The sequence below is a fragment of the Camellia sinensis genome, chromosome 15, assembly GCF_055761805.1.
Source record: "Camellia sinensis isolate YWXY chromosome 15, ASM5576180v1, whole genome shotgun sequence".
Taxonomy (NCBI): Eukaryota; Viridiplantae; Streptophyta; class Magnoliopsida; order Ericales; family Theaceae; genus Camellia; species Camellia sinensis.
Genome location: NC_138975.1, coordinates 9,317,950 through 9,389,593, shown reverse-complemented (window position 1 = coordinate 9,389,593; position 71,644 = coordinate 9,317,950). Strand labels below are relative to the sequence as shown.

At 39.4% G+C, this 71,644-nt stretch overlaps 4 protein-coding genes across 6 annotated transcripts; 3 read left to right on the top strand and 1 right to left on the bottom strand.

Moving 5' to 3' along the window:
- The first annotated feature begins 10,275 nt into the window (after positions 1–10,275).
- LOC145812784 (uncharacterized) lies at positions 10,276–12,276 on the top strand. The gene is made up of 2 exons (XM_082908003.1): positions 10,276–11,136; positions 12,271–12,276. The coding sequence occupies exons 1-2, from the start codon at positions 10,276–10,278 to the stop codon at positions 12,274–12,276; spliced, it is 867 nt and encodes a 288-aa protein (XP_082764129.1).
- A 17,672-nt stretch (positions 12,277–29,948) lies between these two features.
- FAB1B (phosphatidylinositol-4-phosphate 5-kinase family protein) lies at positions 29,949–43,780 on the top strand. Of its 3 annotated transcripts, none has more exons than XR_014356462.1 (13): positions 29,949–30,244; positions 30,406–30,510; positions 30,910–31,617; positions 32,891–33,634; positions 35,716–35,869; positions 36,041–36,385; positions 36,919–37,839; positions 37,992–38,323; positions 38,537–38,660; positions 38,745–38,915; positions 39,452–41,681; positions 42,285–42,551; positions 43,093–43,780. XR_014356462.1 is itself a non-coding variant. In XM_028267762.2 (13 exons), exons 3-13 carry the CDS (start codon positions 31,001–31,003, stop codon positions 43,417–43,419), a joined length of 5,544 nt encoding a protein of 1,847 aa, XP_028123563.2. In that variant the 5' UTR covers positions 29,949–30,244; positions 30,406–30,510; positions 30,910–31,000; the 3' UTR covers positions 43,420–43,780. The 3 variants fall into 3 exon arrangements, 2 of the variants coding, with proteins under 2 accessions (XP_028123563.2, XP_082764957.1); XM_028267762.2 differs by having other exon boundaries at positions 39,452–40,993; XM_082908831.1 differs by having other exon boundaries at positions 29,953–30,244; positions 31,489–31,617; positions 39,452–40,993.
- Positions 43,781–44,234: 454 nt separating this feature from the next.
- On the bottom strand, positions 44,235–46,750 carry LOC114320704 (LL-diaminopimelate aminotransferase). Its single transcript, XM_028267763.2, has 3 exons — positions 46,295–46,750; positions 45,462–45,586; positions 44,235–44,665 (listed from the first exon to the last, which is right to left on the bottom strand). The coding sequence occupies exons 1-3, from the start codon at positions 46,460–46,462 to the stop codon at positions 44,524–44,526; spliced, it is 435 nt and encodes a 144-aa protein (XP_028123564.1). The 5' UTR covers positions 46,463–46,750; the 3' UTR covers positions 44,235–44,523.
- A 7,459-nt stretch (positions 46,751–54,209) lies between these two features.
- On the top strand, positions 54,210–57,529 carry LOC145812783 (uncharacterized). The gene is made up of 11 exons (XM_082908002.1): positions 54,210–54,460; positions 54,550–54,649; positions 54,726–55,361; positions 55,546–55,783; positions 55,881–55,910; positions 56,000–56,250; positions 56,331–56,537; positions 56,617–56,706; positions 56,802–56,888; positions 56,984–57,325; positions 57,423–57,529. The coding sequence occupies exons 1-11, from the start codon at positions 54,210–54,212 to the stop codon at positions 57,510–57,512; spliced, it is 2,322 nt and encodes a 773-aa protein (XP_082764128.1). The 3' UTR covers positions 57,513–57,529.
- The last annotated feature ends 14,115 nt before the right edge of the window (positions 57,530–71,644 follow it).

The following is a 71,644-nucleotide window of genomic DNA, read 5'->3' as shown; positions in this document are numbered from 1 at the left end:
AGCTTTCCTCTCCAGTAGTTGAGTTCGAAAGTGAGAGGCAGAGGAGTGTTGTTCCTTAAGCTTCGACACTTCAGTATGCACTTGAGAAACAAAACTTTGGTCTCTAACCAATTTCTCATCCGCAGCCTTGGTAGCATGACAGATGCTAATGTAGAAGTCGATAGTAGCTGCCGCCTGGGATAGGTGACTGGAGACATCCATACCAGACTGCTCAGCAAGTTTGCAGCACTGAAGAAACCCATTTTTAATTATAGGCCTTTGTAGAGCCTCGAAGGGAGTCCTCGAAAGGGAAATTAACAGATCCAGGCAGGTGTCTATGTCTATCAAAGGTACAGAAGGCTTGCTGCTAGAGGAAGGAAAGCTCTCAAAAATTTCCAGCAAAGAGTCAGCCAAAACTAATGGCTCAGCTTCCTCATCGAATGTTGGAGAAGTAGAGGTGATGTCAAAGAGACTAGCTAATCTTGCTTCGAAGACATCAACCACATCATTAGACATAAGGGGCGCAGAGAGAGTTGCCGTGGGAGACACAGAAGACTGCATAGGGATAGGAGAAATGAGTGGAGCATCTTTAACAGTCTCCATGGTCCTAGCCACCAATGAATCAAGTGAAGGAGGGCTGGAGCTAGGTAAAGGTGATAAATCACGAGTTGGAGAGCTGTCAGCACCCTCAATAAGGGAATCAACTGCCATCAGAGATGAGGTAGCAGTTGGAATCTCTTTCGAAGGAGGAAGAGGAGCAAGACTCGATAGAGAAGTAAATTGAGGAAAGTCAAGGGTCAAGTGAGAAAGACGTGGAGTCAAACCAAGAGAAAAAAGTGCAGGAATGCTTGGCCTCAGGAAAAGTGCAGGAAGTGTAGACCTTGGAAGTGGAAGTATGGTCTGAATAGCCCTTACATCCTGCATCTGATCAACCTTAAGTGAAACTGAGAGAGGTCTCATTGGAATGATGAACTCAAAAGTTGCTGCTGCAAGAGGAAGAAATATAAAGCAATGTTAAACTTCAATACCAAAAGCTGACAAAGGAAAAACAGCAGAAGTATAAAAAATTACCTGCTCCATAAGTGTCGGCGATGATGGGAGAACTACGAAGGGAGTAATGTCTGGCAGTTTGTTGCCTTCTTGCAATTTCCCTTTGTAGTATGTCAGTAGCGGCAGCTTCATCTCTCAGAAATTGTTGCTGCCGTCTCTTCTCAGTTCTCTCGAAGACAATCATGGCCTTAGAATGTTCTTGTTCTACTGCCTTGACGGCTGCTTCATGGATGGTATCTTCAACCAAGATAGGAGTAGAAGCAGACATTTTTTTTCTCTTTTCCATTGCTTTGGCAATTGTCTCGGAATCAGAGTCTTCGACCATATCAGAAGGAGAGACAGTCACATTTCTTTTCCTTTTTCTCTGTATTGGCAGGGTCTGCTCCTTCTTAATTTCCTTCTCAACTTCTTCAAGCTAAGATCTGGATTCCGAAGAAATGAGTTCATCTTCTATCTCTCTGACAGTTGTCTCATCCCTAACCAAGTCAGAGGAAGAGATGATCACTCTCTTCTTTCTTTTCAAGGGTAACTCTTCCTCTTGATCTGCTTCTTCTTTTTCTTCTCCTTGAATATCGAATGTTTCCTTCTCAAGCTCAAGGAGCCTCATTTTCTTTTGTTGTTAGCCACCTCTACAAAAGAAGAATTAAAGATAAGGCAAAATGCATTATAAAAAGACAAAAGGAGAAGGGACAAGGGTATATACCTTTCTTCAAGGCAGCCCGAGTAACTCTAGGAGGAATTGAAGCAGCAGGAGCAGATTGTGTTGTAGCATGTGCTGCAACTGAAACAGTGGAAGAAGTGACAATTCCAGCTTCTTTGGGCTTGGCCACATCTAACACCGTTAGTAGGTCTTGAGGTGAAATGGCCAAGTAGATTTCCATGTTAGTCACCCACCAGTTTTGGTATCTCTTCAATACGGTACCTTGAGGAATGAAAGGGGTATACTTGAAATTGACCAAGTCGTCTATAAATTTAAAAGTTGCCTCTTCTAGCCTGGACTTCCGGACTTTCAGATCCCTTCTAGTAAGGCTGAGATTTGTATTGCTACAGAGAGGTATTGGGACCCCCTGTGTGAGGCCAAATTGTCTAGCAAATTGAGCAAGACAGTAAGGTTCAGCAATGCATTTGTAGGCTTTCGGGTTCAAAGTCCCAATAAATAACTCTCTGGGAATCAGAATGGAAGCCCATATATCTTTGTGAATAGGTGAAGTACAGGACTGGTCACTTAGGAAATTCCTCAACCAAGATGGACCAATAGTGGGTTCGAAGGAACGGAAACGGTAAGTAGGAAGGGAAGTTGGAAGTTGGTGGAAGAAAGAGAAGTAAAAAGCAAAGGTAGAGGGGTAAAGTGAAGCATTGGCCAGCCTTATACCATGAGTAAGAGGGTTTGGCTCAGAAAATTTAAGGCATTTGGATTGTAACTCAATAAAATAGGCGAGAAGCCAAAACTGAAGAATCCAGAATGGCCCCCCTTTATTAGCATCTAAGTGTTTCTCACAAAAAAGGGAGCAAACTCTATATACGTGACCTAGAACATGTGGGGCTAAGGCCACCTTTTTCTGTAAAACAAAGGCTTTGGCAAGAGGGGCAAATTCAGGCATGATTCTCTAAGAGGATGTGCAGAAGAGGAATTTGCAAAGCCAATACAATAAGAAAGAAAAGAATTCCCTATCAGTCACAGGGCCCTCTCTTTTATTCTCAGCCCTAGCGAAATCATTATAAGATGAGTTAAGGGAGGGGAGAGAGAAAGGGACTGCGAAATCAGGGTAATCCGGTCCAAATAGGATACCAATGGGGGATAATCCTAGTAAATGGCAAATATCAAGAACAGTAGGGGCCATCATCCCGCATCTAAATTGAAAGAAGTTAAAGATAGGATTCCAAAAACACAAGGTAGCAGGAATAAGGAAAGGGTCCTCTGAGATAGTTACCCTGGATAATCTGAGAGCATCGAGAAGGCAGAGTTCTTGAAGGTCCAGGGTCCTAGCAGGAAGAACCCGATCATACCATTCTTGCCACTCTGGTCTCACCGTGGGCCAGCATCGGTGGGGGCGATTTATCCTCCAGTTCCTCCAGTCAAGACCACCTTTATAAAGGAGACATTGGTTTCCAGTCAAGGATATAGGGCTGGGAGCTCAGTAAGGATCTCTTTGAATATGGGCCCAAGCACGTAGTCTTGCTGTACATGGCGACGAGGGACGAAGATGTGTCCATCAATAGCGCTTTTCTCCCCAGCTTTGTACTTCTCACATTCTGCATCAATGATCCTCTTCAGGGCCACAGATGGGCTCGTACGCTCTACGACCGGTACTAAAGGAGAAGCCATTGACAGTATGCTTTTCTTGAAAGTGAAACCGAGAAAGGAAGTAGAGAGAAGCCGAAGATCGGTAGAAAGAGCGGTTTGTACGTTAAAAGAGCAAGTGGTTTCAGAGCACAAAACAAAAGGGTTTTTAAAGCCTTTGTGTCTGAAAATATGTTGCGTAAGTTGTTAAGTATTAGAAGTGCGAATACAAAGAGCTTCCTTCAATATTGATGCTTTTGGAGGAAAAAACAAAGCCTAGATGTTGAGACTAGCTTCGAAGTAAGATATTTGGCTTTGAAGCCAAGTTTTAGCGCCAAAAGCCAAAAAACAACGGCTTCGAAACAGAGAAGCCGGCTTCGAAGCAGGTTTCCATACCCAAAATATAAGAATACTCGAGTGTTTATTTTACTTCAAAGGGTTTAAAGACTTGTTTTTAGGTTTTTAACAAAGGTAATGTCCTTCGAGGCAAAACTTGAGATTCTTTAAGGATGGGATTTGGTGTTTGAAACATCAAAAGCAAATCGATCATAATGACAATGACTAGATGTTGATTATGGTCAAAACAGACTTTAAGTATAAGATTGCTAGATCTGAAGCACTGTTTCTAATTGAAAATCAGCCAAAGCTGTCAACTTTATTCCACAAATTGGAAAAGTTCATAATTGGCTCTTTTAGTATTTCATTTAAAACAATTAAGTCCAGATTCAAAGGATGAAATTGTTCAATTCGAAGCTCTGAATTGACTTTTAAAAGACAAGTAGAAGCAGGGTCAAACAATGCCAAATGAAGAAGAATTTTGTTTATATTAAAGCCAAAGCGATTACATCAGATGACCCTATCTCGGTATAAACTCGAGCTCATAAAAATAAGGAATGGAATAAATAACAAGATCATGAAATTTAGTCCAACAATGATCAATAAACTTTTGTTCTCTCCTTATGCTATCTTCTATGTCTTCTAGCATTGGCTGCATAAGTTGATGTATTCTCACTTCGTAGTAGAGCTCTTCAGCCTTTATTTCGAAAGCCACCTCTCTCAATCCTTGTTCCAATTCGTCAATGTCTAAGTCATCCCAATATGCAGAATCTTTATTCTTGAAATCACCGAATTCTTCAATGAAGTTCTCTGCTTCGTACTGAGCATGAATTCAAAAAGACGAAAGTTGGTCTAAAGATTGTGTGGTAGCCACAGAATTTCGATGCCAGAAACATATGAAGTTCTGCCTGGGCAAGGGGATTAAGGACATGGCCCCTAGTTAGAATATCACAAGCCCATCGAAGGTTCTTGAGAGGGACTTCGTCCTCAAGAACATTAAAAGGCAAGTGAGAGAAAGCTGCAAGCAGAAGTTGAGCTTGTTTCCGCTCAGCTGGAGTAGGAGAAGGTAGAGGTTTATAAGGTGGAAAGACGTTATTCATGGATAGGGCAAGCTTTAGTCTCTCTGTCCAGCAAAGAGTTGGTGGAGGAGAAGGTATGAATACTTCAATTTCGAGAGACGAAGAAGAAGGTGTGGATGCTTCTATTTTCGGAGATGACACGGGAGCAGAAGGAACAAAGGCATTAATATAATTAAGCCAGTCAGAAGAACAAATCTTCGCCTTCTGGGCTAAGAATGATGGGTTGTACCCTTGTGCTTCTTCTAAGCGGTGGGCAGTGTACACTATCTTTGTAGGCATGGAGGATGTATACCATGCTACAAGCAGATTCTCCTCCAGACTACGTCGATGGTCAATGGGCACATAGGGATAGACCACTGAACTTCGAGCATAGGAAGGAAACTCTAAAGGGTTAGTAAACTCAACAAAATGGTGGTTGATTCGCTCCTTCAAATCACAGGTCTCAGGTGTTGACCGGCTTGTCCAGTCAGAACCCTCAGAAGAGGAAGAAGTTGTAGCTTTATCCCATACAGAGACTTGTGAAGAAGAGTTTCTTAAGTCCATATTTGCAATTTTTCGAATCAAAGGTTTGAGAGCAGTTTGTTCGAATTGTAAGGGTGAGTTAGAGGAAGAACTTCTTATGTCTATACCTGCAACTTTCTGAATCGAAGGATTAAGAGCAATATGTTCGTAGTCCAAAGGTTGGTAATTTGCAAAGGCATCCATGACTTGAATATAGAAAGGTGGGTAAAGGTGGCTAATAAATGCATGGACGTTCTTTCGAGGAGGAAAAACATCGACATATGACTCTTTGTGTGCTCGATCGCTGGAGGAAAAAATTAATTCGGCCATGAAATGTATCAGTCTGTTCGAATGCGAAGATATCAGAAGTGCTTAAAGGATTAAACGAGAGTTTAATACAGATGGTGAGTGACAGTTGCATTTCTGGGTAGATGCAAAACCCATGCACGTTCTAAGACGTGGGGAAAAGACCCTGATCCACTAATATCACCAAGTCTTGGGTATATTAGTGCGGGGGGTAATGTTGGCTACATATTTTGTACAAGCCAGTGACAATTCGACGTGTGGCAAAGTAAGGGTAATATGGGGAAACCAGTCAAGTCTCCGATCCTGATCATACACGTGACAGTTAAAATTGGTTGTTATAAGATCCGAGTAACAGTGGATCAACAAAGAGATGCAAAGTGACGTGGCTTCAACGGTTACTCACATTCAAATTCAAATATAGGAGGGAAGCCTAACTGCAAGTGAAAGCGTAGTGGAAATATTCATAAGGCAGCATGATCAGTGATTACAGAGGAGCAGTTCGACAGTCTAAAGTGCAGTTCGATGGTTATCTTTGGGGAGTATAAATAGCAGGGAGGACCTCAGAGAAAGCGGGGGGGCTCAGATCTAAAAACCAGTCTTACTTTACATATATCTCATTCCAGTTTTTATATTTCCTGCTCTTTACATTTCTGTACTTTAAATTCCTGCACTACACTTCATTCGTAGGAGTAGTTTTCGAGTATATTGTCGCTGTAAATCTCTACGAGGCTGAGATCATTGTAAGTTTTTCATTCTAATGAAATGCTTCAATTGTTCTTTATTTAACTATTCTTATGCTTAAATTCTCCTAAATCAAGCCACCAGTAAAAGTCCTCTTCATTGAGGCTGAAAGAACTATAACACAATCGTCTGAATAATTGGTTGGCAATTACAATTCTGTAAGGGCTGATTGATCCTTGCTGGCACGCTCACAATTACAATAATAACCTTCAAAAGCCAAAAAAGCCAACAACTAGTTTTTAGAGAGATTTAAGAGAGTGCATAACATAGGTTCTGGTTCGCTGGGTAGATTGTTTGAAGTGTTTCTACAATCTGTGTTTCAATTATTGTATCTTAGGAGATAAACGCCATTAAATCTGTGAGCACCTATGTGGCGGCGAATTTGTCTTAAGGACAAAATGTCACACACTTGACTTGATCTTCAAAGTTTTTTGCTGCTTTCGTAAATAAATTATGTAAGTCAATTTATTGTATTTGTTTGATTTATTTCTGTTTTCATTTTTTACACAAAAAATTGTTCCAACAATATTTATACCAAATTATTCTCATTTAGGTTGAAGTTGTATAAAGGGGAACTTGTTCATTGTTGTAAATCAAACTAGTCGAAAATAATAATAATGATAAAGTAGCATATAAAAGTAATATTACAAGAAGTATTTTGAAAAGTGTTGAACAAATTACTTATAGTAGTGTAAATTTAAATTTAATGTGATACAAATTATACCTAACAAATAAGAGATGGCTTCTTTGGAGTCACTGTTGGGCTCATGGGGCCATTACACGTTTTGTTTCGATAATCTGAACCGTTCAATGTGTAAAACTTGTTGAGTACTTTATGTCTGCAAAAAAAATCACTTTGATTGGATATTAGTAGTCCCTTGATCGAAACACATTTTTGTTAATAATTTATTTTTAAAATCATATTTATCATTAATAAAAATGTGTTTCGATTAAGGGGATATCGATATTTGATTAACATGTTTTTTTGCAACCTTAACATTAGACGAATTCTACACATTGAACGATTCATGAAAATGGGACTCGTGGTAGGCCTCCCGAGTCCAACAGTACGCTCTAGTCCACTATGAAGACTAGAGAAGAGAAAAGACTCAAAAAATATGTACCTAAATTAAATATGGCCCACGTGTTTCTCTTTTTAATTATTTTTTGAATAACATTGCTATAAAAAGAGAGCTTAACACATCTTCAATGATATTTTTTGCCCTATGTTCAATGATGGCGTCCTCTAATCAATCACAATGCCAGTTCATAAGTGCTATTGAATCCCACCATTCCCTAACCCATATATATATCACCTGTTACTTGCAATCCTGCCAAAAGGAAAAAGTATGGATCCCTACCCAAAATTTATGGAGAAAAGGATTTGTCACTTTTAATTTAATTTAATTTATTTTTTAATTATAATTATAAATTCTTGAGATGCAAATACAAGCTTATCATGGTAGACATATTAACACGTACATTAATCTAATCTATAAACTATTCCTTCGCAATTTAAACCATAATGTTGTTGATATTATACTCACAAAAGTTGCATTCGATTCCATATTATATTTAATGTGGTGACTAGCTTTACAAAAATACCAGCCATTTGTAGTAAAAGACAAAGCAAAAAAAAAAAAAAAAAAAAAAGAAGGTCTAATGTACTTTCCAACAAAGACTAATTTGGTGGCCAATTTAGTGGAAAACAAATATGGTGACATTGATAGCACGGTAACAAAATCGCCCAATTTTAATGAACTCATGCACTTTGAAAGCAAACATGTCGTGTGTGTAACAAAGAATAATGGGCGAGGGCGATACTGGTAAGGGTGAGCTTGATGGACCGGCGGCGACGGGTCATTCCACAGCAACTAGCACGTCCACAACACAACCAGATGGGCACGACAAAGAACGATCTACAGAAGAGCAAGGTTTACTGGAGAGAAACCAACTCAAAACTTTCGAGAGTCAAGGTACATCATCTAAACCTCCCCTCTCCTTCAAGGAGGCACTCACTGCCCGTTCTTGTTGGAGGAGGTTTCTTCCGTGGACGCTTCTCCTCTGACGGATCTGGTAGATGATAATGGAGTACCTGCCATCTCTATTTCTCCTGAGGAGGTGTGACGGATTCAGTTCCCATGGGTCAACTCTCTGATTATCTGTCTCATGGGTAAAAATTTGGGTTATAAGTTGTTCATGGAAAAAATCAAAAATCTCTAGAAACCCACTGGGACGTTTCAAGGGCTAGATCTTGGTAACCATTTCTATCTCATCAAGTTCCAACTGGATGTGGACGTCGGCAAAATTCTCAACGCGGGCTGTGGTTCATTGGCCCCCATTATCTAGCCGTACGACGGTGGGAACCTGAGTTTCAAGCCACCACAGCTTCAAATACCACCTCTGTGGTCTAGGCACGCCTCGTTGGTCTCCCCATTGAATTTTTTGATAGCTCCATCCTTCATAAGATTGGTGCAAGACTGGGTAAGCTACTCAAAATCGATATTTTCACTGAGAATAGTGACAGAGGCCGTTTTGCTAGACTATGCATCCAAATAGACGTCTCCAAACCCCTGGTCTCTAAAGTTAAAGTGGGTAACATCATCCAACGAGTAGCCTATGAAGGGCTACCAGCCATCTGTTTCAACTGCGGAATAGTTGGTCATCGTCTGGATGACTGCAAGGTTTCCAGTAAAGCTTCATTCACTGCTGAGAAACCCACACTTCCCTTTCCTCCTTTTCATTCAGAGTTTGGGCCCTGGATGCTAGTACAACGAAAAAATACCTGCAAGTCCGTCAAATTCGGTGCCGATAAACCTGCCGTGGCTGGTACGTCACTGCCCCATAACCCTAAAATTTGGAAGAAGAAGGCACCTGATTCAAGTTCACTTTTGGCGCCTAAACCCATTTCGTAGGCCCACGTCACTTCTGCCCATGCTGTTGCTGCTGCTACTCCTGCTACAATACAGACTGTTTCAGACGGCTCTAAGTCAAACCTTTCTATTTCAAATTCTTTGCAACTTTTAGCTGACCCTACTTCATCCACTCTTTGCCCTTCCCCCCAACCCTTGACCACCTCCTTTTCAAATGGCCAGAAACCTTTTCAAAGCCCTGTCTCATCACCCATCCCCCCGTCAACCTCAACCTTTTCCTCGTCCAAATCTAAAACCTTTTGTCTCTTAAACCTATCCACTGTACCCCCACTAAACTACCTCTTTTACATAACTCCTCTGTACCTCCAGTCTGCCCCGAGGAAAACCTCTCTTCCACTACACCTTTTAACAGTCTCACGTCCCTTTCCCAGAACCCTTGTCACAGCCTTGTCCCTCCTTCTATCCCGCAGCCCAATCATCCCTCACCACTACCTTTAAACACTACCCCCTCTAACATTAACAACAAACCTGCTGAACCTCTCACCTCTGTCTTATCCCCCCTCCTCCCCCACTGACTATCATGACCTGTCGTCACCCGAATCGCAGATCTACTCTCCGCAGGAGCCCTACCCTCACCAGCACACCATCCATCCCACCCAACCCACCCTTCCCCGACCCTCTCATCCCATTCAAACTAGAGAACCAAGAGGAACAGCCCCTTCCAGGCTGGTACATGAGGGTGAACAACCACTACTCCCGGGTGGACGACCGTCTGATCAAGGAGATTCGCCGAGATCCCTCCTATATCCTGGGTTGGTTCAACTCGGACATTCTAAACATTTGGATAAGTCTCTCACAATCCCTTATCATCCCTCTCCATCTCTGCAACCAACAAACTGTCATTGTCACTTTTCTCTCAACTCCTTACATTCACCTCTCCGACCACCCCCCCCAGACCATCCAACTAAACCAGATCATCACCCCCTCACTGAACCTCCTCCCAAATCTCCAACCTGTTTACACCCACCTCATCTCGGAAACTCTACTTTCCATTCCACCCCTACCCCTCATGGACTCTCACTGCCTTGTAAATCACCCCCGATACTTCATTTTAAAGGGCTAACTTTACATGGTAGAAAAGCTGGTAGCGGAACCAAACTTGAGCAAACTACGCGTTATCGTGCGATCTTGCACAATGCAAGAGTACTGGGAATTGGATCACCACGTCAGAGTGATACCATTCTTGAAGGAGACACTACAAACTACGCTGGGTCCGAAATGGATAGACGAAAACAACGAGGCTCTAAATCTGACGGAAGTGGACCTTCCTCATCTTCCACTTTTTAACACTCCCATGAAAGTTCTGTTATGGAATTGTCAAGGGGCTGCAAACCCATATTTTCGGAGGCATTTCAATAACCTCATGGAAGATCATCGTCCTCAGCTAGTAGTGCTCACTGAAACCAGAGTTGGCGGCAGTCACGGAGCTATTCTATGCCATAACTTGGGCTTCTCCAAGTATCACATCGTGGAAACACACGGTTTTGCTGGAGGAATCTGGTTGCTTTGGAATGACCTAGAAATCCACTGTGACATCATTGCTCAGACCCAACAGGAGGTTCACGCTTGGATTCAGGTTCCTTCTAAACCCTCTCCTTGGCTTTTTTCAGCTATCTATGCAAGTCCTATATTCAATTCTAGAAGACTATTATGGGAAAACCTTAACACCTTGGCAAACTCCCATAATGCTCCATGGCTTATGTTGGGTGATTGCAATGAGATACTAACCAGTGCAGACAAATTTGGAGAAAGACCTATCAATCTCTCTAGAGCCCTCAAATTCAAGGAATGCATGAACCACTGTGGCATGTTAGACCTGGGATTCTCTGGCCCAAAGTTCACTTGGACAAACCTTAGAAATACAGGAGCCCTCATTCGGGAACGACTGGACAGAGCTTGGAGCAATCATGAATGGCAACTTCTCTTTCCCGTAACCAAAATCCTTCACTTGCCCCGTACTCACTCAGACCACTACCCTCTCCTCCTTAACATCCACCCCCTACCTAGCAACAATGTCAACCGTCCCTTCCGTTTCGAAACCATTTGGTTCTCGGATCCTTCCTTCTTTTCAGTCGTTCGTGACAGCTGGGCCCAACACCCCACATCCTTCCTCCGAAGTGTGACCACTTTCACCTCAAAAGTCTCAATCTGGAATAAAACTAGTTTCGGTAACATCTTCCTTAAAAAATGAAGATTGGAAAGACGCTTGCTCGGCGTCCAAAAAGCCCTCGACCACCAGTCTTATCCCTTCCTTCTTGAGCTTGAGAAAGCCCTCACCAGCGAACTTAATCTTACCCTCAAGCTTGAGGAAGAGTTTTGGGCTCTAAAATCTAGAGTCAATACAATCCTAGAAGGCGATAGAAACTCAAAATTTTTTCACATTACCACCATTAATCGCCATCGAAATAACTCCATTTCAGCTCTGAAAGATACCTCTGGCACTTGGATGTATGAGGCTCCTGAGATTAAAAGCATCCTAGTCCAATACTTCTCTAACCTTTTCACTATCTCCCGCTGTGCCACTACTCTCTCTTTGTCTAACCCTGAGTTTGCTTTCCCCACCCTAGACTCCTCCTCTCATCCCTCTCTCACTACCATCCCTTCAACTGACGAAATTAAAAAAGTGTTATGGTCTTTTGGCCCATGGAAAGCCCCCGGCCCGGATGGTCTGCATCCCATCTTTTTCCAAAAATGCTGGGATATTATAGGCGAATCTGTCTCTTCCTTGGTTGTAGAAGCTTTCTCTACAGCCCATATCCACCACACCTTTAATCACACCTTCATTTGCCTTATTCCCAAAACAGCCAACCCTGAGTCAGTATCACAGTTCCGTCCCATTAGCCTTTGCAACACCATTTTTAAGCTCATAACCAAGATCTTAGTGGCCCGCCTCAGACCGTTTCTAAATGATCTAATCAGCCCTTTCCAAACTAGTTTCATCCCTGGCCGAAAGGGCAGTGATAATGTTATCATAGTCCAAGAGGTCATGCACAGTTTCAAGTAAAAAAAAAGGTAAAGTTGGCCACATGCTTGTTAAAATTGATCTTGAAAAAGCTTATGACAGGCTTGAATGGGATTTCATCAAACAAGTCCTCTATTTTTTCAACTTCCCCCAACTTTGGATCGATCTCATCCTTTCTTGCACCACTTCTTCTTCATTTGCAATCCTGTTTAATGGTGGTACAACTGAAACCTTTCAACCCTCCCGAGGTATTCGCCAAGGTGATCCCCTTTCACCCTACCTTTTTATCCTATGCTTGGAATACCTCTTCCTCTCTATCACCCATGCTTGCAACCTCCACATTTGGAAACCCATACAAGTGTCTAGAGGTGGCCCATCCCTATCACACCTTTTCTTCGCCGATGACCTTATCCTCTTTAGCGTAGCAAACACCCTAACCTGTCAAACCATAGCCAACACCCTTCAAAACTTCTGTGAGATGTCGGGACTCCAAATTAACTCCACCAAATCCAAAGTTTTTTTCTCAAACAATGTGGATGACCAAACTCGCTCCATGCTTGCTACCCAACTCCAAATCCCCACTACCTTGCACCTTGGCAAATACTTGGGATGCCTTATCCATCATGACAGACCAAATGCCAATTCCTTCAATTTCATCATTGAGAAGATCTAGAACAAACTCACTGGTTGGAGAGCCAAACTCCTTTCTCCAGCAGGCAGAACTACCTTCATAAAATCTGTCAACACTGTCATCCCCTCCTATATCATGCAAACCAACTTCCTCCTGAAGAAAACCATCCAAACCATTGACAAGCTTAATAGAGACTTCCTGTGGGGATCGACGGCGGAAAAAAGGAAAATCCACGCTGTGAACTGGGAGAATGTTTCCAAACCCAAAAATCTTGGTGGTTTAGGAATCAGACAAACCCTCCTGGTCAATCAAGTGTGCATGGCCAACTTAAATTGGCGTCTAGCAAATGATAATCAGTCACTGTGGACTAGAGTTCTCAAAGCCAAATACCCAAGTAATCCAAATCCTAGAAGGCGCGCCTCTCCCATTTGGAGAAGTATCCTTAAAGGTAAAGACCTCTTTGACAAAGGAACCAAAATCCTCATTAAAAGTGGTTCTAATACAAGCTTTTGGTTTGACAATTGGACCCACCTTGGCCCTTTGCATCAATTAGTGGAAGGCCCCCCTTACCCGTGAGGAAACCCCTCTCACAGTTCGCGATTGTTGGAATTCAAATCATTGGAACTTTAATAAACTGTCCATATCACTTCCAGCAAACATCCTTTCTCAAATTCAAACAATCACTCCGTGTTGGTTTGGCCTTGCACCCGATACGACCTCTTGGACTAACTCCCCCGATGGCCTTTTTATCAGCAAATCTGCGTACTTACTTTCCAAAAACTTCTCCACCTCCCCTCCCTTATCCAGTTGGGATTGGGTTTGGAAACTCCCTACCAAACTGAGAGTGACCCATTTCATTTGGCAAGCACTCTAACAACGTCTTCTCACCAAAGACCTCTTACTTTCAAGAAACATCACCTCGGATAGCTCTTGCCAACTTTGCGGGTCTTATCCAGAAACAATCCTCCATGCATTGAGAGACTGTACTTCTGTGAAAAGATTTTGGAACTCAATAATTATCCCCACTAAGTTATCACCTTCTTTCAACCTTAGCTCAACGGAATGGATCAAAATCAACTGCCTCTCCACTGAGCCTCACCCATCTTCAATCCCTTGGGCCATTGTCTTTCCCCTTGCTTGTTGGATCATTTGGAAAAATCGAAACTCTGCCTCCTTTGAGCCCACTCCCCCAAACCCTCTCAAACCTACTTGGACCATTGCTTTGGCCACCGAATGGTATCACCTTTCTTACACCAGCAAACCCCGTGCCACTAAAACCATTGCTTGTAGTTGGAAACCACCCCACATTCATTGCTTCAAACTTAACACTAATGGCGCGGCAAATGAAAACCATGCAGCCGCAGGCGGTATCATTCGTGACATTCATGGCAATTGGATTTCGGGCTTCTGCAGATTTCTGGGCAAAACCAACAGTCTAACTGCTGAATTTTGGGCCCTTAGGGATGGTCTCAAATTGGCTCTTGAAATGGGTCTTACACCAATTGAAGTTGAATCTGACGTTCTCAATCTTGTGCACATGGTACTAAATAATTGCAATGAACAACACCACCTTAGCAATATTGTTCATGACTGCAGGTTCTTCCTGGACAGCCTCAGATCGCCAACTATTAAACACATTTTCAGGGAAGCCAATCAAAGTGCGGATGCGCTAGCTAATTATGGGCTACTCATGATGGTTGGGAATTTTCATGTTTTCTCCTACCCTCCATCTTCTTTTATTTCTCAGATGGTTATGTATGATGCTATGGGAATTCTCTATCCCAGAACTATCTTGTACTAGCTATTTTAATTTTTAACAAGCATACATTTACCAAAAAAAAAGCAAACATGTCGGTGAATTACAAAAATACCCACCATTAAAGTAAAAAGAATGGGTACAATGTACTTTCAACAAGAGGTGCAACTTGGGCGGGCTCATTCCGAGCAACCCGAGCCCAGTTCGAATTTTTTTAGGGCTTGGATAAAATATTTTCAAATTCGGTATGGGCTTGGGCAAAAATTCAGTGCTCGAATTAAATTTAGGCGGGCTTGGGCAAAGACGTCAAGCAACCCGAGAAACCCAAAGTCCGAATTATACATATATAGATATATAAAAATATTAAATATATATATAAATTATTAGCCATTACATGATATTAAAGTAATTTATATTATTAAATCATATTGAATATATATTATATATATAAATAACAAAAAATCTTACTTTTTTTCTTTTTATTTTCACTCATAAATTGTAATGACTATTATAGTGGTATCTCTCTTACATTATATAAATTATTTGTTTTGATGGTATTAATGATTTTCTATTTTTTTTAAAAAAAATTGTAAATAGAGTCAAATTTTAATAATTTAATAATGTAGCTGGGGAAAAAGAAACTGAAATTCATTTACAATTCGGGCAATTCGGGCAACTCGAGCAATTCAGGTTTAACTCGGGTCGGGCTTGGGCAGACAACCTCGGGTTATAATTCGGACTTGGGCGGGCTTGGGTAGGTCTCAGCACAACTTGAGCTGGGCTTGGACAACCTCCCAACCCGACCGAACCTGCCCGAGTTACACCCCTACTTTCAACAAAGATCAATTTGGTGGCCAATTTGTTGGAAAACAAATATGGTGGCATTGACCCAATGGGTCAAGAACTATACAATTATGTGGGATTGTTCAATGATTTTAAACGTAATACAATCCATCTACTTTTTGTATGAATGGTCATGTGTATTTTATTTGGTTGTTTGATTTTTTTAAATAAAATAAATTCATTATTTTTGGTAAGAATAAATAATTTTTTTATATCTTTTAATTCACTTTCGCATCCATTCTTCTGTACCATAAGAAATCATCACTTGCATGTTAAAAACAAATAGCCCTTATAAATTATCATCTATAAGTGGTTTTGTGAAGTGGTTTTGTGAGCTTTTTTTGACTATTTTAGCCATAAAAGATAATATAGGCTATTTTAGTCACATCAAACAAAATATCACATCTAACCCATAATTATTACACTCTTCTCTCACAGAAAAAGTCAAAAAAGCCAAAAAGCCCTTCCCAAACCAACCTTTTTAGCCCAGGTTAAAATAGCCAAAAAAGCCAAAAAGCCAACCCACTTTCCAAACCAACCCTATATTTTATTTTTAGGGGACTTACGTATAAATCTTAATAAGCGAATTTATTATTCAATAGGTCCTGTGAAAATTAATAGTGTTTTTCATCAAAAACTATTAAAAAAAGTCACTAATTATTAATTTTCAGCGATAATTTGAAAATTGTTACAAAAAAATCACTAATTATAAGTTTTAGTGACAATTTTGAAAAATCGTCACAAAAAATTCATTAATTTTCAACTTTGAGCAATAATTTAAAAAATTCGTCATATAAAAACGTTACTAATTGTAAGTTTTGGCAATAATTTATAAAAATTATGACAAAAAAGTCATTAATTATCAATTTTTAGTGATATATAAAAAAATTATTTTTAGTTACAATTTTATTAGAATTTATTGTTAATAAGACTTGATAAAAATTAAATCTGATGAGGCAGTTCGTTCCAAGTGGAACGGGTCGGACCGATCCACGCTCCTCAAGCCTATGTCCGAATGACCAAGCCCACCAGAAAACCTGCACAAGAGTTCAACGGGGAACGGGGAATCCCCCAGCGAACCCTCCGACGAGCAAGTTAGAGAGAGAAGTGGAATATGTGGATAGATTAGAGATAGAAAAGCTTAACATTCTTCTTGTCTTTGACGTCTGCTTATATCCTTTTGTAATCATTACGTTGTCCCTTCCGACCTGTCACCTTGGCCAAAAGTCTATACTCTAGCTTATCTTGCTCAGGGTGAAGACGTTATGTCCCAACGGAGAAGGGTTATCGCAATAAATGCTGTAAGGGGCCTCATTAATGGCGATGTGTCGTGGCAATAACTTTGCAGATCTTTGTCTGCCGAGGTGGCTTGCCCCTCTCTTGCCATGTGTCTTGATGTTATTGGTTCTTATTACTTTATGGGGCTTCAGTAGTGTTGGGCTTTAGCATTTGAGTTATGTATTGGGCCCTAAATGTTGCGCTATAATCTTTATAGGCTTACCCACGTCAGTAGTCCCCCATTCCCAAGTGCACTTTAGTATAATAAAAGGAATAATGAAGAAAATGAGGGTTGTGAGAGACCGGCAGGGTGAAGGCCGACCGAGAGGAGTGGCCGACCACGAAAGGTGGTCGAGTGGAGGGACCGACCACGAGGAGGACCGACCGCGAAGGGTGGCCGAGTGGAAGGACTGACCACGAGGAGGGCCGACCGCGAAGGGTGGCCGAGTGGAGGGACCGACAATGAAGAGGGCCGACCGCGAAGGGTGGGTGAGCGGTAAGGCGCGGAGCTCGAGAGGCGGCGGGGTACGTATTGAAGTGAAGTGGCATAGACAGGGAAGGGAAAAGGGGCAATGGATCGTGGTCGTACACGTAGCAGAATCTCGTAATAGGGGAGGTTAGGTGTTGCGCAATAAGTGAAACGATAGTTCATCATAAGGTGTTGAAAAGACTGTTTTGGCAAATTTTTGAAAATTTTCAAACTAGTGAAATTTAATTGTGACCCTTGGAATACGGGCAAGCCTTGGGCCTTTGGTATTATTCACTTTACCTACCTTTTTGCAAAAAATCAAAACATTCCAAGTGTAAACTCCTTCGTTGCTAGCGATACACCACTGCAACACTTTGTGAATCATCTCACACCAGCGTCTGAAGTTATTCGCAGACACACGAGAGAGATGGCCCAAGAGGAAGCAAGGGTTGATCCATTGGGTGACGATGATGCGGTAGATTTGGTAGAGCAATACAGGACGGAGAGGCGAGTGGGGAGTGGGGGGGAGCCGACGAGGCGTCCTTGTTCGTCCACAATGATAGCGGCCCCGAAGCCAATCAGCCAGGTTAAGCCAGATCACTGGCATACGAAAGGCCGACAAGTCGACCATTACTGCGAAGAAGTTGAAGGGTATGCGGGAGAAATACCAGATTCCTGCAGAAATAGAGCTAAAACTGCCGACACCGAAGGAGAGGGCATCTGATGCTCGATCAGGGGAATTCACCCTGTACGAGGAGGCGCTAAAGGGGGGTTTGAGGTTGCCACTCCCCCGGATAGTAGTGGACGTGCTGGACCGGTTGGAGGTGGCTCTAGGCCAACTGATGCCCAATGCGTGGAAGATCTTGTTGGCCTGTGCGAGCGCATGGCCGAAGGCAAACGGGGGGGGGGTGGAAATGACAGTGGACGAGTTTTTGCATGCTACAAGGCCTCGGGGCAGCAAGAAACTTGGGTCACTCTGCAGGCGGCGGCGGGAAAGGGTCTGGTGGTGGGGTTGCCGTCGTCAATCAAGAGGTGGAGGCCACAGTGGTTCTATGTGTCCACGAACGGAGGAGTGGGAGTGCGCACGGTGTGGAGAGTGCCCACCAAGTCTGTGGAGCCAAAACTAGGGGCAATGGTAGAGGAGAGGGTGAAGAAGGTGAAGGCATGGAAGGAGAAGGAGGGCGTCAGATAGAACGACCTTATTCAGCCTTCAGCCTTGTTTGCCGCAAGGCTAGGCCCTCAGCTGACCGGTGGAGATCTGGCACCGGCAGAACTAGAGGCAAGAAGGAAGGCGCAAGAGGCGGAGGATAGGACCATTTTCACCAAGGCCAACAAATACAAAGAAACACAGGCAGACCGTCCGCCGAAGGCGATCCCAAAGGAAAGAATCCGACCGTGCCCCAAACCGCTCGGTGAAAAAGACTTGGGTAGTTTTGAGCCACGACCGCCCCCAATAGATTCGGTAAAGGAAAGGGCGAACAGGGAAGATGAGGCTTTGAAGAAGAAGAAGAAGAAGAGGGTGAGGGAGACTGAGGAGGAGCCCGCCTTGAAGAGGAGGAAGGAGGTGACGACGGAAGAGACCCCCGAAGTGGGGTTGGGGGAATCAGCCAAGGGGGTGGAGGCTGGGGCGACTGGCCCTGAAGAACGAGTGGAGGTTGGTGTGTCTGACCCTATGGAGGGGGTGGAACAGCAACCCCAGGGTGCTCCTGCGCCCCAAGGAGAAGGAGACAGGGCCAGGTTGAAGACCGCTTTTTATCACACTCCGGCCATATCTGGGGGACTAGGGGGAGAAGGAATAGAGGCTAGGGCCGCTGCAGATCGCCTTTTACGAGTAGTGGAAGACGCAGCCGTGCGCTCGATAGAGAGTTTTACTGAGGCTGAGCTGTTGAGGGGGTTGTGTTCTGCCCAAATGGAGGCGACTTCCTTAGCAGGGGCTCTTCTGAGAAAGGCGGCGGCTGCAAAAGGTGAAGTGGGGCCGTTGGCGGCAAAGTTGGAGGGAGTGGAGGCCCAACTTGAGAACTTAAGGAGGGAGACTGCAGGGTAGCGAAAAGTCGCGCGGAGTGCGTGTGCTAGGGGGTTGGAAGAGGCTTAGAAGGCAAAGAAGATAGAGGTGCTGGCGATGGTGCATAGCAATGTTGCTGACCATGCCCATGCTGAGCTGGTCGCGGCCAGGTTGGAGCTGGAGGACGAACGCCGCAAGGTGGTGTCGCTCGAGTTCCAGCTGGCTGGCGAGCGGAAGAAGCTGGAAGACGCTCAAAATGCCTACACTGTCGCCAACGAGCGGTGGGAGGAGGCCATGTCCAACAACGAAGATCTTCGCGCTTAGTCGATCAAAGAGAAAGAATAGTTAGATCGGAAGATTGCTGAGCTGGAGAGAACGTTAGTGGACGAACGGGCCAAGTCAATGGAGGAAAAGGCAGGTTGGAGAAGGAGTTTGAGGAAGAGAAGACCAAGTCAGCAGGGTTACAGAAGGAGTTGGAGGAAGAGAAGACCAAGTCAGCAGGGTTGTAGATGGAGTTGGGGGAAGAGAAGACCAGGTCAGCCTCTGAGAGGGCAGCATACCCCGATTTGTGCGTCGCAGTAGTGGAGCAGTTCAAGGGGTCTGTTAACTTTCAGATGGCTATTGATGCTGCGATCGCCAGCAACTTGGCGAGAGTGGGGGTTGGGGAGGCTGGCCCGTCGGGAGCGACCGCTGGGGGCAGGAGTGAAGAAGAGGTGATCCAGAGCTTCCAGCGGTCGGACTTCTACAAACACGAAATTGCTGAGTTCTGGGACAGCGGGTGGAAGATGTTCAAGCGTAAAGCGGAAGAGCTGTTCCCAGACTTAGACTTTAGCAGTGTCAAGATTGACGACGACGACGTGGCCCAGACCTCCCTAGACGAGGGCGTTGAAAAAGAAGACCTCGTGTCAAGTGAGGAGGAATGATGGAAGTGGACAAAATTTGTACTCAGAGTTTTGGTTGTTTTTCTTTTTGTTGTTGTTTTTGTTGTTGTTTTTTTTTTTTGAATTTCTGTAATAAACTTGTGTATAAGTTTGTGAATGAATAAAATTATAAGGTTGTGTTTGTCACACTGCTGTCTTTATGTTTGTGAGTCTGAAATGAATGAGAATGGTTTGTTCAAATTAGGCCTGACTTGTAAGGAAAGAGGTTGACTTGTAAAAGTTGATAAGTAAGAAAACAATCTGACTTGTAAAGGAAGTATGTAAGAATGTCGAAAATGTGAAGTTTTAAATCACGCCCAAAAATGAAGTTGTAAATCATGTTGTAAGGGTGTTGATAAATGAAAATTTAAGTTGGAAAATGAAAGTCAAAAAATGTAAAGAGTGTTGAGAGGTGTAAAAGCATGGACCTGGAATTTGACTAAGTATGGCCACTATGCCACAACCATGAAGTTGGGACGAATAACCTTAACCGAGCTCTTCATTCGTGCTCAGTTTAGGTTAAGCTACGATTAACTGGCTCTTCAAGTAACTCAGTGGCTTTAAGTAACCCAGTCTGGCTGAGCTCTCTATGCTCAGTCTAGCTGAGGCTTTAAGTAACTTGGTCTGACCGAGGTCTTCATGTTCAGTCTGGCTGAGACTTTTCATGCTCAGTCTGGCTGAGGCTTTTTATGCTTAGTCTAGCTGAGGCTTTAAGTGACTCAGTCTGGTCGAGCTCTTTGTACTCAGTCTGGTCGAGCTCTTTGTACTCAGTCTGGCTGAGGCTTTAAGTAACTCGGTCTGGCCGAGGTCTTCGTGCTCAGTCTGGCTAAGGCTTTAAGTAACTCGGTCTAGCCGAGGTCTTCGTGCTCAGTCTGGCTGAGGCTTTTCATGCTCAGTTTGGTTGAGGCTTTTCATGCTCAGTCTGGCTGAGGCTTTAAGTAACTCGGTCTGGCCGAGGTCTCCGTGCTCCGTTTGGTTGAGGTTTTTCGTGCTCAGTTTGTCTGAGGCTTTTCATGCTCAGTCTGGCTGAGGCTTTTTATGCTTAGTCTGCCTGAGGCTTTAAGTGACTCAGTGTGGCTGAGGTCTTCGTGCTCAGTCTGGGTAAGGCTTTAAGTAACTCGGTCTGGCCGAGGTCTTCGTGCTCAGTCTGGCTGAGGCTTTAAGTAACTCGGTCTGGCTGAGGTTGCAATCAAAGCGTTATTGGAATACCACATAAATAACTGAGATATAAGCTTGCTGTCATTAAAGTGAAGCCCATTTGATCAGAAATTTACATCATGTGAGAGAAGAACAAGAATATTCAAGTGTGTAGATTGCCGAAAAGAAAATACAATAACTGATCAGTACAGGAATGGGAAATTATTGAAAATAACGCTTCAAGTGTTTGGCGTTCCACGGATGGGGGAGGTCTCGACCTTCCATGTCCTGAAGTCGGTATGTGCCCGGACGAGGTCTGGCTTTAACAGCGTAAGGTCTTTCCCACTTGGCTGCCAGTTTCCCTTCAGTCGGATTTTTGGTGGCAAGGGTTGTTTCTCGTAAAACAAGGTCCCCCACGGTGAACTCCCTCGATCAAACTTTGCGGTTGTAGTGAGTTTTCATTTTCTGTTGGTATGAGGCCCGTCTAACTGCAGTGGTTTCTCGGAGCTCTTCAATTAAGTCTAGGTCTGCCCGACGCAGCTCTTCAGTCAGTTCTTTTTTGATTCGGATGTAGAACCCTTGGGGTAGGAAGACCGACTTCCACTGGGATGACTGCTTCAGCGTCGTATGTTAAGTGAAAGGGGGTCTCCCCAGTGAGAGTTCGAGCAGTAGTGCGGTAGGCCCAGAGTACATTCGGTAGTTCCTCAGCCCAGAGTCCCTTAGCAGCTTCCAACTTGGTTTTGATGATCTTCAGAAGAGAACGGTTAGTGACCTCAACTTGGCCATTGGCTTGGGGATGACCTGGGGAAGAGAAACATTTGAAGCTCTGCACATAATTTCCTGAACTTAGCATTGTCGAATTGTTTGCCGTTGTCGGAGACGATGGATTGAGGGATGCCAAATCGGCATACGATCAACTGCCAAATGAATCTGGTTGTGTTCCGCTCGGTAATTGTGGCAAGGGGTTCTCCCTCCACCTATTTAGTGAAGTAATCAATGGCGACAATGGCAAATTTGGTTTGGCCTCGACTAGTGGGCAATGGGCCAACTACGTCGATCCCCCATTTGGCGAATGGGTAGGGACTGCAAAGCGTGATTACTTCTGTAGGAGGAGCATGAGGGATGTTGGCAAAACGCTGGCACTTATCACATTTGAGCACGAAGTTTACCGCATCCTGATTAAGAGTAGGTCAGAAATAACCAGTGCGAAGTATTTTGTGGGCTAGAGACCGGGCGCCCGAATGATTACCACAGATACCCTCATGGATTTTCCTCATCACGTAGGTTGCTTGAGCAAGATTGAGGCATCTGAGGTATGGAGGTGAAAAACTACGTTTGTATAAGAGGTCGCCGACAAGACTGTAGTTGGACGACCGGCCCTGACTTTGGCGGCCTGCTGTTTGTCGGCTGGCAGTTCCCCCGTTGTCAAGAAGAGAGAGATATTGGCCGCCTAGGGGATGGGTTCGTTTTGGAGAAAGTAGACTTGTTGTTGGTTTGGGGAAATGGCAAGGTGAGTCAGGTACTCGAGGCAGACACCGTGGTTGAGGTCTGACTGGTCTGCCGAGGCCAACTGAGCCATTTCATCTGCCTTGGAGTTTTCTGTCCGAGGGATGTGCTTGATGTGGAAATTACTGAAGAGGCAAACAAGAGGGAGTGTAATGTCCCTGTAAGCCAGCATTGTGTCGTCCTTGGCATCAAATTCTCCCGTGATTTGGCTGACAATGAGCTGGGAATCGCTGAACACTTGGATATGGTTGACACCAATGTCTCTGGCTAGGCGGAGACCTGCTATCAATGCCTCATACTCGGCCTCATTATTGCTTGCATCGAACAAGAAGCGGAGAGCACATTTGAAATAACCACCTTCAGGGGCGGTGAGGATAAGACCAGCCCCGCTGCCTTCTTTGCGAGATGATCCGTCGACGTTGAGGGTCCAAAAGTGGGGGTCTTCTGGCTCAGTTGGGGGTGGTGGAGGCGGAGGAGCAGTGGTTGGAGTGGGATTAGTAAATTCCAGGATGAAATCGGCAACAAACTGTCCCTTAATTGCTGTCCGAGGCCAGTAGGAGATGTTAAACTGGCTAAGTTCGACCGACCACTGCATAAGTCTACCAGAAAGCTCTGGTTGTTGCATTATCTTTTTCAATGGTTGGTCAGTGAGGACCACAATGGAATGGGCTTGAAAGTAGGGACGGAGCCGTCTTGAGGCGGTAACCAAGGCCAAGGACATTTTTTCTAATAATGGGTAATTCTGTTCCGCTCCTCTAAGAGCCCGACTGATGTAGTAGACTGGCTGTTGGACCGAGCTGTCTTCTCTGATAAGAGCTGCACTGACTGCGGTGTTCGACACGGATAAATAGAGGAAGAGGGGTTACCCGTGATTGCTTGAGAAAGGAGAGGGGGTTGGCCATGCACTGCTTCAACTGCTAAAAGGCCTCTTCGAATTCGGCCGTCCACTCAAAAGTTTGTCGAAGCACTTTGAAGAAGGAAAGGCACTTATCCGTTGCGCGTGAAATGAAGTTGTTGAGGGCGGCAACTCGGCCAGTAAGTCTTTGAACCTCCTTAACCGTTCTGGGAGACTGCATTTCAATCAAGGCCTTGATCTTTTCAGGGTTAGCTTCAATGCCCCGCTGACTGACCATGAAACCCAAGAACTTCCTAAATCCTACACCGAATGTGCATTTCTCTAGATTGAGCTTCATTTGGTACTTTCGTAGGGTGGCGAAGGACTCTCGCAGGTTGGCCAGATGATCTGTGGAGAGCTTACTCTTGACTAGCATATCGTCGACATATACTTCCATGTTCTAGCCTATCTAGTGATGAAAGACAACAATGACCAACCATTGGTAGGTGGCTTCAGCATTTTTCAAACCAAATGGCATCATACGGTAATGGTAGGTACCTCGGTCGGTGATGAAAGAGGTGTGTTCCCGATCAGATGGGTGCATCAGAATTTGGTTGTACCTAGAGAAGGCATTCATGAAGCTGAGCATTTGATAACCGGCCGTGGCGTTAACCAGCAAATCTATGCGAGGAAGAGGGTAGCTGTCTTTGGGGCAAGCTCGGTTGAGGTCGGAGTAGTCGACATAGAGCCGCCATTTACCATTGTTCTTACGGACCAGGACCACGTTTGACAACCATCTAGGGTAGTCCACGTTCTTGATGAATTGTGCCTCAAGGAGCTTATCGACCTCTACAACAATGAGAGTATTGCGCTCCGGATGAAAGATACGTTGCTTCTGGCGGAATGGTCGGAAGTGAGGCTCAATGTTGAGGCGATGAGTTATGAAGGAGGGGTCAATACCCGGCATGTCTAAGTGGGTCCATGCGAATATATCGTTGTGTTCGATCAGGAGGGCAGTAAGGTCGGCCTTTGCTTGGGAGGGTAGTTGGCTGCCGATCTTGGCAGTTTTTGCTGGGTTGGTGGGATCGATGGGGATCTCGATAAGTTCTTCCAGTGGTTCCCCCCTAACTAGCTCGTCTTCGTCTCTGACATCGAGTCCCTCAATGATCATAGCCTCCTTCAGCTTGACTTCTTTGAGTGAGGCGACATAACATTCTCTGGCCACGGTCTGCTCTCCCCTCACTGTCCCGACTCCCAGATCGGTGGGAAACTTGATGGCAAGGTGGTAAGTTGATGTGATAGCTTGGAAAGCATTTAGGGCGGTGCGGCCAAGGATGATGTTGTAGGCAGAAGGGCAGTCGACAACAAGGAAGGTGAGCAACTTAGTGGTCTGTTGCGGGTACTCGCCGATTGTGATGGGGAGATCGATAGAGCCGATGGAGGTCACCCGGTCACCAGTGAAACCGACCAAAGGGATTTGGAGAGGAGACAGACTTTCTTCCCCGATCTTGAGCTGGCGGAAGCAGTTCAGGAAGATGATGTCTGAAGAGCTGCCGTTGTCTACGAGAACCCGTCTGACCTTGTAGTTGGAGAGGAGAGCCGAAATAACGAGGGGATCGTCATGGGGGTAACGAATGCCTGTGCAGTCGGCGTCCATAAAGGTGATAGGCTCAGTCCACTGCTTGGGCTGTTTGGAGGGTCGGTCCAATGTGGTAACTTCTTTGTCTGAGCCCTGCCTTATTTTTCTGAGTTATGCCCGCTGACCCAAGCGGGATGGTCCTCTACAAGCAAGCCTGCCGGAAATAACTCTGCTTTCTCCACAGATGGGCGCGGGGTGACCTTGTGCCCTAGGTTGCTGTGGAGGGCGATCATGACCTTGGTTGGGTTGTGCTGGTTATCGGGGAGGGGTGCGCCGGCGGTGTTTTTGATGGGTTCAGTCCGTTGTCTCTGCTAAGGGCGAGTTTCCGTGAATCGACTGAGACGTCCTTGGCGAATCAAGCCCTCGACCTGATCTTTGAGGTTAACACACTCCTCGGTATTATGGCCGTGGTCTTGGTGAAAACGGTAATATTTGGACTGGTCTCTCCGATTGGAAGGAGTTCGTGACGGTTGGGGCCATTTGAGGGGGTAGTCCCACTGGATCTGATTGAGGACTTGTTTGATGGGGGAATTGAGGGGTGTGTACCGCTCGAACCGGTCGGGCGGTAGGGCTGGGGCCGACCGGTCGGCTCGGGGGTGTTGGTCGGTATAATGCGGTGTTTGGTTATTATACTGGGTGTTTCTGATTTCAGAATCTTTTTTTCTTCTCCCTGGGGGGAGGATTTTTGGCTGTAGGGTCTTGGCGAGCGGCTAAGGAATCTTCGGCGTTCATGTATTTTTGAGCTTTGGAGAGTAGGGTTGCCATTGAGGTCGGGGGGTTTTTAGAGAATGAGAAAAGGAAGTCAGATGACCGTAGACCGACCATGAAAGCTGTAAGGATGACCTTGTCATCATTTTTCGCTACCTGTAAGGCTTCAGTGTTAAAACGGGTAACGAAACTGCGCAACGACTCCCCCTCGGTCTGACGAATGTTGAGGAGTTGGGTTGCCGGACGTCGCTGGCGCTGGGCTCCGATGAAATGACTGAGGAAGGATTCGCTGAGGTGCTGGAAAGTGGATACGGAGTCTGCTGGCAGTTGACTAAACCAAAGTCGAGCAGACCCTTTAAGTGTCACGGGGAAAGCCCGACACATGATTTCGTTAGGGAAAGCATGGAGGATCATGAGGGTTTTGTAGGTCTCCAAGTTGTCGACTGAGTCCGTTGTACCGTCAAAAGAGTCAATGGTGGGCATTTTGAACTTAGGAGGGAGAGGTTTGTCCCTGATGAAGGCGACAAATGGGGAGTTAGCCATGGTAGATGGTTTATGCTGTATATTCTGCATGACCCCTTGGAGTTGGAGCTTTATGGCTCGGAGTTCTGCGTACTAGAGAGAGATATTGTCACCACCGGAGGGCAGCCGGGGCTGGACGCTGCTGGCCTCTCCTTTAGGGGTTGGTGCCGGAATCGATGGCTGTGGGCCTCGGGGTGGCAGGTTTATGCCTGGGGTAGGGGGTTGCAAGCTTTCCACGTTGTGTGGATTAGGCTGCAGGATAGTATGGCTCGGGGCTCGTTCTTGGTTGGGGGGAATATCTGGAGGTGGTGGAGGAGGCATAGGAAGGTTTCTTTGGAGTAGAGCGTTAATTAGGGCTTGGTTTTGCTTGGCCAACGGTGATGGGTTATTTGGATTGGGAGGGTCGGCTTGATGATCGGGAACATTGGGGTGAGAAGCCATGGATCTAGTTGTGACCATCCACCTTCACAGGTGGTAGGAGGGAGTTATCGGGAGAGGGTCTCCGGTGGCAATGAGCACAACTAGCGCACGGAACAAGAAACGATTCCCACAGACGACGCCAACTGATGAGGCAGTTCGTTCCAAGTGGAACGGGTCGGACCTATCCACGCTCCTCAAGCCTATGTCTGAATGACCAAGCCCACCAGAAAACCTGCACAAGAGTTCAACGGGGAACGGGAAGTCCCCCAGCGAACTCTCCGACGAGAAAGTTAGAGAGAGAAGTGGAATATGTGGATAGATTAGAGATAGAAAAGCTTAACCTTCTTCTTGTCTTTGACGTCTGCTTATATCCTTTGGTAATCATTACGTTGTCTCTTCCGACTTGTCACCTTGGCCAAAAGTCTATACTCTAGCTTACCTTGCTCAGGGTGAAGGCGTTTTGTCCCAACGGAGAGGGGTTATCACAATAAATGCTGTAAGGGGCCTCATTAATGGCGATGTGCCATGGCAATAACTTTGCAGATCTTTGTCTGCCGAGGTGGCTTGCTCCTCTCTTGCCATGTGTCTTAATGTCATTGGTTCTTATTGCTTTATGGGACTTTAGCAGTGCTGGGCTTTTAGCATTTGAGTTATCTATTGGGCCCTAAATGCTGGGTTATAATCTTTATGGGCTTACCCACGTCAAAATCTAACTATTAAAACTTATTAATAATTTGCCTTTATTTTTATTAATACTATCATTTGTAAAGTCATAAAAATTAATCCGTCCTAACCCCACTCTCGTATTGACGCCACTTCTTTCTCAAATGGCTCCAACCCGCTATCGCCTTGACCTTGCTACCTCATCGATTTTTATGAGTTTTTTTTCCAAGCCCATGTCTCGTTTCATTGCCATCTCTATTCTTTTAAGGGTAAATTATATTAAGGGGTTGTTTGGGATGACCTAAATAAGTGCATTTTTTATCTTTTTACAAAAAGATGTGCAGAAAAGTATAGAGGTGATGTGATGGAAAAAAGATAAAAAGATAAAAATATGAATTATTTTTGAGTTGCCAAACTTGGCCTTAATCTTTTTAAATTATCCACCATTTATACTTTACATCATAATGTTTTAAACGCAATAATTAGCCCTTTCAATTATTTGAATTTAAACATTAAGTCTTTTGTTAGTCATCTGCTAGATATTTAGATAAAAAAATTTCAAGTGCTGTGCATTGATGATTATATTAAATTTTATGATCAAATTATCTTATTTTATCTTTTGTAAAGATTTAATATAATCATCATGTGCACAACATTTGACAATTTTTTATTTAAATATCTAACAAATGTCTAATAAAAAGACTAAATGTTTAATTCCAAATAGTTTGAGAGGATAATTGTTAAGTTTAAAACATTAGGAGATAAAGTGTAAATTGTATATAATTTAAGGGAGTTTCATATAATTTTCCCTTCTTTTAACTACGCCATAAAATGGTAATGTAATTTATAATATATTTTAAAGTGAATTAATTAATAATAGACATTCTAATAAAATAATTATTCTATTTAATTTTATTAAGTACAAATTTTATTTTACTTTTATTATCTAGATCCAAACACTACTTTATTGTTAGATTACTTAGGCTCCATTTGTTTGAGTAAGGAGATTATCAGTACCATAAGATTAAGCGAGGTATTTATTAGTGTAATGATATTAAATTGAAGATTTAAGTTAAATTGAATTTGTTTGTGAATTATATAGTGATATTAATTGGTTAGAATTAAATCTATAAAATTACATAAAAACATTTGTTATATAAAATATGACTTTTTATTTTTGTAAAATAAGGGGTAAAATAGTCTTTTTCCTTCCAATCTCATGGATTAGATTTGTAGTTCCGTCGTTGGAAAAATTTCATAATCCGATAGGACTATTAGTTCAATGATAATTTTTCAAAACAAATATAATATTTGTGATTCTACCTCTCTATTAGTAGTTTTTTTTTTTTTTTTTTTTTTTTTTTTTTTTTTTTAACTAGCACCTCACTGTCAGTCTAATCTCAACTTCTATATGTGAAAACAAATGGCCTTAGTTCAGATTAAAAGTACCAAATAATTTCTCCCAAACACCGAAGTCAAAATAGCTAAACTTGGATGGCTGTCGGTTCCAAATTCCCTGCACACACAATACACCTCCACCAATCACAATCCAAAAAGCTCATATATCTCTCCCAAACGCTGCCGCTTCCACAATTAAACAAAATTAAAAATTAAAAAATACTCATTATCTATTTATTTATTTAATTTTTTGGGTAAATCATAAATATTCCCCTTAGGTTTGATTAAGGTCAAGTTTGACATACACAAAATAATCTATCTTTTCATATTTTTATCTTTTTTTTATCACATTACCTCTCTATTTTTCTACACATCTTTTCATAAAAAGATAAAAAGTATACTTATTTAGGTCATCCCAAACAACCTCTAAATTATGAATTGCCTCCTATGATTCTAAAAATTATATTCCACCTCCTGAAGTTTCGAATTTCATAATAAATCACTCATTTTATTAATAAATCATCAAGTCGATTAACAATTTTTAATGATGTTACAAATATGTTTTAATTAATAATTTAAGTAATTTTATTATTATATAGAAGAATAATTATGAATTTAAATTTTTTAATTAATTCTTTTAAATAAAAAATTTTAACAAGAAATATTTATAATTTTTTAAATTATAGAGAATTATTTATATTTTAAACAATTTTTAAGGGTGTATTTATAATTTACCCGGATGTTTTTATTTTCCACCGCCTTTGTCTGTAATGTTGACTGTTGTATTTAACTTCCAAGCCAGAAGATCATTTGTGTGTCACTCTCAAGAAATCCAAAACATTTAAAAAACAAAAACACAAAGTTATAAATATATAAAAGAAGGGTGTTTATTCAGTTGCTTTATAAGATTTTAATTGGTGAAAGGGTTCATAATTTATGTTGATAATAAAAAAATAACATGACATTAAATAATTAATGATTGACTTAAAATATGAACATATGTTCCGAAAATATTGAATAATTACCCATAAAAGAAAAAGAAAAAAAAAAACAGAAGAAAAAGTTGCTTATTATCGTTACAAATCTGAAATTGAGAGACTTACAAGTGTCCGTTGATGGATTCATACACATATACATGTATATTTGTATGTATATACCGATCTCGAATATTGAATTGTTAGAGAAAGAAGGAACCATGCATGAATCAATAATATTGAATCGCCGATTTCCACCTAACCCCAATTAGGCGTTGTTTGGATACATCACCTTCGTGTTCTGTGCTCGTATTATTTTTATTTTTTTTTTGTCTTCACTCGAGATCTGATTGCGATTATTGATTCAATCTCAAGGTTTGTTCAAATCTTTAACGGGTCTCTTTCCAGTTATTGATTTTTTTTCTTTTTAAAATTCTTTTTTGGCTGGTGATTGATGATGTAAATTGGAATTTTTTTTTGGGTTTGTTTTGAGGGATAATATTTTGTATTGGGTTATGATTTGATTTTTTTATTAGGGAAAAATGGTGTTTCTTGAATGGGAATTCATCGATTCCGCGTTGGGAGTGAGTTGACGACAGATGGATTTTCTCGAGAAAACGTGGTCCTCTCGTTTATATAAGGTTCGCTACAAGTTTTAAATTTGAATTTTGGGTTTTGATTTGCTGTTCAGTTTAGAATTGTTAAAAAAAATAGGGTTTCATACAGATTGTGGCAATTTTTTTGAATTTTTTTTTTTTCTAATTGGATTTTGGTTCCATATTGGTTTGGCAAATTTAGAAGGATTAAAATCATTTATTCGAATGGGGTAGAGAATTCAGAGCCACAACTACTAGGGTTTTTATGGGCAATTGAGTGGTGATTAATCTGATGTTGGTCTTATGGTTTTTGGATTGGGGTGGCATCAAGAATCTGAATTTAGGATCGATTTCTTTTCTCTTTTCTTTTTTTCTTTTTTTGTTTTTATATTTGGTGAATTTAAGGTAACTGATTTTGGCACTTATTTGTGTTATTTGGATCAGACCATCTTCCCCACTCCCCTTCTCTTTGGAATTGGTTACGATGGTCTCCAAATGAGAAGTTAACAATGACTTGGTCGAGGATTGCTAGTAGATGGATGCCCCAGACAAGTCATTCCCTGATCTATTAGGCATACTGAAATCGTGGATCCCTTGGCGGTCCGAGCCAGCTAATGTGTCGAGGGACTTTTGGATGCCCGATCAGAGTTGTAGGGTATGCTACGAGTGTGATTCCCAGTTTACATTGTTTAACCGTAGACACCATTGTCGACATTGTGGGCGAGTTTTCTGTGCCAAGTGTACTGCAAACTGGGTTCCCGCACCGCCTAGTGAGCCAAATACTGCCAGGGAAGAGTGGGATAGGATTAGGGTTTGTAATTTCTGTTTCAAACAATGGGAGCAGGGCTTAATTACCGTTGATAATGGGATCCAGGTTGCCAACCTGGATCTCAGTTCTTCGCCATCAACGACGAGTCTTGTCAGCTCCAAATCTAGTGGCACTGTTGACAGTAGCTGCGTTACATTTTCATCAATGCCACATTCAGTTGAGTCTTTCCAACAAAATCACCCTTCTGTTCTCAGCCCTCGTCAACCAGTAGCAATGCAGATGAATGTAGATAGTGAAGGTGTAGTCGCATCAGAAAGGAGCAGCGATCATGTTGCAGACATGCAGATTCCATCTCCAACCCAATTTAGGTTTTGCATGAACAGGTTATTTTCCATTTCTCTTGTGCTTCATTACTTCGTACTATGTTCAAATGAAGATGTTATACATGACTAACAACTTGTAATGATTAGTCTGGGATTTGTGTTCTTAAAATTAGAAATGCAGTACACGAACTATGACTATATATTGGGTAGCAAAAATGTTATGAGCATAGTTGTCAAATAATAGTGCTTAACGTGTATTTTTTTTTTCTTCAAATTTTCTTGGATCACGAGTTGTATCATATTGTGTGTCATAATTTTTTTTCCACATTTTCAATATAGATAGTAAATAATTTTATTTGGAGAAAATACAATATCCTATTAAGGTGAAGCATTAAACAAGCATAATTAATAACATGACGAAAAGTATGGCTCTTAAAGAAAGACAAACATACATCCTACATGTTTGTGGACATGTTTGACAAGGGTATGGAAATGGGACATGTGTTAGTAGTTATCTATAATTTCAGTAAGTCACATGTGGGTATATGCATCAAAGACTTTCTGAACAGAACTGTCTGACAAATATGCAAAGAAGCAGGTACCTTATTAAATTTGAAGTTCCATTGAATTCCTTACTTATTTTTTCTTTCATTACATGACTATATCAAAATGAGTTGAAGTATTCATGTCTTGGATGCCAGTTTTGATGGAAACTTCATTGCTGTTTGTTAGCAGCAGAGATGAATTGGGCATGGTGACAATTTGGTTGTCCCTGTCCTCGTGAACTGGACACCTAGACAAGATATAGTATCTGACATGAGTACTAGAGTTCATTTAACATAGAATAAAGTAGAGAAAACATATTAGTTTGTATTATATAAGTATGTGAAAGAATTACTTGTCCTGCTCTTGGAATAACTTGTATGTGACTCTCCATTGTAAGTAGAATAAAAAGGAAGAAGAAAAAACTCTCCGTTGTCTACTAATGTTGCTTAACTGGTACTAGGAAGAGTTCCTTCACAACTAAACATCTTTGCTTATTTAGGTGCTGTTGCTTTCAGCATCTTACTTTGATAAAGATCAGATGATGGTTTTTCATGATTTCCATGAGCAACGACATGAGCATCGACTGCATAGTTTGGAATTGGGAACGAGCAGTTAGTATTTATGCAGCAATATATATATATATATATGCAGCAAGTCTTATGTTTTGTTCAAAGTTGATGCATTGTATTTTTTAATCATGGATTCAGTGTCCCTAATATATTTACTGCATGCTTCTCAAATTTTTTATGTGTTATAATAGTAATTGTTATTTACTATTTGGCATCAGGAGTGATGATGACGATGATGAATATGGATCTTACCGGTTAGATTCCAAAACAGGGCATTTTCCTCAGACTAATGGCTACTATGCTCAGGTTGAATTTGACGAGATTGATAATGGTTATAGTTCACATAAAGTGCATCCTGATGGAGAAGCTATTGACACTAACAGTGTAAGCAGCTCTTTGTTACACAATAGCTTTCATTCAGTGGGTTCAGAAGGAATCCAACAGCTTGTCAAAAAAGAAGATGAACGCGATATTGGTGATGAATGTGAAGCGCCTTCCTCTTTATATGCCGCAGCAGATGTTGATGCTGAACCTGTGGATTTTGAAAACAATGGACTTCTCTGGCTCCCCCCTGAACCTGAAGATGAAGAAGATGAAAGGGAAGCTCTTCTGTTTGACGATGATGATGAGGGGGATGCTACTGGTGAATGGGGTTATCTCCGCACTTCAAGTAGTTTTGGAAGTGGGGAGCATCGAAATAGGGACAAGTCAAATGAGGAGCACAAGAAGGCCATGAAGAATGTGGTTGATGGGCACTTTACGGCTTTGGTAGCTCAGCTATTGCAGGTTGAAAACATTCCTTTGGGTGAGGAAGATGACAACGAAAGTTGGTTAGAGATAATTACATCTTTGTCATGGGAGGCTGCTACATTATTAAAGCCAGATATGAGCAAAGGTGGGGGAATGGATCCTGGAGGATACGTGAAGGTAAAATGCATAGCTTCCGGGCATCGCTCTGACAGGTAAAATGCCACTATTATTTCAGCATTCATCTGATCATCATGCTACTCTTTACCATTTCTTTGAACTAAACCAATTAAAATTCAACTGGGATGGGCTATAAAATAGATCTCACGATGGTGGATGATCTTATGCAATGTCTGGACCAGTTTCAGCACACCTTTCAAGTAATCTGGGAAATTGTTTTCTGCATATGGTGCTCATATACATTTCCACTGTCTTTCGAATTTCTGAATCCAAATATTTCTCAATTTCTCTTACTCAGGAGCTCAAGGTTGGAATGGGCTATAAATATTATTGATTTCTTTGTATTTGGAACCTTGCCCTTTTTATAACCCGAGGGGAGTATAGAAAAAAATAATGAATCAGGATAAGAAAATTATGAATCAAAACTGAATAGCATATAAATTTTAAGGAAAAAGGTGCAATGGCCATAACACTTCAAAATACCCGCTTAAATAATTAATAAACCGTTCTACCATGTTCTGGGGTTTGCAACATACCACATATCCTCTCTGTCACCATTAAGTTGAGCTTTTCAAATTCTGAGTGACTTCACAGGTTTACTTGTAATTGTTTAATTTGTAGATTGTGGTGTTGTAAAACCAGTTATGAACTTCTATAACTAATTCAATGGCCATTTAGGTTCTGAGTCACGTTGTTGTTCCATATTACCAAATTATAGACTGGTAAAAGATTTCATTGGGTGTGCTTATAAAAAAAAATGATTCATTAGGTGTGAGAGAGAATGAAACAACCTACAGATTTGGCAAAGTTTCACCGTGTTTGATGGAGAAACAATTCAGAAAATTATCACTCAATCAAAATACTTGCAATTTGTGAAGTTCACCTACTTTAGGCAAATGGAGAAACATCCCTTATTCATGGAAAAACTTTTGCCATAACGAGTGTGTTTCTGATGATAATGTGGTCATGTATTCTAGTATGGCTTGTAGAGAAGGAGTTATTGGAGAAGAACAGCTGGTGATGAATATTGGTTGAGGACAAAAAGGAGTTATAAAAGTTTTGTTTCAATTCAATGTGTTTTTCCCTGTTTGAGAAATTATGTGAAAATTAGAGCAAAAGAGGGAAATAAAAACAAGCTTGTTTGGTTCTGGTTTTCAGAAAATTCTACATTTTTATTTTCTGTATTTTAATGTTTTCAATGAATTTTTTTTAATATTTTAAGTAATTATTTATTTATTTATTTTAGACACACTTAACATAAATACACTTAAAAAGTATAATATTTGTGAAAAAATTCTTTAAAAAATACACTAAATACTAACAAATATAAATATAAAAAAAATAAAAATTCAGTACATTTTTCATATTTTTGTGTATTTATTAATTTTTAAAAATATTTTTTCACAAATATTTTATTATTTAGATACATCTAAGTAATGTGCATCTAAAAAAGTAAAAAAATTACTTAAAATTTTAAAAATATTTACTAAAATTAAAAAAACACGAAAAACAAAAAAACTCAGTTTTCAAAAAACTAAATTTAGAAAACTGAAACCAAACATACTGAGTAGTTCTTATCAAACATCAAAAGCTATAGTTTTTCCTTAGAAAAGGCTTGCAAGTTGTCTCGTTTCTCTTAAGATATTGACCAATAGCTCTTACTGAAAAAAAATTGCCAACAACCCTTAATGAGCTAATTTTATATGACTGTGATGAAGATTGAAGGTTATTTATTTCCCTACGCTGGTCCCTGATAATCAAGAGTTCTGGGTGTACTGGATATAGACCCCTGTCCTTTGGCATAATGTGCACAATGGCTGCTCTCAAAATCAATCCTGTATTTTCACTCTTGGCCCCCCAAACAGTTCACCATTGTATTAAACAATGGCCCCATATGACTGCAATGAAGACTATAACTAATATTTGACTATTAATTGTATTTTCATAAGTTCCAATGATATCATGCCCTCATACCAGCTTATATTCTTTGGTGGTTTTTTGTTGATATTCTTTGTTGACTGTACTTCTGAACTAGAAATTTGCCTCTTGTTATTGCTTTACTTTGTTAAGTTTCTTATGGTTTATGAATTGTTTTTTCCCGTTCCTCGTTTCCTAGTATGGTGGTCAAAGGAGTTGTTTGCAAGAAAAATGTTGCCCACCGGCGGATGACATCAAGAATAGAGAAACCTCGCATGTTGATCCTTGGAGGGGCTCTTGAGTACCAGCGAGTGTCTAACCACTTATCAAGTTTTGATACTCTATTGCAGCAGGTTGTGGTCATTTATGTTTTCTTATATTCTATCTTGTTCCATTTACGTTGGACTTATTATGGGATTTGACATGCACCACTCTGCATTGTTACATACTAGTTGCTAGCTTGTAGGAAGCTATGTTTAGTTTCTTCAGTTTTTTGTTCTTATAGATTTTACGTCTTCATCTAGGAAATGGATCATCTAAAGATGGCTGTTGCAAAGATAGATGCGTACCAACCTGATCTCCTTTTGGTGGAGAAATCAGTTTCTCGATTTGCTCAGGAATACCTTCTTGCAAAAGACATATCACTTGTTCTCAATATCAAGAGACCTCTCTTGGAGCGCATAGCCCGCTGCATAGGCAGTCAGATTGTCCCTTCAATTGATCATCTCTCATCACAGAAGTTGGGACACTGTGACATGTTCCACGTTGAGAGAGTTGTAGAAGAGCATGGCACTGCTGGGCAGGGCGGAAAAAAATTGGCAAAGACATTGATGTATTTTGAAGGGTGTCCTAAGCCACTGGGATGTACTGTAAGTATTAGAAAACCGATAAGAGGAACAAGGAGTTTCATATTGAATTTGATAAATTCAATGTTCAAGGGTCTTGTTAATGTGTTTCCTTAGGGCACATATTAAGTAGGCTTAAAAAAATCATATATTTTTTTTGTTGCACTCACTTTCATGCAAAATGTGCAATCCTCTTAAGCTTCTTAACCTGTGCCCTAAGGGCACACGTTAACAAAATCCTTAATTTAATAGGTTTTATGAGCCAGCACACGTGTTATGCAAAATCACCTGGATGGATCAGTAGTTGCTTTGACTCCTTGCTACCAAAATAGTTTTTCCAAATGCTTTTTTGTGTGATTTTGGAGTTTAAAGATTATCTTAGTGGGAATGGGATCCATGAAATAGCAGCAGCATCTTTCTGTTAGTGGGAAGTGTCTATTATGCTGTTGGTATTTGGTAGACCGTCCCATTGAACTTGTTCAGCACTGTGTAGGGTTGATCAAGTAGACCCATGACAAAGAAACTCGTTTGGATATTTTCTTTTCTGTTTGTTTCAGATTTTACTCAGAGGTGCCAATGGGGATGAGTTGAAGAAAGTGAAGCATGTGGTTCAGTATGGAGTTTTTGCCGCTTATCACTTGGCTCTGGAAACATCTTTTCTTGCTGATGAAGGAGCTTCCCTGCCAGAACTACCATTGAACTCTCCGCTAACTGTGACACTTCCAGATAAAGCATCAAGTATTGACAGGTCTATTTCAACAATACCTGGTTTCACTGCCCCTGCCAATGAAAAAACTCAAGGACCTCAACCTTGTGCAGAGTCACAACGGTCCAACACTGTCCCCACTGCGGATCTGGTCTCCTTTTTCCCCAGTGCTTCAAGTTGCAAGGTTGATACAAAACTGTTGCCTAATATACTGAAGGCTCCAAGCTCTCAGAACACAAAACCCACTTCAAGCTTTGTCAACACCACTGGTTCCTTCTCCTTTGTTGCTTCTTCAGAGCAAGGTGTTGCAGATTCTTGCCGAAGTGAGCCCTCTCCTTATCATGTATTTCGGGAGAAAAGTTCAATGGTTTCCAGAGAGTGTTTAGAAGCAAAGACTTCTTCAGCCAACAGTGGCCGATATGCCTTTGGTGATCAACTCGTTGCCAATGGTTTTGGCTCCCCTGAGGCAGTGGGACAAGGTGTTCCTGCTGACAATGCTCAAAATGACTCCGGTGCAGTGATTGTAAATCACCTGGGTTGTTCAGAGATGTCATCCGTGCAACAAGATGTAAATGTTCAAGAGGAACCGGGTTCTTCTAAAGAAGAGTTTCCTCCATCACCTTCTGACCATCAAAGCATTTTGGTTTCCTTATCTTCCCGGTGTGTGTGGAAGGGGACCGTATGTGAAAGATCACATCTCTTTCGAATCAAATACTATGGCAACTTTGATAAACCTTTGGGGCGCTTCTTACGAGACCATCTGTTTGATCAAGTAACTCTCTCTCTCTCTCTTTCTCTCTCTCTCTCTCTCACACACACACACCACATGCGTGCGCACACTCATTCAGGTCCATTCACCTATTTCATTTAGTAGAAAATGCAGAAATGCATTTTAACATAACAAGGTCTTAACTTTTTTGTCAGAGTTACCGATGCCGATCATGTGATATGCCTTCAGAAGCTCACGTTCATTGTTATACTCATCGACAAGGTACCCTTACAATTTCTGTGAAGAAGTTGCCAGAATTTCTCTTACCAGGTGAAAGGGAAGGAAAGATCTGGATGTGGCACAGGTGCCTGAGGTGTCCAAGGATTAATGGTTTCCCACCAGCAACCCGAAGAATTGTGATGTCTGATGCTGCTTGGGGCTTGTCCTTTGGGAAGTTTTTGGAGCTCAGTTTTTCAAATCATGCAGCGGCTAGCAGAGTGGCAAGCTGTGGCCATTCACTGCACAGAGATTGTCTTCGGTTCTATGGGTATTTTCGCTTGTTCAATTTCTTGTATGCTGTAAATGTTTAGTCTTGCATTATGAACAGTTGTTCAGCAAAAATCGGCAATGATGCACGGGCTTGATCAATGGTTTAATGCCCATGTAGGAGATATTTTTGGTTGAATTATAGCCAATGGGGTAGATTTTTGTTCTCGTTGCTTATATTATGTTGTAACTTTCACTTCCGCTACATGTGCAGATTTGGGGAAATGGTTGCTTGCTTCCGTTATGCATCAATTGATGTTCACTCAGTCTACCTTCCACCCTCCAAACTTGATTTCAATTATGAGAATCAGGATTGGATACGAAAGGAAATGAATGAGGTGTGACGATCAGGATTTCATTTCCTAAGCATGTCACTTCAAATCACTCTGCATATCTGTAATCTAATAATCTAAATTAAACAGGTTGTTGACCGAGCAGAGCTGTTATTTGCTGAAATACTCAATGCTCTCAGTCAGATGGCAGAGAAACAATCTGGCCCAGGACCACATAACAATGGCACGAAATCATCAGAATCAAGACACCAAATATCAGAACTGGAAACCATGCTACAAAAGGAGAAGGAAGAATTTGAGGTGATGCCTTCTTTGGCATATTTTGAGATTTTCTTTTCTGTGTGAGTTACTCAAATGATGTGTCCTGGAAGCTATATTTGTAAGTCCTGTTGTGTGATGTAGTATGTAGATCTTATACTTCACTGAACTTGTATGCAGACGAGAGTTGGTAATTTATTCCTGGAAAAAGGATAAATAAATCAAATTTGTTAAGCTGGTCTCTGTTATTGTTTGATTGGATAAACAATGTGCTTTCTGACTATCATGTATTTGGTTCACCGGCACCGGATTGACCCACAAGTGTCTTCTATTACAAGAAGTTGTCAAAATTATCTATTTCAAAAATATCTATTGTTTGTTGGAAAATGCCATCTTGATTATTATGTCAATATAATCCTGGTCAAAATTGTAGACATTTTATGAATTCCCTTGAGATTTTTATGTTAGAATCCAATTTTTCCAAGAAAAGCGAAACTAAGTATTATAATTCCTTTGAAACTTAATTCTTTGTTGCTTTCATTATATGGGTTCTGATGGATTTCTTGACCTTGTTCCAGGAGTTGGTCCAGAAAATTTTGAACAGGGAAGTGAGAAAGGGTCAGCCTGTCATTGATATTCTTGAGATTAATCGATTACGAAGACAGTTACTCTTCCAATCGTATATGTGGGACCACCGTCTGATCTATGCTGCCAGTTTAGAAAGCAGCAGCCATAAGAATAATCTAGGTAGCTCCAATCCAGCAAATGTGGAGAAACCCCTTTCTGCTTGTGGCAACCTCATTGACACGAATATGCCTGTTAAACCAGTCGAAGGCTTAAAAAGTTCTGACTCGTTACCGGTGGATGTAAAGCTTAATGAAAGTCATGATCAGGGAGGAGTAATTGGTAGCCATGTTGATATTCATGGAGGAAATGATATGCAAATAGATTCAAAACATGGACAAGAAAACCAAGCTAATCTTTCTGCTGGTATGAGTGTCTATGTTGAACCTGACCTTTCAGAATCCAACGTAGTTGTTCGTAGGACCCAATCTGCTGGGCAATTCCCTGTTATAGCAAGTCTGTCAGACACTCTTGATGCAGCATGGACTGGTGAAAATCATCCAGGAATTGGAGTAGCAAAGGCTGATTCTTGTGCCCTTTCTGAATCAGCTGTTGCAGATTCTTTCAAAGTAGCCGTGGCTGAAAAGTTTGAATTGGAAGACCATGGAGATAACCAGAGTGGGTCCAAGGTATCCAATTCACCTTCTGTGTTGTCCACCAAAGGCTCTGAGAACATGGAAGATTCTGTAAGCTGGTTGGGAATGCCCTTTATAAATTTCTATCGGTCATTGAACAAGAACTTTTTAGGGACTGCTCAAAAGCTTGATACACTTGGTGAGTATAATCCCGTTTACGTTTCATCATTTCGGGAGTTGGAACTTCAAGGAGGGGCTAGGTTGCTTTTGCCCGTGGGTGAAAATGACATTGTTGTTTCAGTTTATGATGATGAGCCAACAAGCATTATATCTTATGCGCTGGCATCACCTGATTATCTTGTCACACTGTCGGATGACGGTGAAAAGGCCAAAGATAGTGGGGAATCTACAGTTCCATTGCAGTTTATTGATTCAGCAAATTTTCAGTCACTTCATTCTTTTGATGAAATGTCCTTGGAAACTTCTAGAAGTCTTGGGTCTACAGACGACAACATCTTATCCATGTCTGGGTCTCGTAGCTCCTTGACTTTGGATCCTGTCTCATACACGAAGGCTTTGCATGCAAGAGTTTCTTTTACTGATGATGGGCCTCTTGGTAAGGTGAAATATACTGTGACTTGTTACTATGCAAAGAGGTTTGAAGCCTTGAGAAGGATATGTTGTCCATCTGAGATGGATTTCATAAGGTCTCTCAGTCGTTGCAAGAAGTGGGGAGCTCAAGGTGGCAAGAGCAATGTCTTCTTTGCAAAAACCTTGGATGATCGTTTTATTATCAAACAGGTTACAAAGACAGAGCTGGAATCGTTCATAAAGTTTGCTCCAGGATATTTCAAGTATCTGTCTGAATCGATTGGCACAGGGAGCCCAACATGTCTTGCAAAGATTCTTGGGATTTATCAGGTATTTTCTGAGTGCCTGAACTGCTGATTACACTATGTTATGTGTTCATTATCCAAGTTGAAAATCTGATGTACTTTACTGTAAATATCTTTTAAGTTGGTGTGGAGTTACATTTGCAGTACAGCATGTATTCCAAGTTTCTAAGGGCTAAAAATGCATTGTAAGAGAACTTCTGTATATCCGTGCCTCTCATACTACTCTAGATGGATAGCATGAGTTCACATACTACTAGATGTATGTCAAATGATGATTAAAGCTAATCATAAAGAAAATATCATTGTAACAGTAAACAGTGTTCATGGAAGATAAAACAATATTACTTTAGTAGAAATTAGTATGGAGCATAACATGACTAAATGTGGGTAAAAATTACTAAATAGACAGTAAGTTGAAAAACCTTGTTGCTTGTTGATATGATATGATTGTGAAGAAATCTAGTGATTATTCTTTGTTTTGTTGTGTTATTTTTATCATTACAATAATGATAGTAATTATTGATTCTTTGTAATATGTACTGTCTTCGGTTGTTGTAAACATGGGATTTGGATTTTTAGTTGACATACGGAAGAGAATTAGACAGGTGGGGAAAGAGAGTGGATATGAATTGAGGTTGCCAAGAGGTTTATGTGTGTGGAGAGTGACAGAGAGATGGGCTGATTAGACAGAGAAGCAAGATGTGTTCCAATTGGTAAGACTGTCATAGTAACATATGGATATGATCATTAATTTAAAGTTACTTATTTGCCACTATGATCGGGGAATTTATTACATAAGAATGGGGACATCTACACAGACACATACATATTTAGTTCATGCCATAAGGTATGTAAGGTACACAGACAGTCGCTTGAATTTTTTTTTTCTCATGTAATGATGATATATATTGGACAATGCGTCCAATATTTTAATCATTTGTGTTCAGTATATTTCAGGTGCAATAATGCTATGGTTACCAAATTTGGGTACCAAATTAACCAATGCATTGGTGACGTATCAGATGGTATCCAAAATTTGGTACCCAAATTTGGTCTATTTCAGGTGATATTTCGACATAACATTTTTGTTTATTGACACTGTCACCAATATTTTGCGATATCTTGACGAAATCTAATATCATAAAGCAACCTATAGCTATTTATAGACCAAAACTTATAAGCACCCTCTTCAAGTATGCTAGCAGCTTGATAATGAGATAAAACTTATTGTGGACTTTTTATTCCTTTCACTTGTCAAAGTATGTTGCCATCTAGCTTACTACCTTCTGAAACTTCAACATTTTGTTGGCATTAAGGTTACATCAAAGCATCTGAAAGGAGGAAAAGAATCTAAAATGGATGTTCTGGTTATGGAGAATCTTCTGTTTGGGAGAAATTTGACAAGACTTTATGATCTCAAAGGATCTTCCCGATCACGATATAACCCAGATTCCAGTGGAAGCAATAAAGTTCTACTGGATCAGAATTTGATTGAAGCAATGCCAACGTCTCCAATATTTGTCGGAAACAAGGCAAAGCGGTTGTTGGAAAGAGCTGTTTGGAACGATACTGCTTTTCTTGCAGTAAGTTTTCAAATTTTCTCTGATATTTTCATGAATTTAGTTACTGCATGCGATCTTTTTAATTGTTTTGGGGCTGGATCATGGAAGTGATTGCTGTAGCAGGTTTGTGCGCAGACCCTTAGTAGTAGGCTTTTGGTAAACAGAGGCACCTACTAGAGAGGTTTGAATAAACTATCCTTGGTTGGGTGATGGTTTCTAATCCTGAATGGATTCATATAGATTTATACATGATATGCATCATAGTCAATTATCAAAACTGTTATAGTGATTTAGTATGTAGGCAATTTTCGTGGACAAAATGTGTGCTAGGGTGTGACAAAAGAAGGAAAAAAAAAAAAAAACGGCATTACACCCAATAAGATCAATTTAGCAAGGGCTTTCCATTATGCTTAATCTGTCAGTTTGTTTCTCTCTCTGGCCTGAAATGAGAACATCCCTACATTCCCCAGTATCCAGTTGTCAACCTGTAGGCTGTTCCAAAATTCAAAAAGATTATGTACTTGTTACTTATTTTAATACATGAATCTTCACATTGATGCAGTCAATCGATGTAATGGATTATTCATTACTACTTGGCATAGACGAAGGGAAGCAGGAGCTAGTAATCGGGATTATTGATTTTATGAGACAGTATACTTGGGACAAGCACCTCGAAACTTGGGTAAAGGCTTCAGGCATCCTTGGTGGGCTGAAAAATGAAGCTCCTACAGTAATTTCCCCCAAGCAATACAAGAAAAGGTTCAGAAAAGCCATGACAACTTATTTTCTGATGGTCCCGGATCAGTGGTCTCCTCCGACAATCATTCCAAGTAAGTCCCAAACCGATCTCTGTGAAGAGAACAATCAAGGTGGGACATCATTTGAATGATATACTGTAAATCAGCGTGCGTGTATATTTGCAAAATGTAAGTCTTGGGGATTATTCCTCCCTCATCAGTTTTCCCTCATTCATTTATGTTTTTTTTTTTCTTCTTTTTTTTTTTTATTTATTGAAATTCTTTTGGATAGCAGTTCCATTTTGTAATTTTTCTTGTTAAAATGAGAACTCATGATTAAATTGTTCAGAAGATGCAGAAAAAGGCTATTGAAGCCATTAGAATTTCTCTGGGGTATACTATTAGATGATCTCCCCAAGAAGTTTTTTTTTGTACATTATATCTTTCTTGTATATGAATTACAACGCAAGTGCATTTTTCTTTAAAATTTTAAGGGGGTGTATTATATTTGAATATTGCTTAGTGGCATTTTTTTATCTGAGTTCCTGTATATTTTTCCTAATCTTGATGTTTATATTAACAAATTGTACCATATAGTTTAAATGGGTTGTTTATGACCTTTTATTTTGAAATTTTGTACCAAATAGTTTCAGCTTATTTCGTAAAAATAATTTAAATAAGTCGATAATCCAAAAGGAAAAGTTAAAAGTTTCTCTCATCCAGCTTTTAAATAATAATTATTTTTTTTTCGGTTTATTGAAGTTATGCCATAAATGGCCTTCATGGAGTTTCCATCATTTTCCTCTCAGACAAACATGGGGGACCAGCTTGAGTAGAAGATTTTTAGTCGTAGTACATAGGAGTACTGCTCAACAGAATTGAGCTATTAACAACCTGAAAAAGACCAAAAAAAATTTAAAAAAAAAAAAAAAAAGGGGGAGGAAAAAAGAAGAGAAAAAGAAGAAAGTAAAAAAGAAAAGGAGAGGTTCTTTATAACAAGACAAATGAAATGCTCTGCGTGCATTTTTTGATGTACAGGGCAACCATTAAAGAAAATGCCTTGCTTTTGCTTACTATAACTATATTACACATAGGCTTATGATACTACTTCCTTCTAAAATTGTTTATCTAACCCAAAAAAAATTTAAAAATAATAAATTTAATATATTATTTTTAAATTATTTTTTCGTGCTGGACAAACAATTCAAAATGGATGAAGTATGATATAGTGGAGTTTGAAGACGGAGATATCATCATCAGAGTAATGAGTTGAACCCATTCCAATTGAAGCCTTTTTGCACATCATCACCACCTTTGTCTGCATAGTTATGGTGGTGGTCACCTCCTTCGATTATTTGAAGCCATTTTTTCTGGAGAAGATCAATGATCTCTGCATCTCTGTCCTCCATACAAAATTTTTTGCAACTAGTTAGACATCTATACTATACATTTATCATATCATCTATATGAATACATAAACGCATGACATATTTTGCAACTTTGTAATGCTAAGCCGTACGCGTTCAAATTTAACTCATCTTTTTCATTTCAAATTATTCAAAAACTTGAATTGAATATAACCCACCACAACTAGTGCTCTATATAAGGCATACAATTCATCTTGGTCTCGAAGCTTTGTGACACAATTTCAATATATAAAAATTTCCATAGAATTGCTAATTGAATGAGAAGTGCTAATCAATTTTCAAAGCTAATCGATATTATTAGACAGTTTTTAAAACTAATTCATATTTCTCATTAACTCGCATAGAATGTGTACCTGTTGCTAGGAAAACAATCATATCCAGTAAAATAAAGTGATCAAGCGAGCCAATATTTGTTTTTTTCAATTTTAAATTTATTTAAGAATAATCAGTTTTCGATTATTTGAAAAACCAACAAAATTTACTTTAAACTGTTCAAAAAACCGTTTATTTGTTTTTAACTGTAATGATAACGATAAAATTATAAAAACAACATTCAAAATATCAATTTATGTAATTGTTGTAATTATATTATGCACGGTATCTGACACTACTTCTAATATCTATCTATTATATAAAGCACAAAAATCAAAATATGTTTTGAAACTACACCACGTATTTTCTCATACCTAAATTACCCTTATGCAACTTTCGAGATTTTTTTATTTTAATTTTGATTTCCTAAATATATATATATATATATATTGTACCTTGGATGATAAGTAATGGCAGAAAGTTGTTGTTGAAGACGAGGGCCTTCATCATACCCTTCACATGTAATCTCTCCACTCCCATCTCTGTAACAAACAATACCTTTGGACTGATCCTCGAAAATCTATTACAATTAAACCAACCAACTACACTATCAAAAACCCACAAGTATTTTACATTTTACATACATTTATTTACATTTACATGATTTTAAGTTTAGAAAGTTTGTGCAACTATGTTATGATTAGAGCAAGTTACACTTTACCCTCTCTCAATTATAGAATGTTATCACTTTACCTCTTTTGACTAAAAATTGTTAAATTTCCCCTCTTGAATTCTTTCATTTGTTCCAATCTCAACCTTCTATTGGAAAAGTGGCATGTGCCAATTTTATGATCAAAATACTAATTCAAAAGCTGTTTTGTACACATATATGTGATAGATATGCATATATTTTTCTCTCTGATTGTAGAAATGAAGAAGATATATATACATATCTCTAACATATATGTAAATGAATCAGTTTTTGAATGAGCATTTTGGTCATAAAATTGACATATACAACTTACATGCCACTATTCTGTAATAAAACGTTAACATGAGATTCAGATTAAAACAAATCAGAAAATTAGGGTCAAAGTGTAATAATTTTTAGTTGAGGGAGTAAAGTGATAATGAATCATAATTAAGGGAGGTAAAATGAAATTCACCATTATGTTTATGATCCAAAATCTTAAGAAAAAAGACACACAACAGAAAGATAGGACTCCAATGGTTGTTTGAATAATAGAAAGAAAAGAAAAGAAAAGAAAATTGTTTTACAAGAACGAACCTTCTTCTTGGATGAAGATCTGATCTGAAGAAGTGAAGGATGTGTCTTCTTCACTGAACTTTGACTGTGTTTAACCATCAAAACCTTGTTAACAGACCTTTTGATTGGCACAGTTTTTTTGATCATGAGAGGAGGTGAAGAAGAAGAAGAGCATCTTAGTACTTCCATTGATGGAGTGTTGGAAAGAACCAAGCAAGAACAAGATGGGTTTTTGTTTAAAGATTGGGAATAAAGAATAGTGATTTTTGGTTATAATATACATAAGTTTTTGTCCTTTTTTTTTTTTTTTTTTTTTTTGTTGAGGAGTGAGTGTTTGTAGATATGTAATGCATTGGTATAAGAGGTAGCACCTTGTCAGGGTGCATTATTTAGGTAAAAAAATATATGGTTGGGTGGGCCCATTTAGCTTATCTTCAACCTATTCATGTTGGTGAACCATCACTCATCTGGTTGGTTGATGTGATGACCTTTTGTTTTGATTTTTATGTTTGGTGGATCCATTATGATGTATTTTTGCCTATGTTTTGGGTAATAATTATTTCATGCTTTTGGATGACCAATTATTTTTGTTTTGATTATCAACTCAAGGTTACAAAATTTGATGTTTGATAAAATTGTAATTTGAAAATTGAATGTTTGAAGTTTTTAATCTGATAAGTTGTTTTTGATAGTCCTTGGAATTTAGGGGTTGAATAAAATCAAACTATTTGATATGTTAAAAAAATTAATTAAATTTTCACTAACATTAAATTCTTTATATTTGTGGGGGGTGGTTTGGTAGCCAAATGATGGTGGTTACACAATGGAGTGTGAGTAGTGATGGCAACGACGATACTTATATAGTAGTAAAAAAGTAGTGGTGGCATGACAGTTGTGTATAGTCAATGAATGTAGTAATGTTGAAGTAATGGTTGTGGTTGTGGTCATAGTAGTGGCAACATGATGGTAGTGATAACAATGCTGGCGTGACATGGTAATGGAAGTGACAGTAGTGATGAAGGTGGAGGGAGTGGTGGTGATTAAATTATAAATGAGTATAAATCGTTTGAATTTGACTTATTTAAAACTTAATTGATCAACCTATTTAATAAATTAATGAGCTCAAGTCCAAATTTTAGACACATTTAGTAATTGAGTTGAGTTTGAATAAAACCAAACTCGATTAGACAAAACTCATAAACATAAAGAATGTAAACTAATATTTCTTTATAATAATTTATCAATATATTTTCATTAGTTCTTTTTATTTTCTGTCAATGTTTGGTATTTACATAAATTTACATATGTAATTGACAAAATTTATTATTAATATAAGTACTCTTTTATATTTTGTATATATATATATATATATATATATATTTTTAAATAGGTATCTTAGGGTTCATTTGAGAAATAAGTTGACTTTTTAAATTTTCAGCTTTTTAACTATTTTAGCCCGGAGTTAAAAGATTTCGTTTGGGAAAGACTTTTTGACTTTTTTGACTTTTTGTGAGAGAAAAAATATAATAATTATGAATTAAATATGATATTTTATCTTATTAAATTAAAAAACATATTTTATCTTTTCATTACTAAAACAATCCCAAACTCAATTCAACTCTTCTCTTTAAACGAAACCTTAGTTTAGGTTTGATTCCAAGGTCAAGCTCAACAAATTTCCATCAAATCGAGTTCAAATGCCAAAACTCCACTTGACGTGATTACAATTCTAATGGTGATGGTGAAACGATAGTGGTGATAATGATGTGGTGGCTGACTTTTTCTTTTTCTTTTTTTCTTCTTCTATCTATTTCCCTTTCTCTCATACGTTATGCAAAAGTAATAATTAATTGTATAAATATTACTATAAATATATATATACATATATTTTTTCAGAATTTATTTTGTATGGATTATCAAGCTCTGACTTTGTATCACTAAGATAAGTAAAAGAAACGATTCGAAGACCTTTTCAGCTATTGTTAATAATTAAACAAACACTAAAGATATGTTTGATTTATAGAATTAAAATTTATGAAATTAGTGTAAAATTAATTATTCAATTGAATTAATAAAATACATAAATTCTTTTGTCTACGTTTGCTTTGTAGTAAATATAAAAATATATAATCCTAGCTATACGTTTGTTTTTCATTTTTAATTGTGGAATTAAGAAATCCCTCAATTTTGTTAAATAAAGTAGCCATTGAGACCTAATCTGAATAATTAAATTTGACCACCATAGATAAAGAATCTCAATCCTATTAATGATAGAAAACTTTCATTATTGTGCAACATGTAAGCATTTGTTTTGGTCTAATTCAGTGTTACTCGAAAATACTAATATCCTAACTGTTTACCTTTGAGAATACATGTTTTCAAAAACATGATACATTTTCTGTTCCACAATAGAAATTTAGCAATTCGATGTGATCCCAAAATTCTTTGTATATATTTTCTCAAACTTTTTCATATAAAGAAAACAAAAATTAAATTAATGAATCAAAATTCAGAGAGAATGGAGTTGTTACATGACAATGTAAAACAAATGGATCATAATAGTTCTAGAATTGGATTTTTTAGCAAGACTTGTTTTGAATAGGCTAAAATAAGTAAAAGGCAAAGGCAAAAACTCTATTTATTTGTTTAAATTTTTTTTCCATAACAAAGTTTTAGCAATATATTTTTTTAATTAAACTAAAATAAAGAAACAATCAGAGTAGTTGACCTCCTCTATTTTAACCATGTCTACCATTAAGTCCTCTATTTACAATTTGGTACAATTTGACTAGAAGTTTTGGTGATATGCGGTTTAACCATATCTACCATTAAGTCCTCTATTTACAATTTGGTACAATTTGACTAGAAGTTTTGGTGATATGCGGGAAGTATACGAGGGCATTGTGATCGGAATGGGCAAAGCCATAATCAAACTGTTTAATATGTGAATAGTATATTTGAAACATTTTCATGAGAGGAATGAATTTTGCTTGGATTTATTTAATAATATGACTATACATGATGATTTTGTGGGCACTACAAGAAAAGGGGGTAAAAAATACGGAACCATTAGTAATGGCAATTTTCCCGTCGCAAAAAATGGTTTTTTGCGACGGCAGCTTAAACCGTCGCAAATGAGGGCTTTAGCGACGGCGTTGTCCCCGTCGGTAATAAAAAATGCGCGGATAGGAAGTAAATGTATCAGTATTAGCGACGGATGTTTTTACCGTCGCCAAAAGCAACGTTTTGAGACGTCGTACGGTTGCTGTCGCGAATATTTTACATATTGCGACGGCAATTGTCCGTCGCAAATAAGTCTAAGTTAAACGGCGTCGTTTTATGAATAAAGTACTTGACATTTGCGACGGTGTAAAACCTACCGTCGCAAAAAGTGAAATTTTTTTTGCCCCCGCTCTTCATCTTGCCGCTCGATCAAAAAGTGTAAAACCTATATCCAAATCCCTAAATCTGTGAAACCAATTTCTTTTCCCCAAATCCCTGCGAAACTGAACGGCGAACGGTGGTGCGGCGGTGCTGTGGCGAGGACGAACGGTGGTGCGGTATGCTCTCTCTCTCTCTCTCTCTCTCTCTGTGTATAGATATATACAGATCTGTATCATCTATATATATATATATGTATATAAATCTGTATCATGTATATATATATATATTGATAATATATACATTATTAAATCTGTATATATATATATATAAATCTGTATCAATATGTATATATAAATCTGTCTCATCTTTATATATATATATACATTATTAAATCTATATATATACATTATTAAATCTGTATCATCTTTATATATATAAAAATATGTAAATTAATATGTATACATTATTAAATCTGTATATATATATATATAAATCTGTAACATCTTTATATATATATATATATACATATTGATATATATATATATATATATACATTATAATTCTAATTACATTGATATTATAAAATCTGTATATTTAAATAAATAATAATAACATTTATGGAAATCTGTTTTCATTATTATATATAAATATATATATATACATTATAAAACTAAAATCTGTTTTCATTGTTTTCCAATCATTTTATTTTTTTGAAAATAAATAATAACACTTAATTTGTATATTTAAATAAATAATAATAACATTTATGGAAACACTCATTATTTCCAATCATTTTATTTTTTTGACAAATAATAAACTTTTAAAAATTCACAACCTATTTTTATATATGTAAAAAAAAATTAGGAAAAAAAATTGAACACGAAATGCAACCAAATTAGTCCAAGAATAGTTTGGTCAGAAGGAAGTGACTCTACTTGATTTCATTTATGAAAATTAGGCAGGTAACATGGAAAGTAGTTCTGTAGTTGTAATATTTTCTCCCTATATGTTTATTTTCATATATTTGACTTTCTATATGAAGAAGGGTGTGCATTTTCATGCTGAAAGGCCAAAGTGTAATCGGAATTGTAAATTGCAAAAATGGGCTATGAAGAGTCTATTCTTTTTATTTGTTGTATTCTATAATAACACTGCTTGCATTTTCGAATGTAAATGGTACTCCTATTTCGTTTTGTGATCCGTCTATATTGGTTTTGAACTACTTGGTTGTTTCCTTTGAATATTGCAATTTCAACTTTTTGATAATTGACAAAATCTTTCTATGGAATAGAAATCCTAAGGTGCAACTTTTGTTATCCCCTTGCTGATCAAAAGGAAACCTTCCTGAGCTGAAACTTTAAGTTCCAGTCACCACTCTATCGACAGGTAATGGTTCTGTGCTTAATTTGGTTATACTGTACATCTATCTAGTCTGTGAACTTCATAACCATAGCTAATGCAATTCTGCTATCATTTCATTATATGTAGTTTTTGCATTTTCTTTCAAGGAGAGCATATCTTACAATGTTCCCAACATGTAGCGTGCGAGGCATTTAAGTATTTACATTACTTGGTTGATCTTTGCTGGTGTGTTTGTGGAAGTAATTTGTAGTATGGAAAGTAATTGGGCCTCCATATATATAGATAGAAAAGAAACTTGGACTGGGCTTTCTTATTCTACTTTGTTACATAAGATTATGTATGTGATGTTCAAAATTATAATATACAGAATAATGATCCATTTTTATTAAATAATTTTTGAGACAATATACTTGATTAGTGTGTTTTTGTATAACTCATCTATCAAGTTCATAAATAATGCCGCATAGTATTATGGAATACTAATAATTTGGAGAATTCTACCATACACATCCATTTATCATATGCATCATTAGTTATGTCATTTTTTTTTTCTTTAGTTATGATGAATTATCTTCGTTGACTATGATATTGTTTTAGTTAAGACTTATAAGATCTTTGGTTGTGCCTCATGTGGTGTTTGGTTATGATTTATTTATTTTTTAAGTTATGACTCAGAAAGTATGAAATTATATCATTTTTTATGTTCTCCTATTAAATCGGTAAATAACTAACTAGGATAAGACTACCTACCTATTTCAGAGAAATTGGATGGATAGGTATCATGGTACATGAATACGTAGGTATTATATTTAGAGTTACTTTGATGAGATATTTTTGTGGATGTGTACAGATGATGGATAAGAGTTGGATCGATTTTCCAAATAGGATGTCGAGCGAATACATTAATGGGATTGATGAATTCCTTGTGTTTGCCTACACCAATAGGGTTGAAGGTTCGATGATCAGTTGTCCGTGTAGGAAGTGTGAGAATCGATACTATTTTGTACGAGAGGGTGTACGGGAGCATCTGATTTTGAATGGTTTTTTTAAAAAATACAAACATTGGATTAATCATGGGGAATCTTACGTATCTCTGCATGGTAATCGAGAGAATGAAACATTAGCTAATTCAGACATTGGGGATGATATGATTGGAATGATACAAGGGGCTATGGGAAATCCATATGCCGATACAAGTGTTGAGGGTGATGAACCACAGGGGCCTGATCCCCATGCATTTGAACCCCAGCTCGGTCCAAATGCAGAGACTGCAAAGTATTTCAAACTTCTTCAAGATGCACAAAGTGAATTGTATCCGGGTTGTCAGAAGTTCACATCTTTGTCATTCATTGTTCGACTTTTACATTTGAAGGTGCTTAATCAGTGGACAGACAAGTCTGTTGACATGCTGCTTGAGTTATTGAATGAGGCGTTCCCGTTGGGTGTGAAACTCCCGGACTCATATTATAAAGCTCAAAAGGTCACAACAGATTTGGGCTTCACGTATGAGACGTGGGATGCATGTCCCAACAGTTGCATGTTGTTTCGAAACGAGGACGCCAATCTTGATAAATGTGTCATATGCAATAGTTGTAGATGGAAATCAAATGGTGATGGTGGTTCAAATGGTCCTAACAAAGGTGGCAAACGAATAGCTGCAAAACAGATGAGGTATTTTCCTTTAAAGCCAAGGTTGCAGAGGTTGTTTATGTCATCCAAGACGGCCAAGTTAATGAGATGGCATGCAGAGGAACGAACTGATGATGGTGTCTTCAGGCATCCTGCTGACTCCCTTGCATGGAAAGATTTTAACCGTCGGAATATTGAGTTTAGTAATGATTGCCGAAGTGTAAGGCTTGGCTTAGCATCTGATGGTTTTAACCCATTCAGAACGATGAACATAGTTCATAGCACTTGGTCTGTTGTGCTCTTTCCATACAACTTGCCGCCATGGATGTGCATGAAGCAACCATTTCTAATTTTAGCCGTGCTTATTGACGGCCCAAAAGGACCTGGTGACAAGATTGATGTGTACATACAACCGTTGATTGAGGAGTTGAAAGAACTATGGAATGAGGGTGTGTCAACATTTGATGCATCAACAAATCAAATGTTTCAAATGCATGCAGCTTTACTGTGGACAATTAGTGATTTTCCTGCATACGCAAACTTGTCAGGATGGAGCACTAAAGGCGAATATGCATGTCCTTGTTGCAATAAGGAAACTACATCGTGTTGGTTGAAGCATAGTAGGAAACAATCATACTTTTGTCATCGCAGATTTTTACCTACTAGCCATAAATTCCGGAAGGATAAAGTATCATTTGATGGTACTCGGGAAGTCCGACTCAAACCCAAATTGTTGTCTGGAACTGAGATGTTGCTACAATTAGAATCTGAGGGTATTTTAACCCAATACAAGAGGGATGACCTTAAGGAGAGGCATAGGAGACAGGTAGAGAAGGAGAAAGCTGGACATCGCACCCACAGTTGGAAGAAAAAGAGTATCTTTTATGAATTGCCATATTGGGAGCACAATCTAATAAGACACAACCTCGATGTGATGCATATAGAGAAGAATGTTTGTGACAATGTGTTGTGGACAATATTAGGGGTTGCAGGAAAATCGAAGGATGGCGTTAATGCTCGGCGTGATTTACAAGATATGAATATTAGAAAACCCCTACATTTGCAGTTAAGAGGGTCGAATAAAGCCTATTTACCAGCAGCACAATTCACGATGACCAAGGATGAGAAAGATTTGTTCTTGAAAGTGTTGAAGGAAGTAAGAGTTCCCGACGGCTATTCATCCAATATATCACGTCGTGTGCGCTCACATGATAGAAGTATTGGGGGTCTTAAGAGCCACGATAGTCATATTCTGATGCAACAACTTATTCCATTGGCTATTCGAAGATCGTTACCGAAGAATGTAATTGAACCCTTGATTGAATTGAGCAATTTCTTTAGACAATTGTGTTCAAAAGTGAATCGTACGACGGATTTGCAATATATTCAAGATCGTATCGCTATAACACTTTGTCATCTAGAGAAAATATTTCCTCCGAGTTTTTTTGATATAATGGAGCACTTGCCTATACATCTAGTTGATGAAGCCTTATTGGGTGGAGCGATTCAGTTTCGATGGATGTATCGAATTGAGAGGTATCTTCTTACTTTGAAGCAATACATGCGTAATAGAGCTCATCCTGAAGGATCAATTGCTAAAGGATATCTTATGGAAGAATGCCTGAATTTTTGTGCACAATATCTCAATGATGTGGAAACCAAATCTAGTCGACCCGTGAGGAACTATAGTGGTGCTGATAATTTGGGTCATGCTATTGGTGAAAACACAAGCTTTTATCTTGATAATACTTCTTGGGTACAAGCTCATCGGTACATCTTATTCAATACAAGCGCGGTTCAACCATTCATAAAGTAGGTTAAGTCACTCACTCAATATTTTATTATGTTTTATTGAATTTTCTACAAAATTTTTTGTATTGCTAAAATTTCAATCTACACAGCGAACACCTTGAAGTACTTAAGCTCAAAATGCCTCGTGTTGACGATCATCAGCTTCGGCGTGAACATTTTGAAACTTTTCACATTTGGTTCAAGGAACATGTATGTATTTAACTCTATAGATTCTAGTTGCTTAAGTCGAACTACATTTTAAATTTTACATTTTCGTGTAAAATAGGTCCAAACTTTGCGAAGGACTACTGATGTCATATTTTCTGAAGAGATTATTCTATTGGAAAATGGTCCTCATAACTTGGCAAGGAGGTTCAACGGGTATATACTGAATGGGTTTCGGTATCGAGTAAAGGCCATGGATGATCGTCGAGCCACACAAAATTGTGGTGTAGCTTTGAAGGCAGATACCATAAGTTATGCTAGTCGAAAAGACAAGAATCCTCGTGTGGGGTCTGTGTACTATTATGGACAATTGACAGATATTGTTGAGATTCGATATTCCAATGAGAAGAAACATGTGTTGTTTAAGTGTGATTGGATTGACAACATTCACGGAAAGAAAGAAGATGTCTTCAATTTCACGTTGGTGAACTTCAATCATTTGTTGTACCGAGATGATCGAATTACCAATGAACCTTTCATCTTGTCGTCCCAAGCAGAGCAAGTTTGGTATGTTGCAGACCCGTTACAACCAGACTGGCAAGTCGTGGTGAAGATGTCTCAAAGAGGTTTATTTGATATGAGTTCGACTGATCCACAAATCGAGCCATACATGAGCCAACAATTGGAAGAAAATATAATGCTTCGTGATGAAGAAGTTGGTTGGGTGAGGGAAGTCTCAGAAGAGGAAACAGTTGATGTTCAAATAGGCTGATAGTGGTGGAAACATTAGTAATTTAATTAAGGCCAAGGTTGTAGTTAATCATCAATTTCTTAATTTACTTTGTCTTTGTAATTGTATTAGTTCAATTAATGTCATATTATAGTTGACGACAAACCATTGTCTATGTTTCTAATGTCAATTAATGTTATATTGCTTGCAGATTATTATGGGAAGGAAGAAGAAGCCTGATCATCCCCGGCGCATGATGTCTGATGTGCTACATAACAGGACATCAGTAGCACCACCATCAGAGGAGGCATCACGTCGGCCACTATCGGAGGGGCCTTTAGTGACACCACAGCAGCTACCATGTACTCAGCCTCCACGTCTACCATCGGTGCGTCCACCATCAGTGCCACCACAGCAGCTATCATCATCAGCTTATGAGCCATCCGCAGGTATATAAATTTGCTTTGATTTGTATGAAAATTATTTAAACATACATTTATTTATGCTCATTATATATAACTTGTTTATTCTCATTGTATTTTGCAGACCCTTCGACTTCTTCACAGCCCACCTCAGGTTTATGTGATATGATTTGTATTCACATTATTTAAATTTGCATTTGTTTATTACCATTGCATATTGTTTATTGTTATTGTATCTCACAGGTCATGTTAGTTCTTCATCAACCTCGACTAGGCGTGGTAGAGGATGTGCCAAGGGCATTAAAGAGTGGGGTACTGGTAAAAAGCTAGACATACAATTTGATGGAAATTACTGCCCAATAGGGGATAACGTGGCTAAGTTAACTACTCAACTTGGCATTATTGTGCGGAATGGTAACATTGTTCCTCTTACTTTTCTTGACTGGAACAATGTGCCTGATGATATTATTGATGCTATCTGGAAGGATGTGAAGGTAAAAGTATATTTTTGTCCACAAATTCGAATTCCAAAATTGTGTTATTATTATTTAAACTTTGAAATTGTGTTTTATAGGACAATTTGAATATATGTCCAGAGGAGTACAAGCCAATCTGCATGAAAAACTGCAATAGCATATGGAAGGATCACAAGAACAAGCTTAAGGCTAAGTATTTCAAGCCTAGAAGTTCTGATCCTAATCTGAAGGATGATGTTCCTATGCACATTGTGCCAAGCCAGTGGGAAGAACTTGTGGAGTATTGGCGTACTTCCGATGCTGAGGTATACAAATAAGTTATATTTATGATATGTAAACATACAAATCATATTTACATACTCACATTTGTCGAACCTGTTATAGAAAATCGCAAGTAGGAACGCTAAAAATCGGCGAGCTCACGGCATAGCTCATACCACAGGGCGTACTACTTTCTCTCAGATACGGCATGAGGTTTACATTTTATTGTTATATTTTTGTATATAAATAAACATTGTATATTTACAAATTATTTACATTCTAATTTTCATATTTCTAAAAAAATGCAGATGACCAGTAAGGGGGAGTCTACTGATAAGATGAATGTTTGGCTTATGACACGTAGAGTAGATGACCCAGAGGTTATTCAGACCTTGGTAGTTTCCAAACACCTTTGATTGTATTTAAAGTTTATTTTTTGTGTGTCAACCATCTTAATTTGGCATATACTTATATGCCTTATTCAATACAGGATGAGTTTAATCGTCAACTCTCTATGTTACCTGAGGATGGTCGGACTTTGGAGGCTAGGAATGCCATTTTCCATGAGTTGATAGGTCATGACGGACATGGATATTGTCGCACATACGGGAGAATTGTGCCTCGGAGAGCGGTGTATAAAGATGGTGCTGGGCCATCACAATCAACACCCCAGCCATCGACTATTGATCAGATCACGCAGAAGGTTCGTGCAGAGCTAAGGGATGAGTTGAGGGAGGAGCTGCGAACAGAGTTCTCTACACATTTACAGCAGATGAGAGCTGAGATGATGGCCTTAGTGTCACAAGGGGCAAGTGTGGATCCCAACAGACAGGTTCGATATAAATTAAATTGTTTGATAGTTCAATTTTCACACAAGATTATGTATAAAATTCGAATATGATTGCCACATTATGTATTAACTATCATAGGTTCCTGATGCATCGAGTGGCCACCGGGCATTTAGGGAATCTGCAGAAGACGAGAATCCATATACACCACCACCAGAAGATCAGGTATAAAATGTATCTTTGCATAATTTAGACATTCTAAGTTAAAGAGAGACTTGTGGGAGAAAACGGGGCTTGAATCGGGTTCTCGGTTTGGGAGTTAGAGCCGGATTTCACTTTAGGCAAACTAGTTCCTTAAGAAACTTGAATTCGAGGCGTTAATGCTCCAAAATCACCAAACGGCGTCGCTTTAGCACGAAAGTTGGCACACACGACCGCCTAGGCACGAGATACTTGTGGGAGAAGACGGGGCTCGAATCGGGTTCCCGGTTTGGGAGTTAGAGCCGGATTTCACTTTAAGCAAACTAGTTCCTTAAGAAACTTGAATTCGAGGCGTTAATGCTCCAAAATCACCAAACGGCGTCGGTTGAGCACGAAACTTGGCACACGCGACCGCCTAGGCACGAGAGACTTGTGGGAGAAGACGGGGCTCGAATCGGGTTCCCGGTTTGGGAGTTAGAGCCGGATTTCACTTTAGGTAAACTACTTCCTTAAGAAACTTGAATTCGAGGTGTTAACATCCCAAAATCACCAAACGGCGTCGGTTGAGCACGAAACTTGGCACACGCGACCGCCTAGGCACGAGAGACTTGTGGGAGAAGACGGGGCTCGAATCGGGTTCCCGGTTTGGGAGTTAGAGCCGGATTTCACTTTAAGCAAACTAGTTCCTTAAGAAACTTGAATTCGAGGCGTTAATACTCCAAAATCACCAAACGGTGTCGGTTGAGCACGAAACTTGGCACACGCGACCGCCTAGGCACGAGAGACTTGTGGGAGAAGACGGGGCTCGAATCGGGTTCCCGGTTTGGGAGTTAGAGCCGGATTTCACTTTAAGCAAACTAGTTCCTTAAGAAACTTGAATTCGAGGCGTTAATACTCCAAAATCACCAAACGGCATCGGTTGAGCACGAAACTTGGCACACGCGACCGCCTAGGCACGAGAGACTTGTGGGAGAAGACGGGGCTCGAATCGGGTTCCCAGTTTGGGAGTTAGAGCCGGATTTCACTTTAGGCAAACTAATTCCTTAAGAAACTTGAATTCGAGGCGTTAATGCTCCAAAATCACCAAACGGCGTCGATTTAGCACGAAACTTGGCACACGCGACCGCCTAGGTACGAGAGACTTGTGGGAGAAGACGGGGCTCGAATCGGGTTCCCGGTTTGGGAGTTAAAGCCGGATTTCACTTTAGGCAAACTAGTTCCTTAAGAAACTTGAATTCGAGGCGTTAATGCTCCAAAATCACCAAACGGCGTCGCTTTAGCACGAAACTTGGCACACGCGACCACCTAGGCACGAGAGACTTGTGGGATAAGACAGGGCTCGAATCGGGTTCCCGGTTTAGGAGTTAGAGCCGGATTTCACTTTAGGCAAACTAGTTCCTTAAGAAACTTGAATTCGAGGCGTTAATGCTCCAAAATCACCAAACGGCGTTGGTTGAGCACGAAACTTGGCACACGCGACCGCCTAGGCACGAGAGACTTGTGGGAGAAGACGGGGCTCGAATCGGGTTCCCGGTTTGGGAGTTAGAGCCAGATTTCACTTTAGGCAAACTAGTTCCTTAAGAAACTTGAATTCGAGGCGTTAATGCTCCAAAATCACCAAACGGCGTCGGTTGAGTACGAAACTTGGCACACGCGACCGCCTAGGCACGAGAGACTTGTGGGAGAAGACGGGGCTCGAATCGGGTTCCCGGTTTGGGAGTTAGAGCCGGATTTCACTTTAGGCAAACTAGTTCCTTAAGAAACTTGAATTCGAGGCGTTAATGCTCCAAAATCACCAAACGGCGTCGCTTTAGCACGAAACTTGGCACACGCGACCGCCTAGGCACGAGAGACTTGTGGGAGAAGACGGGGCTCGAATTGGGTTCCCGGTTTGGGAGTTAGAGCCGGATTTCACTTTAGGCAAACTAGTTCCTTAAGAAACTTGAATTCGAGGCGTTAATGCTCCAAAATCACCAAACGGCGTCGCTTTAGCACGAAAGTTGGCACACACGACCGCCTAGGCACGAGAGACTTGTGGGAGAAGACGGGGCTCGAATCGGGTTCCCGGTTTGGGAGTTAGAGCCGGATTTCGGTCTAGTCAAAATTATTTACTAAACTATCTTTCTAATTATATAGTAGTCAATTTTTTTTTATATTTTTCTGTAATTAAAATATTAACACCATTATATGGTTATTAATTATTTTTATCTTGTTTTTTTCAGATATTTCCTGAGTAGCAGCTTGCTTCTTGTGGAATGCGGGCGTACAAAGATTATTACCAACTTTTTTTTTTGTAACCCGTCGCAAACTTGTGAATAACATCAAGACGAAAACTTTTGGTTTTGATTTTGATTTATGTTATTTAAATTTGTGAATAACATTATGTATGTAGTATGCGACATTATGTACTGGCATAATTTTTGTTTTTATGAATTTTTATTTATGTATTGTTATGAATGGAACAACATTATGAATTTTTATTATTTGTCAACTTTTGTTTATGTATGTATTTATATTATTATGTAATTTTTGGATTTTTTTATAGTTATTTTTCATTTAATACAGGTTATTTTAATTTTTTTAATAATTTCCCAACAGGTTTTTTATTTATTTTTTTTATTTTTTGAGACGGCATAATTACCCGTCGCAAAAACATTTTTTGAGGCTTTTGCGACGGCAGACATACTGTCGCAAAAGCTACGAAATTTAATTTAAAATAAGACCTTTAGCGACGGCTCAGGCTGCCGTCGGAAATAGTATAAGCTACGACACTTTTAGCGACGGCCTTCTTGCCGTCTCAAAAACCTTTTTTAGCGACGAAAATACTGAGCCGTCGCAAAAAGTCAGATTTTCTTCCATTATTGGCGACAGAACATTGCCGTCGCAAAAAAGGCAGCCTCCCGTCGCAAAAAACAATGGCGACGACACTTATCGTCGCTAAATCCCTTTTGCAACCCCCTCTGTCGCGACCCCCCTTTGCCGTCGCAAAAAGCCAACTTACTGTCGCAAAAGGTATTAGCGACGGCTCACGGACCATTTGCGACGGCGTTTTGCCGTCGCAAAAAACACTTTTTCCTGTAGTGGGGGCTTGAGCAGTTTAGACATCTCTAAAAATTATAAACTTATTCAATTCATATTATAAACAATGCTTAATCACATAATTACAAATACTATGGGTCAGTAGGTTTCTCACCACACCACCTACTCTCTACTACAAAACTCTTATCTCATTTCTATGAATCCATAATGAGGAATCTTTTCTTTATATAATCTTTCACTTCCTTAATTGATGGCTAGATTCAACTTGATCCAATAGCCATCATTAATCTTCTAAAATATTTTAGAATCTTTTTGCTTTTCCATTATATTTTAGAATTCTTTAAACTATTCTAGTATATATATAGTGGACTTTTCTATATTTTTTTAAAATACTCTAGAACTTTTTGAAATCTCCTAAATTTCTCCAAAATTCTCTAATGTTCTGGATTTTTCTAAAATGTTTCAAAATCTTCTAGATTTCTCTAGAACTTTTCGAAAGCTTATAAATTCATGTGGAAGACTATCACAACTCGCTCCCCGTACCCAAGGGTTAAGTATCGTGATGGCCAGTAACTGAAGTTACCTCCGGCCAATTTATAAACAAATCAATAAACGCGAGCGGAAGTAATATTTAAATAAGAGTACCAAAATAATCATTGTAGTTTCTATTTTTATTATGAAATGTATTTGACCAAAAGATCGATATTTACATATAAAAATATCAATAAAAGTGTTGTGCGTCTATTCTGCAGCCCCGCGTCTAAGACTTTTCAAAAGTTATTTCTGAATTGCATGTTTCCTGAAAATTGGTAGTGTGGAATATTATACAAAGAGTATAAGGGACACGAAATAACCATGAATAGTTAGTTAGGCCAAAACATTTACATAACTCAGTTTAGTAAATAAAACATTGGTAAACAAATCGTTTAAGTGACAGAAACTGAAATACAGAAATAAATAACCATAATCACGGTACACAACAAAACAGAGGTCACATGAGTGACAGTCAGAACAGAGGTATGGATTCAAGAGGTGGCTCGTACGGATTATAGAAGTAGCTCCCACAATAGTGTAGCACTTAGCTCCGCACAGAACAGAGGTCAATGGATCATAGGGCCACAAAGTGACAAAACAAAGGTTAATGGTTATTTAAATCCCCCAAGGCGTGGGACTCCCGTGTTGGTACTTACAAAAACATAATTATTTATAAGGTTATAGTCAAATATTCTTTAAAATATAAACAAACATATTCATGAATTTCATTTTAAGCAAATAGGATTCAAAAAATAATCCACGTAACTGAAACCTTTATAAAACATAACTTTTATTAATATACTAATAAAACATAACTTGTATAAAATAGATTTTGATAAGTCAAAATATACGTAAAATATATTACGATAACTCAAAATATAATATAATTCACCTTAACCTTAATATCTTACTCTTTCTTTTCACTATCAAAAATCCTTATAACTTCCACCATTTTTTCCTCCTCTTTTCTTTCTTTCCTTTCTTTCTTTTTCTTTCTTTTCTTCACCCAGGTGAAACGCCTCCCTATTTATAGGGAGGTGAGCCCCGTCCGCGGCCACCACGTGGCTGTGTCACTTTTAATTTATAATTATATAAATTTATTTTTATTCTTAATAGATATTTAAAATAATTATTTTTCAATTTAATATTTTAATATAATTATATAAATAAATTAATTCTTAATTAAATTACACTCTATCGTATACCAATATAAAATTAATTATTTATTTTATTACTACACTTATTATTATTATTATTATTATTTTGACCCCTAAATTTTTAATAATTATATTATTTTACAAAATTACGCATAACAATATATAATAAATTATAATTATATTGTTTTACAAAATTACGCATAACAACATATAATAAATTATATATTTTTCGAATTGAGATTAAATAATATTAATATAAATTTTATAGAATAATTAAAAATCTGAATTATTACAAAGACTCTAGAGAGTCTGTTGTAAAATTTTTAACATTCAATTTATGATTTTCTATACAACCCAAAGTTAATATGGGACACCATATGTCAACATTCTAAATGGATAAATTATTTGGTAGATTGGACATACGAGAACACAAATGGACGAATTGTTTGCGCATACAAAACATAGATAAGTACTTAAAAAATGTATCAAACAAATTTTTTCCATTTGAACCTTAGATTTGTTGAAGGTAAAAAAATAATAATAATAAAATAAATAAGTATTTTAATGTATTTTTATTTTCTTTGCATTTTCATAGTTTAGTATATAAAAAAAAAGTTGGCCCTTAAAATCTATACAATATTACTTAAACCTTCCCCTACTAGGCCTTTGAAAATTTCATTATTCCTATGCAAAGTTGAATATTATAAAGAAATTAGTATTTTAATCCCAAAATCTGTATAAATTTTACTTTAGTCCCTCTAGAATCTAAATAATATTACCTCGCCTCCCTTTCAGAATTTCTAGGTCTAACATCTAAATAGTTCTAACATGACAACTAGTTTAGACACATTTCTTTCTATAAATTTGACCTGTAAAATTCTTTCCAAAATCATAACTAAAGGAATCCAACCCCTGTTCTTTAGGGTAATGAGAATGTAAGAGAGAAGCTGGGGGTAGCAAGGAAATGTAGAAGGGATGATAGGGGAGATTGAGGGTGGCAAGAAAGGGTATTGACTGAGGATGGAGAGGGACCAATAGTCGAAGTTGCAAAGGATAAGGGGTACTTTAGTCATTTTGGGACAGATTTCACACATTTGTAATTATTTTTCCCTCATCCCACCTCTATTACAATTTTAAAAGATTCTATTTTGATTTACAATTATTTTCTCTAATTTCACTTATTTGTAATTTTTCCCATTGATTAAGGGCTTCTGAAATTTTTTAGTTACAATTTTTTGTTTGTTGTTAATTTATTTGCCTTCACATTTTCCCCAAGTTTACTTCCCCAAAAAAATTCATAATTTGATGATTTGCTATGAACTATGACCATTGTCAATTTGATCTCCTCATTTAGGTCTTGTTTGAAAAGTTGACTATTTTAATTAATTTTTTTTTATTATTTTAGCCTTACTAAAAAGGTTGTGTTTGGAAAAATAATTGAATTTTTTTATAATTAATTTGATAGTTGAGAGAGAAAAAGTAAAATAATTATAGGTTGAATGTTACATTTTATCTTATTGATTATTTTAACCTATTTTATTTTTATTGACTATTTTAGTCCAAATAACCCTTCCCAAACAGCTCCTTCTTCCCTGTTAAGGTACTTCATAAAAGTTAAAAGAAGCTATATAGTTGTGCTTCAGCATTCCTTAGCAATTAGCAATTTCATATCAAGTGAAGGCCTAATACTTATGCAATGTACTACAATTACAACACTAGGAAAATTAGCACAACATGGTAGATTTTTGGATAATCTTTCAAATACTCTGAAAGCAACCTCATCTATAATTGAAATTTGAGAGGGCAACCTGCTAATTTTATAAATTTATGAACAAATTATACTTTCCACTTTTGATTTTTATAATAAATTATACTTCGGTCCCTCATCTTGTAATTGCTGTGTGAGTGATTTTCCGATCACACTGCCCAACTTAGTATTCAGCTAGAGAGCACTAGCAGAATAGATGACACCTGGCTGACCTGCAACAGAAAGAGAAGATTCCGGCGGTGGTTCGTCTACCCGGGGACATTCCGACGATCAAGTCAGTATATCTCTCAAAGATAATCAATAGTGCTAATTTCACTGTTCAGAACATAAATTGCGTACCTTAGACCCACGGGGGTGCCTTTCTTGTATAGTTAACTCAATCCTTGTCCCAACAGAAGCCTAGCTTCAATGGACTCTTACTCAGTGCTTATCCTGGACTCTCTAAGAGATAAAGATAAACTCCCTAAGAGTGCTATCTTTATCCATGCTATAGTCCCTCCTCATTCTAGGACTCTTGTGCCTTATCCATTTATCTCGGATTCTGATATCTTCGGAGATAACCTCGGCCTTGCCGAGATCACCTCGGCGTCATGTCCTGGACACATGGCACCTCGGTTGACACGTCGGCGTCACCTTGGCCACGTGTTGGGACTCAAAAAATATATCCCCACAATTGCCCCCTAGGTTCTATTACCTCGGCATCCTAAGGTGATGGAACCTATATCGGTGCTTCCTGCTAGTACATCGGCGTAAGCCGAGATCATCATAGGCCGATATGTCTTCTTAAAGATTAAGAATCCCAAGGGCTTCTTCACGCGTATGAGCTGTTATACATAACAACTCAACCGTTTAAGCCACGTGCCTTCCCCTCACTGGATCGTACTTGTTACGCGCTTGTAAGTCGTCTCATGCCTGCCTGCGCCGTCTGACAAATCCGTTTTTCTAGGCTTATCAATTCTGTGTTGCCGCCGTTTTAGGTTTTTAACAAAATTTTTCCCTCTTTTGTCTTTTCATTTTACATCATCTCTATTCAAACTCTTTCTCTCTCTTGCCTTCTCTAATCTTCCATTGTTCCAAGCTTTGAAGCTCTGCTGCCACCACTGTTTCACCTCTTCCGACGAGGCTCTTTTTCCGCTACCGCCGTTTGTCTGACTTCGGCGATCTCAACATCGGCTTTTTCCCTCTGGTAAGTCATCGTTCCTTCTGGTTTTTAGTTCTTGTTACGCTCCAAGAAATTTTACTTTATCATTAGTTGCCATTGTTGTTTTACTCAAACATTTGATTTATGAATCATGCATCTGAATGTGTTTATTTCACGATTTTGCCCTTTACCCGTGTCTTGAATACTCGCACTGCTCACAATTTTTTTGCAATTTTGCAACTGTTCTTGACCTTGTACCCTTTCACACACTTTGCCATAGTGTTCTTGGTAGTTCACCCTTGTTCTTGATTCTGAAACACGTTCTTATTTTCTATTTTCTGTGTCTTTTTCAGATTTCTGCCTCCAATCTTGCTCCATTTATTTAGGTTTGGGATTTGTTTGTAGAACCCTTGATTTTTAGGAAAAACTGGAACTATTTCCTCAAATTCTTACCTAGCACACAATTTTGATTTTTGCCGAGGTCCTAATAACCCTTTTAAAACACCTTTCTGAAATCCAACCCCTTGAGTTAAGCTGATATCATGGGTATGTGGAAGCATAGGGTAGACACCCCGACAAAATTAGAATACTTCAGGCGAGAGTTTTCTATTCCTACCGACGTCCATCTGAGGTTGACTGGGGATGACGACTCTATCATGCCCGATGTAAACCTCATGTCTTTCCCAGTAGTAGCGTTTATTGAGTGTGGACTTAGGTTTCCACTTGACCCTTTCTTCCGTGAAATCCTCCACTTCTATAGGTTGAACCCAATGTAACTTGCAATCAATTCGTACCGAGTTATTAATGGTACCATAGCCTTAGCCAAACAAGAGAATGTTAGGATTACTCTTGCCGACTTCCAGTTCTGTTATACCATGTGTCGCCTGAAATCAGAAAAAGGCCACATCTATTACCTCAAGCCGAGGTCTATGAAATATAAAATTGTTGCTGACCTCCCTGACTCCAACAAGGGAGTGGAGGATGATTACTTCATCGTTTCGGGTAATTGGGAGTTTCAGCCAAACGATGACCTCCATCTTTATCCCCTAAGTCGAACAGTTTTCGGGAAAGGAGCTGGTAAGAGCCACTCTTCACAAATTTTCTTGCTTTCTTGCATAAAGTTTTCAACATTCTGCTCTAATGTCTACGCTTTTTTCTTTTTTGCAGTTCTCCCTCAACCACCAAAGGGCTTCCGTCAGTCTTTCTTTCCCAGCAAAGACTTAAAGAAACTACTGAATTTGCTAGTCCACAAGCGGAAGGCCCCTCTACTTCTCAACTTCATCCCCATTTATAAGTCGGCTCTTCCCGACGTCCCAAAGAAGAAGAAGAAAAGCCTTTCTCCACCTTCTGCCACAACTCCACAAGTCGCGTCCACATCTCGGACAAACTAAGGATCAACCTCTGATCCTGCTGAGCAGCCGTCAACCTCGGCTCCATACCTGATCCCACCATCTTAACGACATCGTCAGCGACGAACTGTGTTTTCTTCCGAGATGGGCCGCCAGAAAGCTGTTGCAAAAGACCTCTTAGCCAGCATCCCTTCCGACGTTGACGCTCAGCCAACGCAAACCCAGCCTCCACCAAAGAAAAAAGAATTAAGAAGGCTCAACCAAAGGCTAAGGTGACTCAGGTTGACACTGAGGACACTTTGCCGATCTCCAAACTGGCTGAAAGTGACAAGTCCCAGCTTACTACGGAGAAAAGGCATGCCGAAGCCCAACCATCCGATTCTCCAAAATCAAAGAGGCCGAGGTCATCCTCTGCAACCACCTCGGGGTCCAAAAAATATGATGCCCCCTGGGCCCTCAAAATCACTCTGGAAGATAAGCCAGTTATGGCCAACGATAGTGCCGATGACATTAACGTCGGTGTAACCCTTAGTACCGCTCTACTTCTCCCCGGCGATCTCAACTGAAACGTCGAGTTGAGTGAGTATGAAAACTACGCCCTGATGCTTCAACGCTCTGTTCAAGTAAGTGTCTTTATTTGGCAACTTTTTCTTTCTTTCTATTCATTCCATACTTGTAATTTTTTCTAACAACTTCTGTTCTATTTTACTTTCAGGCCATCCAGCATGCCCATTCTTTCTCAGTACAATCTTTTGAGAACCGGGAGAAGCTGGCCGAGAAGAAGAGGGAGGTCTCCACTCTTCAAAAGACTAATAAGAACTTGCAGTCAAAGATGAAGACCCTGGAAGATCAGGCTGATGATGCTATCAAAGCTCAACATGACGCTAAAGAGAAAGCAAGTGCTGCTAAGGCGATAAACAAAGTTTTTCAAGCTCAGCTGAAAAAGGCCGAGGACAAGATGGCCGAGGCCTAAAGAGAGCTTTAAGACGCCCTGGCCACCAAAGAAGCCGAGGTCAAGGCCGCCGACGAGAAGGGCTACAACGAAGGAGTGGCCGATGTCACGGCAGATTATGAAAAGCAAATGAAGCAGGCATGCAACAAGGGTTTCACCCTTGGTTGGATGTCTCTTCTAAAAAAACTTGAAGTCCCCGAGGACTCGCCCTTTAGGAACGCCGATGACATTCCTCTTCCATTCCCTCCAACTCCAACTTAATCCGATGACGACTCTGAATCTGAGGAGGAGGTTTTGGTGAGGAAGTCAAAAGATGTTGCTGGGGCCAAGTCTCCTCCTAAAAATGAGCAAGTCCTGGACTTGACTCAAGATGAGGAGGATGAGGAAGTCTCCAAGGATGCCACTCCAGAGAAGGCGTCATCAGACGTGCCTCCTGCCGACAAGAGCATAGATGAAACCCTTCAAGAAATTGATGCTGAACTTGAGGCCGAGAAGGTTGCCGAGATGTCTTCTCAGTAGTCCTCCGAGGTCCAAACCCAGCCTGCTGCTGAAGACTCTTGATTTCATGTTTTTCTCTTTCTTTTGTGCTTTGTACATTTCTTTTTGGAATAATTGTAGGCTTTGGCCGATATGTCAACTTTTTAATATAACTCTCTTTTCTGAATGCTTGTCTGTGTGCCTTCTCTGTATTACTCTTGTATGATTCCATACTTAGAATATATCTTTAGTATACACTTCAATTTTTGTGCAATCTTCTCGGGATAACACATCTCAGTCATACAAACTTCGTTTAACTTTAACTTGTAAACTTTTCTCAAGTTTCAACAAGTATCATCATCTCGGTTTGACTTCAACTTGTAAACTTTTCTTAAGTTTCAACAAGTGTTAAACATCATATCGGTTTAATTGTAAACTTTTCTCAAGTTTCAACAATTGTTAAACATCATCTCGGTTTAACTTCAACTTGTAAATTTTTCTTAAGTTTTAACAAGTGTTAAACATCATATCGGTTTAACTTCAACTTGAAAACTTTTCTCAAGTTTCAACAAGTGTTAAACATCATCTCGATTTAACTTCAGGTTGTAAACTTTTCTCAAGTTTCAACAAGTGTTAAACATCATTTCGGTTTAACTTCAACTTGTAAACTTTTTTCAAGTTTCAACAAGTGTTAATCATCATTTCGGTTTAACTTCAGCTTGTAAAATTTTCTCAAGTTTCAACATGTGTTAAACATCATGTCGGTTTAACTTCACCTTGTAAACTTTTCTCAAGTTTCAACAAGTGTTAAACATCATCTCGGTTTAACTTCAACTTGTAAACTTTTCTCAAGTTTCAACAAGTGTTAAACATCATTTCGGTTTAACTTCAACTTGTAAACTTTTCTCAAGTTTTAACAAGTGTTAAACATCATCTCGGTTTAACTTCAACTTGTAAACTTTTCTCAAGTTTCAACAAGTGTTAAACATCATATCGGTTTAACTTCAACTTGTAAACTTTTCTCAAGTTTCAACAAGTGTTAAACATCATTTCTTCTCTCTGCCCCCTAATGTGAACCTAAGTTCCACTTGGGGTCTCATTATGCGCGTATTCCGAAACAACGTTATCTATCTTTATCAGTTACAAATATAGAAGAATTCTGCGAAAATTTTATTCATTACGTCGGCAAATAACAAGGAAATCTAATGATAGAAAAACTTTAGATTACAAGTATTCCAGGGTCTTGGCAACTCTTTGCCCTCACTATCTTCTAGCCGATATGCCTCATTGCCCAATACCGAAGTGATTCTGTAAGGTCCTTCCCAGTTTGGGCCAAGCTTGCCCTCCCTGGAATCCTTCTTGTTGCCAACGACTTTTCTCAGGACTAGGTCGCCGACTTGGAACTCCCTTGGGTTGACTCTTTTATTATAAGCTCTGGCAAACTGCTGCTGGTAGGCTGTGAGCTGAATTGCAGCTTTCCCTCTTCTTTCTTCTAGTAGGTCCAGATCTCGGGCTAAGAGTACATCATTAGTCCCATTCTCTACTCCTTTGGTTCTGATCCCAGGAATGCCGACTTCAAGCGGAATGACGACTTCTGTGCCATAGGTCATGGCAAAGGGGGATTCCCCCGTTGATCTTCTCGGCGTAGTCCGATATGCCCAGAGTACATTTGGTAGTTCATCCACCCACTTTCCTTTTGTTGCTTGCAACCTCTTCTTTATCCCATCTAGGATAACTTTGTTGGATGCTTCTTCTTGTCCATTGCTTTGAGGAAAGCTTGGGGTTGAATAGTAGTTCTCGATCTTGAACTTTGCGTAGAAGTTCTTGATTAGCTTGCTGTCAAATTGTGTTCCATTGTCAGCAACTATTGCTCTCGAAATTCCAAATCTGGTGATGATGTTCCTCCATAAGAATTTCTTCACGTCTACATCTCGGATCTTGGCTAGGGTCTCAGCTTCTATCCATTTGGTGAAGTAGTCTGTTGCTACCAGTAGGTACTTCCTTTGTCCAATTGCTTGGGGTAGTTGCCCAACGAGATCCATGCCCCATTGGGCAAACGGCCAATGATTGGATACTGGGTTTAGGTCTGCGGCTGGTTAGTGTATCAATGGTGTAAACCTTTGGCATTTTTCACATTTCTTCACATATGCTTTGCATCTTTTTGCATGCAGGGCCACCAATACCCTTGGGTAATGGCCCTGTGGGCAAGTGATCTGCCCCCAGTGTGGCTTCCACAGATTCCTTCATGTATTTCATATAAAAAATCTTCAACTTGTGACGGGTGTACACACCTTAAAAGGGGTCCAGTGAAAGATCTTCTGTAGAGATGTCCTTCTACTGTCAGACTGAATCTCGCCGACTTCAATCTGATCTTGTGTGCCTCTTTGTGGCCATCTGGTAGCTTTCCTTCCTTTAAGAATGCCACAATTGTATCCATCCAGCTTGTCCCATATCCATATACATTGCTTCACGCTCTGTGGTCAGTGGTTCGATGCTCGGGTCCGACAAGTATTCGACCATTATAGTCCTTGCTTTTTCAGGTTGTATTGCATTGGCCAGATTGGCTAGTGCATCGGCGTGACTGTTATCATCTCGGCTGACCTGATGTAGTCGGCAATTATGAAACAAAGCTACTAACCTGTTGACTTCCTTTGTGTAGGCTGACATCCTTTCATCTCGGGCTGCAAATTCGTCCGTTGTCTGGTTAACTATAAGCTGTGAGTCACAGAAGACTATCACTTCATCTGCTTTTACTACTACTACTACTGCTACCGCCAGCTTTAGTCCTACAATCAATGCTTCATATTCTACTTCATTGTTTGAGGCCTTGAACCCTAATCGAATGGACTGTTCCAATACTTCTCCATCTAGAGATACCAGTACTACTCCTGCCCCCGCTCTTTGCCGGTTTGAACTCCCATCGACAAACAATCGAAAGGAGTCGTCGATGTAAACACTGCAGGGTCTGAGTTTTTCCTTTTTCCTTTGTTCTGTTGCATTTGGCTGGGCTTCTCCTTGCTTGCTTGGACATCGTTCACCTCGGCTCAACGGAGCCCGGTGTACGATGGATTCTGGTGTGAACTCGGCCACGAAGTCGGCCAAAACTTGGCCTTTGATTGTTATTCTTGGTCTGTACTCCAAGTCATACTGTCCCAAGGCCACTGCCCATTTGGCTATTTTTCCTGTCAGGTCTCCTTGTTGTAGCAAAGCTTCAAGGGGTGTTCAGTTAGTATCACAATTTTATGGGCTTGGAAGTAATGGTTCAGCTTCTTTGAAGCCATTACTAAAGCCAGTGCCAATTTCTCTAAGGGTAGATACCTTGTTTCTGCATCGGCCAAGGTTTTTCTTACATAGTAAACAGTCCTTTGTTCTCCTTTTTCTTTTCGGATTGCCGCTGCGCTTACTGCGTGTTCTGAGACTACTAAGTACAGAAACAACTCCTTCCCAGGTTCTGGATTTGAAAGAAGTAGAGCTGTGGTCGAATACTTCTTCAGGTCGGTTAGGGCGGCCTCGTATTCTTCTGTCCATAAGAATCACTAAGTTGAAAAAAGGTTTGCACTTGTCTGAACTTCTGCTTATGAACTTATTCAGGGCTGCGGCCATTCCAGTCAACATTTGTACCTGTTTTGCTGACGTTGGGCTCTTCAATTCCAGGATGGCCTTAATCTGATCTGGGCTGGCCTCAATGCCCCTTTTAGTCACCAGGTATCTTAAAAACTTACCAGATCCCACTCCAAATGCACAC

Coding starts and splice junctions, on each gene's coding strand:
- LOC145812784 (XM_082908003.1), top strand. CDS start 10,276: ATGGTAGAAAAGCTGGTAGCGGAACCAAACTTGAGCAAACTACGCGTT.
- FAB1B (XM_028267762.2), top strand. CDS start 31,001: ATGGATGCCCCAGACAAGTCATTCCCTGATCTATTAGGCATACTGAAA. Junction 33,635..35,715: donor TCCGGGCATCGCTCTGACAG/GTAAAATGCCAC, acceptor CTCGTTTCCTAG/TATGGTGGTCAAAGGAGTTG. Junction 36,386..36,918: donor CTAAGCCACTGGGATGTACT/GTAAGTATTAGA, acceptor TGTTTGTTTCAG/ATTTTACTCAGAGGTGCCAA.
- LOC114320704 (XM_028267763.2), bottom strand. CDS start 46,462: ATGGAAGTACTAAGATGCTCTTCTTCTTCTTCACCTCCTCTCATGATC. Junction 45,587..46,294: donor GATCTTCATCCAAGAAGAAG/GTTCGTTCTTGT, acceptor TAATTGTAATAG/ATTTTCGAGGATCAGTCCAA. Junction 44,666..45,461: donor GCCATTACTTATCATCCAAG/GTACAATATATA, acceptor TATGGAGGACAG/AGATGCAGAGATCATTGATC.
- LOC145812783 (XM_082908002.1), top strand. CDS start 54,210: ATGCGTAATAGAGCTCATCCTGAAGGATCAATTGCTAAAGGATATCTT. Junction 55,362..55,545: donor CAGAAGAGGAAACAGTTGAT/GTTCAAATAGGC, acceptor TATTGCTTGCAG/ATTATTATGGGAAGGAAGAA. Junction 56,251..56,330: donor CTATCTGGAAGGATGTGAAG/GTAAAAGTATAT, acceptor TGTGTTTTATAG/GACAATTTGAATATATGTCC.